This window comes from Gouania willdenowi, chromosome 11 (genome assembly GCF_900634775.1).
Source record: "Gouania willdenowi chromosome 11, fGouWil2.1, whole genome shotgun sequence".
Lineage (NCBI taxonomy): Eukaryota > Metazoa > Chordata > Actinopteri > Blenniiformes > Gobiesocidae > Gouania > Gouania willdenowi.
This window is the reverse complement of record NC_041054.1, coordinates 2927129-2999217: the sequence shown is the minus strand read 5'-3', so window position 1 is coordinate 2999217 and position 72089 is coordinate 2927129. Positions and strand designations below refer to the sequence as shown.

The window sequence follows — 72089 nt, the reverse complement described above, 5'->3', positions numbered from 1 at the left end:
GAAAGAACACAGCCAACCATGACCCTGGTTTAGTTAACTGGTCATTGTCTCAAACTGGGATGATGGCTGGACCGTCGGCAGCTCTGGGCCTATCAGAGGACGTCACATGTCTTCTGTTGTTTCCCCCCTGGAGGAATTTTTAAAATAAATGTTCAATAATTCTGCATAAGCAGGATCACGGGAGCAGAGGTGAAAATATGTGCACTTCTCACTTACATAACGACACATAAAAACGGCTTAGAAATCTTATATAATCGTCTAACGAGAAGAAAACAGAAACAAAAGCAGAGGAATCAGCTGACTGAGGGGCTTCAAGGAACCATGTGGAAAAACAAACACCTCCATTTAGACTCAAACACAAACAGCTAAAGTTCCACAGGGATCTGCTTTGGGTCCCTTGATTTTTAGACATTAATGATTTATAACACTTGTAACAAGAATGATGTCAAATAATCCATTACTACAGAATACTGCAAAAAACATTTAGTACAGGGGTATCAAACTCATTTTAGTTCAGGGTCAAATATGGACCAGTTTAAGCAAAAGTGGGTCACAGATTTTAAATGAAAGAGTAATTTCTACATCAATTTTGCACGTCCACGTATAAATTATATATCGTATATATAACAAAGTATGTGAGTATATCGGTCCCTGGATGACTTTTACTTAAATTTACCTGATTTGGGGAATTTGGGGACATTTTGTGGAATAATTTAAGGAAAATTTACCAGATTTTGGAAAAATTGAGAGTTCTTTTAACAATTTGAGATTAAAAATAACTGCTGTCCTGTGATAAAAGAATTGGAAAACTGAACCTTGCAAATATCGTGGATTTTAATGGATATTTTGTATGCGGAGGGACTGAGATATCTACAACTGAATTAGTTGGAAATCTACAAAATGTTAATCATTTTTACTTTCTCAAGCGGGCCAAATTTAGTGCTCCTAAGGGCCGGATTTGGCCCCCGGTTAGACACATGATTTAATAGATAAAATCACAATAAATATCCATCCATCCATCCATTTTCTTACCCGCTTATTCCCGTTTTTAACAGGGTCGCGGGGGTCTGCCGGTGCCAATCTCCGGCTCTCATAGGGCGCTTGGCGGGGGTACACCCTGGACAGGGCGCCAGTCCATCACAGACAATAAATATCATAACTGTAAAAGAGATCGATTCAGGTGGTCATTTTCTGTTTCTATTCTTGTGTGTGCCAACATGATTTCCACACTCTTTTCGTGCTAGGGACTTTCAAATTCAGCTGTTTCGACTGGAAGTTATTTTATGCAGATACATCTTATTATAAATAGAACATTTAATTCAGCGTTTCGTTTATGGTTAAAATAATAAATCACATTGGAATTCATGAAATAAAAATTGTGCCACATTAATTTGTGCAAGCACTGCAAAAAAAAGGAGGGAAATTGTGCTGCAATGCACAAAAAAATTACATAAACCCATTTTTGTAAAGCTTGAAAAGCTTTCTACCCATCAAACCCCGGCCTTTTTGCTAATATGCTAACCACGACCGTGTTGCCTTCAGATGACGCAGGATTTGTAAAATACTTCAGTTAATTCCAAACACAAGAAGCTTCCATCACAGTTTGATAGTTTTAATGTTCACCAAACATCCCTGTGCTTTGATTAGCATCAGGGATGCTAAAGACATAGAAAAACAAACATTTCAAAGACAATTAATAGATTTAAACCAAAAAAAAAAAAAAACAAGGGATTGTCTCCGAATGGCAGCACATGTTCTCTATAAACGTTTAAAAACGTATAAAAGTTGATGATAAAACCAATTTGATTTAGCAGCTTTGAGAATATGTGCATCTCTCCCTCCTTTTAAGGCTTCTGACCAGTTTTTATTCTTATATTTTAACTTAAAACTCAAGCTTTGGTCCCTGTAATTGTGTTAATATAAAATATTAAAAGTGTTTTCACACAAATACTAAAAAGTTTGATAAAGTGATGCTTCCTTTAGTTTGAAGACTGGGGTTTCATTCCAGTAGTAGTGACGTTATTAAGGCCTCGGATTTATTGTGATCACAAAAAACTTAGAAAAAGCCATATGACACATACTGTGGCCACGCCCACATGTTTTGGGACAAAATAACGCATTTTCACAATGACTTTAATGAAAAATGTTGGTAAACGTGTAGCAAATGTTCAGGTTGGATGAATGGACGGATTGAACGCAATCAAGAGTGGATTCATTCATCTCACATTTCTGTAAGATGGAATAATCTAATTAACAAGTTTAACCTTCAATAATTCATGTTGGTCAAGGTAGAAATTTCTCGTTGATGAGGACGAGAAGAAGATAATTACCAACTACAAAAACAGGCGGGAAAACTGTGCAAAGTTCATCCATTCAACTGAAAATGTGTGAAATGGGATTTAAAAACCACAGAAATTGTTTGAAAGCTGCAAAAAACAGACAAAAAAAAAAAAAAAAAAGAGTTAAAAAGGATTCAAAGTGTCAATATTAGATTAAAAGTGAATAAAATGAGGGGTGGGGGGCTAATAAGGAACAATCAGTTTAAACTGATTTATAATGGGCATGACAAATTGTGAATGTGGTTAAATTGGCTAAAATATGCATGAAAAAAAGAGGTTAAAAGTGACAATAATGGGTCAACATATACAACATTAGGTGGGACAAGGGGGGGGAAAGGTTTATAAGTGCGGAAAATGTTTTGAAAGTGGAAAAATGTGCAGAAAATGCATTGAAATATGATGGAAAAATGGCAGAAATGTAGCAAAAATGCATTAAAGGAGGAAAAAAACCTGTTTCTTGAAGGCATCGGGTGACCCCCTCCTAATGTCTCGCAGCCCCAAGGCTGAGAACCTGCAAACTTCCCTCAGGAGGGTTATGGAAAACAGTTTGAAAATCCAGTCTTCGAACTGAGAAGGTGCATCACTAACAACTGCTTTTATATTCAACAAACTGAGTAACCAAAGACAAACAGCCCTTAGTTCACATTAGGTGATGAATAACTTTCTTTCACTGTAGATCATAATCCATAAACTACAGAGGACGTACAAAGGCACAACATTCATTTATTTTAATCACTCCTATGATGGTCCAGACTGACAGGGAATGACGTTCCCGGTCCTGGAGAGCTGCTGTTCTGCATGTTTGAGACATGTATCTGCTCCAACACACCTGAATGTGCTGAAGCGAAGAAAAAGAAGTGAACATTCAACATGTTTTCCAGGTAGTTCCAGACTGAAGAAGAGTTAGAACAGCAGGACGTTTGCATTGTTGGTGAAGGCAGTCGTTGGCACAGCGCAAAGGTTTTTACGTTATCAGCAGCTGCACACGTGAGCTGAGCAGCATTTATCAACACAAGCTACAGGATGTAAACACTCGATTATTAAAGGAGCTGTAGGACCTTTGATTTCATCCTTTTGTCCTCGATGGCAACAAAAAACATGATTAGAGTATACACATCAGGAACGTATATCAAATTATGTACTTAGATATAGAAGTGTCATCATCACAGATATGACCGTTTTATTTTCAGATGTTTTCCTTTAGTGATAATTTTTTTTAAAAATGTCCAAATCAATTTAAATTTAACAAAACAAATACATTTAATTGTACTAACATATGCATAACACGTAAACTAACAGTCACTAGGTGTCAGTGAACGCACCATCAGACCTTGTTTAACTACCTCACTACTCAATGCATTTTAGCTTAAAGTTGATTGCACTTTATTTCCATAAAACATACTGGGTAATAATTTTTTTTAATTCTCTTTTTTAAGAATTAGAAGCAAAAGTTAGTTGTTATTTTTTAATTTAATTTGACAGTTTGATAAAATACCAGTTGTTTTTGATATTGGTACTTGAATTACAGTTAATTACCATTTACTTGTTCTCACAAGTTTAAAAAAAAAATAAATTAATTGCATTTCATACCATTTTGTACTTGTAAAGGTCAAATTTGTAATTATTGATATTGCGTTATATCGTGATGTATATCGTATTGTTGGATATATCAGATCGTATGACACGCACAATCTTGAATCATAAAATTCATGACAACACACACCCCTATTAGAGCTGGGCAATATATCGAGATCCAAGTTTTCTATTTTCTTTGTCTGTTTCAATTTTGTAAAGCGTCTGAGTTTTTCTGAACTACTTAAAACGTATGTATTATTATTGTTATTATTTTGACTATATAGAAAATTACGATATCACCTATAACAATACATTTTTATTTTATAGCTTATTTTGTATAAAAATACCAGTTTTAGGAGTTGATGCTTTCACTACTTCTGCACAGTTGGAAGTATTACCGAGTGCATTCTAACCCAGATCTACCACTAAACAAGCAACACTACAGAACTCACTCACACGTGCTGTCCCTTAGAGGAGAATGAGCCAAAACTGGCACATACTGTGCAGCTGTTTGTTAGCAAATTTAACTCAGAATTATCTGTCTGTTAAGACTTTGAGTTAAAATAAAATATGTATATTGTATATCACCCAGCCCTAATCCCTATTACGTACTGTATGTGTATTTAGTTTCCACTCTAAAGGAGAGTGTTATCACTGATGTAAACAGGAGGTTGAGTGTGTGTAATAGGGCTGGCCGATATGCACAAAAATGCATATCTCAATATTTTTTCTCTAAATGGTGATATACAATTTAAATCTAGATATTTTTAACTCAAGAAAGATAATTCTGAATTAAATTTGCTGATGCAAAATCCTACACAGGCACATTTATTAAACAGCTGCACAAAATGTGCTAGTTTTTGCTTTTTCTCCTAAGAGGGACAGCACGTGTGAGTGAGTTTTGTTCTAACTGAGCTTTTCTTGTTGTTCTGAGATGTAGTGAAAGCAGCGACTCTTAAAACGAGTATTTTAATACAAAATAAAATAGAAATATATTGTTATAGACAACATTCTAATTTTCTATATCGCCAAAATAGAAAACTCGATATATCTTGAATGTCGATATATCGCCCAGGCCTAGTGTGAAAGGCAGCAGCTCCTCCTAGTTTGGCTTCCAGCTGACTGCAATTAACTAAAAACTGAAGGAAGAAAGAACATTTAAAAATGTGAGTATCAGCAGCCGGAGAAAAAAATGTAGATCATTGATGTTGTGCCTTTGAGCAAACAGCATCTCATATGATGCGCCTTCAGTCGTCCTGTTACAGAGGAGCTTTGTCACACACACGAGGTGTTACTGCATCATGTGCTTCTCACAACGTCTCCATTCTCTGGGAATGTTTACGTCACTAACTCAGATTCATTCTTTTCTCCACAAAAAGTTTCACCAAAGTTCTTCAATAACCGTCCAAATAAAAGCTGCCACGTCCCTGAGATTTGAGCAAACCGCACACGTTCACACGTGTACACAGTTGTCCATGCACTCCTTAGCTCTGGAGAACACGTTGTAGATGTTTACCAGCGGGAACATGGTGAGGGCTCCGATGAGCGAACCGGCCTGGATGGAGATGCCGCACCACAGCAGGGCGGCGTGGCCCGCCTCGTGGAGCAGCGTGCCTACAACCACCTTCAGGTAGGAGAAGAGGCCGGTGAAAACGATCCAGGAGATGACCTGCAGGGGGCGCACACCAGCCAAGGAGAATACTTTAAATTATCTTTATTTTATTTTATGTATTTTTATTTAATTATATTTATTTTATTTTATTATTTTTATTTCATTATATTTATTTTATTTTATTATTTTATTATTTCATTTCATTTTAATTTTATTGTTTTCATTTTTATTTATCCTTAATCTGTCTATTTGTTTATTGACTTTTCATTCATTCATTATTTATTTTTTTATTTTTTTTCAAATCAGGGAGAATATATAATGTAGATGTATGTGTGACAGGTTATTTAACTGGTATCTAAAATATACACAAACAATTATCAGTTATCAAGCTTTTATGATTAAAAAAAAAAAAAAAATTTTTGTTTTTTTGGGTGTTTTGAGACACCCTCATCAAAGGTGGCCAGCTACAGGGTGATATCAAGCCTGAGCTTATGTCCCATAACGGTTTCCCACTCTCTCCTATTTGCAGCTTTAGGCCACTGTCTGCGCCCTTTGATCTTTTGTCTGCTCTTTGATCTCTTGTATCAAAGTATTATTCTGTTAAAACATCTGTTCAACAGCCTTAAATGTTCACTTATGCGCAGATGCGTCATTTCTATATTTCTCCTTTTCCAAAAACATGCAGTATGATAGAAAGCGCTCACAGGACAACAATAGAAACCAAAGTCTGAATGTTTAGTTTGATGCTTTAAGAAAAAACTGAATTAAAGTGAAATCACTGGTTTTATTACTCACCACTAAGGCCACACCAGCGGTGTCTTCACGGAGCGGAGGGCACGGGCTGAGCGCGGCTAAAGCCAGGAGGTACGCAGCAAAGACCCCTCCTGCCAGGGAGAGGACGCCCAGCCCTGAGGATGACCTGAGGACCAGAGACACATCAGAGGAGGAGAACTAAGTCTCAGACAACATCGGAATAAACTGTTTCCTCTTAAAACATATGAATTTGTTTGATTGATGCCCTCATCACTGTAAAACTGGTTGATTACTGACGTTAGAGTCACGTAGTAAATAGCGCGGCTAAATAACGTTCCCAGTTTGTGGATTAAACATTGTTAAGTTTGGTTTTCTGAGACCCGTCGCATTAAATCCTCCAAAATGTCGACCAATAATGTGTTCAAAGAGAAAAAAAAGTGTATTTTTGGTTTCAAATTATAATAAAAGTGATATTTATTAGAACAGGAACTGAGAATACAAGGATACATCTTAATAATCAGGGTTGGGGTCAATTATAATTGTAATCGTGTAGGGTTGGGAATCTTGCGATACGATACGCGATACAAAGCTCACGATAATGATTATCTCATGATATGACGATACTGCGATTATCGATATATTGGTCAGAAATCAATCTACAATAATCTATGACATAAGAAAAAAAAGATTAAGTGAAAAAATACAATTTTTATTTTACATCTCTGAAAGACAATAAATTGAAAAAGTGTCCTATGAACAGTGACACTATTTTAGCGCAACATTTCTGTAAAGAAGTGTCAACATACCAATGTAAACAAATAAGTATCTCCAATAGTGCTTTATGTAAAGAAAAAAATGGGGTCTTTATTACCAGTGACACCATTATAGTGCAATATTCCCCTAAACAATATATTGGTTCCTTCAACAAACAGTGACACAATTTCTGTGAAGACGTACCTGCACATTTTAGTGAAAAAGCAGAAAAGCTTTAAAAAAATAAATAAATAAATACATTTAAAAAAAAAAAAAAAAATCAATTTTTAGCGCGAGCATATCGATAATCGATTATGCGGAAAAATATCGCGATATATCGCCGTATCAAGATATCGTCACACTTCTACATGTAATTGATAATTAATTACAATTATGATGTAATTATAATTACAATTGAAGAAATTATGTTGCTGTTGTAGTCATAGTTGAATTGTAATTGAGTTCAGATAATTGGGATAGAAATTCTATAAAAACTACAATGTCAACGAACGCAAAACTGGGGAACCATGTTACAGTTCTATGGCCTACACATACTGTACGTAGTTAATTGGCTTGTTGCACCGGGCAACGAAAATGTACTTTCGTACTGGACGGTGTGAGGCACAACACTTCCGGTCCAATGACGTGAGCCACTGTGAGCGACCGTGTCCCTGACAGCTGTCGCTGCACTGTGCCCCATATGCCGTGTTTTGTATTTTTGACAGTACAGTATGTGAAGGCTCTTCTGAATGTTTATGGAGCTAACTAGCAACTTAGCTGTAAGCGCGTCAAGCTTCAACAAAATCTGCCCCGAGACAGAGAGAGAAAGTGGGAACAGACGGAATAAATCACTTATTAAAAACATCTGCTGTGTGGACGGAGTGTGTGCGCTCTGATCTGCTCCAGCTCGGCTGCTTGTGTGTGAGCAGAGGTGACAAGCCTCTAACTGTCCTCACAGCAGTGAGTGACACGTGTAAGGTTCGTTTTTTTTTTTTTTTAAATCGTAACCAAGGTAACCAAGAGATGAGAAACAAATGAGTTGACAGATAATATTTTTGAGTGTATTTTACAGCTGATTTAAGTTATAGGTCAAAACTGACCCGTTATCATAAGAGATGCTAACAGAAAGCTAACACAAGAGGATGATTAAGTTTTATGGGCTTATTTATGAAAGGCTCAGTAATTGTAAGTCATTTTAATTGAAATTTAGTAATTGAGAATGTAATTGTACTTGATTTTCAGGGGAAATAATAATTTTAATTGTAATTGGAAAAAAGGCCAGTCAACGTAATCATAATTCAGTTTTAATTGAACGTGGACAGTTGACGATGTAACTGTAATTGAAAAATCCAATTGACCCCAACCCTGAGTGTAATAATGGACATCGTAATGAAATTTTGATTAATTGCACAGCCTTACCTGAGGATGACAAACATGGCGACAAAACAAGCCAGCGGGTTGGCGATGTTCCCCAGCACCACAGAGAGGTGAAAGGTCATGGGGCTGTAGGGCAGGCAGGTGAAGCTCTGCACGGACGGGAGGACGCCATTGGTCAGTGCGTTGGAGACGCCTAGCAGAACCAGCAGGTAGATGTTACGTGGCGTCCAGAAGGCCGGGGCGGGGGGCTGCTCCTCCGACGCCGGCGTATCTCCGTTCTGCAGCTGACACGTTTCCTCCTCCTTCGTCTCACCTGCGTCCAACGCCTGCGGTGGAGCGTACTGCTGCTGCTGCTGTGACTCAGCATTCCTCTGCGTCAGAGCCCAGAAGCTGATGGCTGAGATGAAAAGCATGACAAACAGAAACCAGAAGAAGTTCTGGGCCGGAAAGTTCTCCTTCAAATACTCCGGATGCATTGTGCCGTTCACGTCTTTGCACTCCAGCTTCCCCACGCCTTGCCCAAGGGCTACGATGCAGGGGAACAAGGCGCTGAGGCCCTGCCCGATGAAGAACGTACGGATGTACTGAGGCGGGTACCGAAACATGAAGGGCAGGAAGGTGACGTTGGAGGTGCAGCACACCAGGGACAGTAGAAAGGTGAAGAGCAGGAAGGGCAGCGACCTGTCCTGCCCCCCTATCACCACCGTGTGCGACCAGAAGACGGCGAGGAAGGCAGACGTCACAAACGCCAGCGCCTGAATGCAGTGGATGAGCAGACGCTCGTTTAGACGACCTGGAGCACAGTGGTGTGTGACGGTCACTGCGATCGGACCGAGGTTTCCAAAGGCGATCAGGACAGAAAGATAAGCAGGAAGGTTCCAACCTGGAGCAAAGCAGCGAGAAAAACCAGTGAGATTACATAGAGCTGGGCCAACATTTATATCTCAATATTTTTACTCAAATTGGCGATATATAGTACTGTAAACCCGAACGTTCAAAGTAATTCAATAGATTAAGTAGTTTATGCTCAAAGTTATAGAAAAAGTTCCAACTTAATTATGTCACGTTGGTGTAACATGTTCTTCCTTTATTTTTGAGTAACTTTATCTAATAATTTTTGAGTAAATAAAAGCATAATTTAACAACACAATCTAAGTACAACTTAATAAAAGTAATTACATGCTAAGAATGATAAAGTCCTACTGTTTCAAATAGGGATTATTTAAAAATAAACTTCACTCATAGCACTTTAATTTAATGGTTATCAAAAAGTACAAGTAGCCAGTCATCAAACATTTTAAGTTCTAGAACATTTTGACTTTTAAGTTAATCAACATAAAAAATAATTGAAGCAATCGATTGCCTTCATTTTTTTTTAGTTCTGGTAACTTATTCGGGTTTGCAGTATACGATAACTTGTGCGTGTATCAAAATCAATCAAAATACACAATATTACAACAAAAACACAAGTTAACAGAGAAATGCACAAAAGAACACAAATACTTCATATAAAAATGCACTATGGGACAACAGTACACAAAAAAAGATGTACAAAAACCTACAAAGAGAGAAATACACACAAAAAAAATAAATACACAAAAGGACGAAAACAGAAAAAAATGCACAATGGGACAACAAAAATACCCCCAAAAAAAAAAAAAACTACAAAAATTTACAGAGAAATGCACAAAAAAACAACAATAATCAAAAGGACACAAAAAGAGAAAAACTGCACAATGGGATGACAGAAATACATAGAAGAATAACAAAAATACACAGAGAAATGCACAAAAATGAATACAAAAATACACAAAAGCACAACAAAACACACAAAACAAAAAAACAATGCGCCAACAAAAATTCTGGAACATACGTACCAAAAAAAAAAAAAACACAAAACGACTCAGAAAGATGCATTACACAAAAAAATAACAAAAATGCACAAAAGAACAACAATAATACATTGGACAACAAAATACACAAAAGGAGTCAAAAATAAAATAAAATACACAATGGGACTGGGACATTTATTAACAAACAGCTGCACAATGTGTGTCACTTTAGGCTTTTTTCTCCAATAAAGGACAGCATGTGTGAGTGAGTTCTGTAGTGTTGTTTGTTTAGGGGAAGGTCTCAGTGATCCATTTAACTGTGCTTTTAATGCTGGTCTGTGAAGTACTGAAAGCAGCGACTCCTAAAATAAGTATTCTAACACAAAATAAAAATATATCGTGTTAGGCGATACTGTAATTTTCTATATCGTCAAAATAGAAAACTCAATATATCTTAAATCTCTATATATTGCCCAGGCCTACATTGTTAACAAATGTTAGAAGCTTGAACTGCATTTTAAATTGAAAGTTGAGCATTTTGGGATGAAATGAGTTTAACACCATCCGTAATTTATGTTACCGACTTAAAAAAATATACATTTATCTTATCAAATAAAAAAATGAGACAGGAAAAAAGTATGATAAAAGTTAGCAAATGTTTATGAATGACATGAATCTTTGAAGTTTTAATTAAAAAATAAGCAGAAAAACAAAGTTACCTTGACGTTATCACACTTGCGCATGCGCACCCGGAAGCCGGAATATGGCCTTAAAAAATAAAATGCATGAATGAAAAGATTGACCTAATGTTATCCAAGTATGTATTAAATAATATTTAGACGTGTGCTAAATAAAATAGCATGCAACAAATTCAGTTTTGGTTTCAGCTAAAATAAATAAATAAATAAATAAATAAATAGAGCTAGTGGAGAAAAACGTAACTGAGATAATAAGCGTAGAAAATTAGCGTAGAAAGATACGTTTTACATTTTACGTGAGATTACCACCTGGTTTGAGCTAAAAGCTTATTAACATTTAAATAAGGGAATAATTGCCCGTGTTACATTAAAGGCGTGGATAACGAAGGTTGCCGCGGGTTACGGGTGTTTTTGTCAGCGGGACTCTGACCTTCGGGCAGCTCGTTGACAATCACCGGGAGTTCGACCCACAGACTGTTGACAGAGACCCAGGAGCCCATGGCGAATAGAGCCATGAGGCCGTGAGTCACCGCAGAGCTTCTCCAACACCAGCCCGACATGACGGCGCTCAGTCCGGGGCAGAAAGACGAAGGAAAGCCGGGAAACAGACAAGTTTAGGCGATAACGAGCCAGAGCAGGAAACAGTGAACACACCACAGCCAGTCGGAGACGAAGGATGATGACGCACAGTGCTGCCTTCATGTTACCTCGTAAACTTTACAATCACAAGTGAACACTTGAAAATGTGTTTTATCCAATTTTTTAAATTTACTATTAAAATATTTAATTAACAAAAAAAACCAAAAAAACCTTTACAGAGAACATACAACAGCTGATTCATAAAACCATGAATAACTGAATAACAAACGAAAAAAATATATAAAAAAAATATTAAGTAAGATGAAATCTAAAACATGAGGTTATTTGAGAATTAAGAAACAAGTAATTAGTTCAACTTTAGCAGCAGATTTGGATCAAACAAATGTTATAGTAATTTTTCAAAATATTTTAATAATAGTAAATAGTAAATGTAGAAACGGGAGTTTTAAATTTATGAATCCATTTATATATTTATTTTTTTATTTTTTTGCCAAAGTTAGTATCGAGTTCTAGAAAAATATTTACTTTTAGTAAAACATTTTTTTACTGGAGTAAGTAGCATAAAATGTATTTACAATATCAGAGCAACATTCACTCCTTTAATAAATGTACTAACAGCAAAAGTTAAAAACAAAAACAAAAAAAAACACAATTTCAATTATTCTTTGTTATTATGCACGTTCAAGGACAAATCAAGGTAATGAACTATTTCATCAATTTCCTGTTGTGTTAATAAACAGATTTTAGAATATTTGACTTCAATAGTGAATCATTTAGAAGAAGAAAAAAAACTAACTAAATTCATTCACTTGTTTAAATATATTTGAACATGTCTTTACATGTCCAATGCCGTCAGAACTAAGAAAATAAAATACTAAACTTAACTCAACTCACATAAAGACACACATATTTCACACATTTCACAAATAAAATACCTCATTGACCGCATCAACTCCAATAAAGGGAATAAAGCTGAAATCTTCTTCTTAAATGACAACTTTAGATCTCCTTTTTTCATCGATTTCTCTCAGACACTTCAGGTAGGCTATCATCACCTTATGCTGCTCAGGAGCCACAGCTACTTATTACCCCCAGCAACGCAATAAAACGGAACAAAAATAAGTTCTCCCCCTGTGTCTTTCTGTCATTTTAACCAAATAAATGAATTATTTGTATTTATAAAAATGTATTATTAAATTTTAAATGATTATGAAAACTATGAATCGCATTTATGAGAGGGTTATAATTTCCTAAATGTGAAATGTAATTTTTTGTCTATCGTTGCAGTAAATTACTGACCTCTGGTGGAAAAAGTGAGTTACTACAGTTTTACATAAAAACACAGGTTAGCCACGCCCCCCATCACCTGCAGAATCACAGGCAGGGCCATGCATCTTTCACTGTTCATCACAAAGAACACACTCAGGACACTGGTGGACCAAAGGAAACACACCACATCACTCACAAAACGACACTAAAAATACACAACTTTAGAAAAAAAATGACTCCAAACGCACAAAAAGTGATGGAAAAAATACACAGAACAAGAAAAGTACCAAAACTAAAACTACACAAACAGCAAAAAAAACAAAGATTTACTCCTAAAACATGCAAAACAACAGCAAAGATACACATAAATGACAGCAAAAATACAATGTGACAACAAAATTACACAAAATGGCAACGAAAACATACAAGAACAAAAACATACAAAATAACCAAACACACAAAACCACAGCAAAAACACAAAACAAAAATAAACACAAAGTTAGAGAAAAATTGCAAAATGACTCCAAAATACAAAATTCAAATTCAAAAACACAAAAAATATATAACACATTTTATTATTATTCATTCAATGTAGTACATTACTCCAAATGCACATTTTTCAGCAAAAATTAGAAAAACACACAAACCAACAAAAATACGCAAAACAACAGAAAAATACACAAACAGCAGAAACACAAAAAAATACTCCTAAAATGTACAAGATGACTAAAAATTTACAACAAACTGAAAAGTATTCGAAAATGACAGCAAAGATACACATAAATGACTCCAAAAATACAAAACAATAAAAATACACAGAATAACAAAGAAAACATACAAGACAACACTTTTTGCTTTCATTCAAAGAAACAATCAAAATAGTTTTTAGAATATTAACATTGAGGGCCATCACTTTTATTAACCATACATATGCTGTAAAAATATATAAGTATTAATACACTAAATTATATTGGTGTTAAGTGCTCATTATATTAAGAGAAATAATCATATAAACCCCACATGTGAAATAATTATTATTGTTAAAAACAAAGAAATTCTCCAAGAGTCTTGACTTTGTTTACAAATTCATTTATTCACTTTTATAAGATCTGCTATTCACAAAATTATTCACACTCTCCAACACCAAACCAACATGTAACAAACATATAAATGGGTGTTCTTAAAATAGATGTTTAAAATAGATCATTTAATTAGATCATTTAAAAAAAACTAAAACTCAATAAAAGTTATTCCTCATCTTTATCATCCTCAAAATCATATTTCTTGACATCATCAAACATCCTCCATATCTTTTCAAATGTTTCATATTTCTCTTTCATTATGTCGGTCATTTTAAAGGAAAACTCATTAACATTTGTCTTATTCACTATGTAATATTTGGATTGTTAATTTTTTACCAAAACATTGCATTTTCCCTTTTGTCCTGTAGGAGGCATGTTAATCAGGATCTGTTCATTTTCAGGAAAATTATATTTTTGGGGGTATATATTTAACCCTAAAATTCTTAATTCAGGAGCCATTGGAATTATTTTTTGAGTATTTTTTTCCAACTACTAATTTCACATTTTCCCAAAAATCTCTGGTCGTCTAATGCATTTCCCAGTGTCTTGCAACCCTATTTAGGGTTGCAAGACACTGGGAAACGGTCACCAGATGCCTTTAAGAAACTAAAACCATTTTTTTTTAACAATCTGAGCCTATTTCTGCAACTACACCAAACTTCCCACATTTTAACCTATTTACATCTCTTTTTCTTGCCATATTTTTGCTCCTTTTAATGTATTTTTGCAACATTACTCCAATTTCTGCCACTTCTCAACAAGTTCCAAAACCTTTTCTGCACATGTGCCAATCTGGAGGATCAACATCTGCACTTGTGACAGGTTGGACTTGAAGTCAAGTACAAAGTGATGTTTGTTGTGGTGCGTTCAGGAGCTGGGTGGTGTTATCATCCATCTCTGCTCCTCACTGGTCCCCTGAAGGAGCAAACAGAGAGACACATTATTACACAGCTTTATTATCACATCAATCAGCTTTCTGATCATAAAACATCAATGTCATGTTTAGAACCACACTAACACCTCAGCTCCATCTAAAATCTGGGTTGGAAGACATCATGTGATCACTTTGTCCATTTGGTGATGTACTCAGTTCTCATCTCTGACGCTGAGGAAGACGAAGTGTCAGAGGCTGAAAAACACATCAAATCTAAGTTTAAAGTCAGTTGGAAACATACAATAAAAAGTAAAGTAATGATACCAGAAAAAAACTACTTGAGTATTTATCTTTTTGGTGACTTTACTTTTACTCCTTACATTTTAAAAATAAGCTCGTTACTTGAAAGACTTTAAAAATGACGACACAATGTAAAAGGAAGCAAACATTCTAAAGTTTTTCAAAATTTTAAACTCAAAGCTGCTCTGAGTTTAATTCAGCATTTGCACTGTTTTTTCTTGACACCTTTTATCTACAGATGTTTTTTTATAATGAGTGCTAAATTATCCAGCTGTTCAAAGGAAACAAATTTAACTTGTACTTTGTATTTCTACAAAATAAAAGATATGGAATTTGTTGGTTTAAAAATCCTGTTTTATTATTGAAGAGACATTTCTTTTACTTCTGTTACTTAAGTACATTTAGTAGCATGTACTTTTTTTTTTTACCAGTCAATTTTTTTTATTAAGTATCTATACTTTTACTTGAGTATTGAAGACTAGAACTTTTACCACCTCTGGTAGATATTAGTCCCAACAGGGTCCTCACTTTAAATTTCCTACATTTGTGACAAATTTCTATTTAGTTAAGGAAAGTTTTATTTAATAATTTGAGGAAAATAAAAGATTTTGTCAAAATTACGACTTTTTTTCCCACAGTTTACAATAACATAACATTGAATTGCTGTGAACATTCCTACTACGGCTGGTGATATGGACCACAATTCATATCTCAATATATTTTCTCAAAATGGTGATATATGATATAAATCTTGATCATTTTATTCCAAATAAAGTCTGACCAGAAAGACAATTCTGGGTTAAATTTGCTGATGCAAAATGCTACACAGACACATTTATTAACAAACAGCTGATCAATATGTGTCACTTTTGGCTTTTTCACCTGTAAGGGACAGCAAGTGTGAGTGAGTTCTGTAGTGTGGTGTGTTATGGGGAAGGTCTGGGTTAGAACGCACTCAGGAATCCATCTAACTTAGCTTTACATGTCGTTCTGAGAAGTAAAAGCAGTGACTCCTAAAACAAATATTTTTATACAAAATATATATATTGATAGATGCGATGTGGTAGTTTTCTATATCGCCAAAATAGAAAACTTGATACATCTTAAACTATATAGGAACTCATGCTGCTACTCCCACCTACACACTGTATTTATATATTAGTATTAGTTTTAGTATTTATATATTTATTTATTTATTTTATTTATTTATTCAGTTTATTTCCGACATGGTTACATTCACTTTTTTTTTTTTTTTTTTTTCTTTTTTTGTACATGCCGAAAAAGGAGACGAGAGAAGCAGTTTGCTTATCCGGGTCCCGTCCCCTGTTTTACCATCGCAAATTTACATGGGTTTACATGTCTCTCTGGTCAAACATTCTTGATTTCTTCTGAACGTCCATCTGTAGTCAGTGTTGTCCTCTCTATCTTTGTTTGTGTTCGCCTTGTTCCCTGCCAGACGTTGTTAGCATTCCTCCAGTTCAAGAATAGTTCCTCTTTCAAAGGTGTTTGGAAGGTTTTTCCCTTTTCATCCACAATGTCACCTTGTTTTGTCTCTACATCAAGGGTAATCCAGCTGTTGTTAGTTCCATTGGCAGTGTTGTATCCTCCACTGTCTGATGATGGGATCAGATCCAACTTGTATAAACACATCACTACATCCCAGTTCACAAGCAAGGCAGTATTTTAATGTAATATATCTTAGTTCATAAGCATGTTTCTAACTGCTGTTGTTAGTTTTATTGGCAGTGTTGTATTTTCCACTGTTAGATTTAACTTGTATAAACACATTATTATATCCCAGCTCATAAGCAAGGCAGTAATTTCATTGTATAAAAAAAAAAAAAAAAAAAAAAAAAAATCGTGTTTCTAACTGCACATATGACAATAAACACTTTGAATTTAAATTTAATGTAATCCTTACTCACCCCACCACCTAGCAATTGAAATGAATAAATGACAGACCTTTTTTACTCTTGGTTTCACATTTAAATCGGTCTCCGTAAAATAATCACAGTCTGAGTTTTGTTTCCAGTGTTTATATAGATCTGGGTCCATATCCATGATTACCATCAGTAATGTTGTTGTTTAGGTGGATCCTTCGTATTTTCCCAAGTTGTCCATCGTTTTGACAAGAACTGGTTTTCCGTCCTCTTCTTCCAGGATGTAAATCCTGCAGTTTTTTGACCAAGTCTTCATAATCTTTCCTTCTTTTTTTATTTGGCGTGCTTTCCATGCAATGCTTGCATTTTGTTTCGTCAGGTTTTCATTGATGTACACCTTCGTTCCCTTGAGTTTATTTCTTTGCTTGAGTAGTTCTCCTTTGAATTTTATATTCGTGAAGGCTATTTTTACAGCTCTGGTATCATTTCTCTTTGGCAGTAGATGGCAGGAGTTGATGTTGTCAGGGTTCAGGACAATGTCCTTCGACTTCAGGTAGTCAATGACCTGTTGTTCAATCGATTTTGTTTCTTCGTCACTCCTGGGTTTTATCTTTAGGCCTGTGATGATGACATCTTTCTCTCTTTCCTTTTGTTCCAGCTGTTCAACCCTCGCGTTCAACAATTTTATCTCTTCAGCATTTCTTTCATTCTTTTCTTTCAGTACCTTTGTTTCGCTTTGTAGTCTTTCCAGTGAGTTTTCCAGCGTCTTTTCCAACGACTTTATCTCGGCAGATAGGTTTTGTAGACCCTCGCGTATCATCTCCTTGACCTCTTCCAAACCCGAATTGGGTTCTGAAGGGCCTCCCTGCGGTTTTTTCACCATTTTCCTTCAGTCTTGGGCCCAGTTTTTCAGGCTGTTCAGCTGTAGCCAAGGTCGTGTTATCGGAGCAAACGAAAACACGTCTGCTGTCTCCAAAGACCAGAGTAGTAAAACTATTAGTATTAGTTTTAGTATTTATATATTAGTATTAGTTTTAGTATTAGTAAATGTTTTATCTGTTGTAAAAATTGTATGTCTACCTTTAGTATAGGAATGTCTTTTCTGTTATGCCTGAGCACTTTATCTGTTCACCGTGGGAAGTGAGAAACGTCTTCTCGATTCCCTTGTATGTTTGTTTATGCAAAGGAATTGACAATAAAGCTGACTTTGACTTTGATCTTAAATCTCGATATATTGCCCAGCTCTAATTCCTACATCATAAAACAGCCTATATTAAAAAATAAATGGGTACAGGAAGCATATTTGTTTATTTAATATACTAACAGTTCATATACAAGTCAATTCATTGCATATTTACTGTTATTTTAACGTTGCTTGTCTTTAAGTTAGACATTAACATTTTATTTTCATTACATATATTTTTATAATTTTTCATGCTCACTCATGTGGTTCTCTGGTATTCACTAATGACTTATTAGACACATTTGTTGCAGGCTTTACATCATTTAACACTTTTTGAAATATATATTTAAATGTATATTTGTGGTGCTTGTGATTTTTCATGCTGACTTGGGTCGTTCCTTCCGCTGTGGGAGACGTTAAAATCTCAGTTATTAATCTAACAGAACGTGTCACTGTGTCACATCCTGCTGCTCTTTAGGAAGATAAACTCTGTCACATTTAACTACGTATTTACACCAGTTCTTTGTTTTCTTTCACCAGAAGGTCTTCTTACATTCATCCATCTCTCTTCTGAGTTGTTTACGGGTTTGTTGCTACTGTCGGCACAAACGCCGTCACTAGCCTCGCGAGAACTGCCACCTGAAATGGCCTGAGTGGCAGTTCTCGCAAGGCTAGCAACAGCGTTCAGTTTAGTATGGCATCTTTTAATTATCATTACATTAAAATACAGGATATTTACGGAAAATACTAATATGGGACGATGGCGGAAAGAAGGGTAAAATACGGGAGTTTCCCGGCCAAAATGGGATACTTGACAGGTATGTTTATTCCCCCTTTCTTTTTCTCTTTCTCATGGTCCGACCCCGCGGCCTACCGGCCCACTGGCAGGCCCCCCTGAGGAAATCCCCGGTGTCCCCGTACGCCAGTCCACCCTTGCCATCATGCGATATAAGCACCAGGAAAACTGTGAATTCCTGTAAATATATTTGAGTATCATTTACACAATGATCCAGGTATAAAGAGGACTCTTGAATGAGAAGTCAACACTTTTCCTGCTTCTAACACATCAAACTTTGATTAAAAAAACATGTTCAGGAAATTAATCCCTTAAAGTTCATTTTGAATAATATGTGAAGGTTTATTTTATTAAGACAACATTTTTTCAGGAAATTGACTTTGATCTACTGACAAGCTTCGACTGTGAACTGCCAGTCTTCCTCAGAGGTGTCTGCTGATCGTCTCTTCTCCAGAGACCATCAGGTGATAATGGGCGTGGCCAGCCTGACAGAACTGTCAAGTTGGCCACGCCCAGGGGGAACTCATACAGACACATCAAATCGATCAGCAGATGCCTCTGAGGAAGACTGGCAGCTGGCAGCCGAAAAATTGTCATGAGATCAAAGTCAATTTCCTGAAAAAAAACAGTTAACAGAATAAAATCCTCGTCTTGCTGTGAACTTTGTCCCAGTTTTTCACTTCCCCTAAAGTAACGTTTAGTAAAACACATTTTTATGATCATTGCAGTAACTCAAGAGTTCCATGTTTTAAAAGACAAAGTCATGACAAACACATAAATATCAAACACATGCACTTCAGATGTTTGTTCAGGCCTTTCTGATTAAAAATACTAAAAAAAAACTAATGTTAACAAACTCTGATTATGTTTAAAGTTAAATTTATTAAAAAAGATTAATTACTAGTACTTTCATATTTTATTAACAGCAAAGTTTAAAAATCAAAGGATAAAAACTGGTTTATTAAACCATTGTTTTTATCATCTAAGAGTGATGAGCATCTCCACCCATCATGTCCATCTAGTGGACAAGAGGAAATACTGATTCTTTTCAACACTGAACATATTATAGGAAATGAATCAGTAAAGTTCACTTCAGATGGAAACAAAAGACCAAAGGATTCAGAGAAAAATCATTCATATTTACATTAAAGTCAATCATAAACACACAGAGTAAACATGTAAATATCAGAAGGACTCACTGTTCGTACGTTTGAACCCTGAATGAAACAAAAAAGAGAAAAAGGAAAATTATTGATTAGATTGAGAAGAAAGTTTAGATAAATTCAACAACAAAAGTGAAATAAAAGTGTTTTAAGATCCATAAAAACAGTTTTCATTTATTACCTGCAGAGCGTTTCCTCCACAGGAAGAATCCAGTGATGGACAACAACAGAAGAAGAAGAAGAAGAAGAAGAAGACCTCCAACAACAGCAGCAGCAACAACACCTACACAACAACAACAACAACAACAACAACAGTGTGATGCTGCTTTGTGTGAGTCAGCTCTGAGTGTGAAGTCAGTGAGTCTCTCACCTCCATCAGACTTTCTCCAGTTGCTTAAAATCACACTTTTGTCCAGAGTGACTGTGAGATCTTCCTCCACACCTTTAAGCTGAAACACACAGTCGTACCTGCTCCAGTCTTCAGCTCTGATCAGAGAAATGTTCAGGTCAACGCTCATCTGGAAGCTCCCATCATGGTTGGGGAGCATCTCTCCGTGGTCCTCGCCCTCAAACACCTCCTCCTGGTCTTTCCTCCAGAACATCACAGCATAGCGGGGGTAGAAACCTGTAGCGTGGCAGGTGACTGGAGAGGAGGGAGTCTTCTGGAGGAGCTTGATGGAGGGAAGATCTGCAGAGGAAAGAGAAGGAGCACACAGTGAGCTTTAATGATGAAGAGCAGGAGAAGGAAGGAAGGAGGAAGAGTTGATCTGAGAACATCTCAGCCTGAATGTGGTGAAGGAAAGAGTCACTGTGAGCTTTGAACAGCAGCTCATTGAAAGGATGTTCAGTGTGTTACTGCTGCTGTTTGTGCTTTACAGCAAATATCTATGGGACGCCCATTGGAAAGTTGATCATGATGAAATAAACACAAACTTTAAGCAACATTTAGCAACAAACCATGTTTAAAAAACATGTGAATTTTTTATGTTACTTTTGACCAGATTTACAGCAATATTTGATATTTACTTTTCTCGTAAAAATATAATGTCAATGTTTAATATTAAATGATATATCTAAAATATCAAATCTAATGTTAAATATGAAATGCTAAATGCTAAATCTAAATTATTAAATCAAAATGATACGTTTAAATATTACATCTTAATGCTAAAGCTAAATGTTAAATCTAAATCTAAATGATAAATCTAAATGCTAAATGTTAAATCTAAATGTCACAGGTGAAACTGAATATTTAGCTAATATGTAAATTCACCAGATGTACCAAAATAAAAGCTCAATCAAAGGACAAACAAAGACAAGAGTTTAAAGTGAAATCAGTGAAATGTGTGAGAGAGAAAGAGAGAAATCAAAGTGTGTTGTTGTGTAGAGAGAGATACAGATACAGGTGATTTACACTCACTGTGATCACACTTTTCATTCTAACAGATAAAGACAGAGGAACATTGTTGTGTTCATGTGTCTGCAGCAAAGGAAGCTCAGGGGAGTTTACCTGTTCTCATCAGGGAGCTCCGCCCAGCGTTTAAGTACTCCTTCAGCCACTCAGGACAATCCTTAGTATAGTAGTATTTATAGTATGACATCATAGCTTTGTCACTGTCCCACTTGTCTTTAGTGATGAAAGCCTGTTGTTTGGCAGCGATCCATGTCTCTGACTTCAGGTCCAGACTGATGAAGTCTTCTCCATCATAACCATCCTGACAATAACCATCAACATCTCCAGTCTCATCATCCCATTCACAACCAGATATCCTCTGGTAAACATGAACACCTGAGAGAGACAGACAGAGAGCACATTAAAGACAAAGTGAGTCACAGACAGTCTGTCATCAACACACACACATTATTGAACATGAATCCACAAATAGATGAAGATTGTTCTAAAAATGTGTCTGATCTGATTGTAAATGTGTTTCTATTGATCATCTGTTTGATTCTTTACCAAATCCTTTCAGCACTGCAGGCCTCCATTCTGACATGGAGCCACTTTAAAGACTTTTGAAGCCTGAATGTGAACAAAGATCTAAAAGTTGGATCCAGTTTTAGGAGCAACACAAAACACAGCTGCATTACTTTATCTCACCAACAGGAGGCGCTACTACATGTGACTGTGGAAACAGAAGAGCTTCAAGTCTCTCACTGACACCTTTAAGGTCATCACATCCACAATACACAACAATGGAGAATCTAGTGACTCTGAGGGACGACAGAGGAAGTGCTGACATCAGCATTTTTCCAGCTTTGGGAATGGTTCCTGCAGCATTCACTTAGTGATGCTGTGCTTTCTATTCAGGGTTTGAAGGAGACGTTTTCAGTGTGTGTCCACACGTCTGTTTACAGCTACACAACAAGCATTAACACACACTGTCACACATCAGCATTAGAAAGAACAAGAGAACTTTAACAAACCTCCAGTTTGGTTGAAACGCTGCTTTAAGGTTTCAAGGTTGTCTTTGAACCTCTTCTGATCTTCCTTGGCTCTCCAAGTCTCTTCCTTCCAGAACTGTTGATCTGTTATTTCTTTCATCCAGTCCTGTTTGGGCACTGCTCTCCTGCTGTTACTGTTGTAGTGAATAATCTGAACATCATCAACATAACCAACAACCACAAACTCTGGTAAGTTTGGTACGTCAGAGGAAGCCGTGTAGAAATATCTCAGAGTGTGCAGCACTGTAAGAAAAAGTCAGAGTCATTCATTCAGATTTACAACTTATTGATTGTATTTTTCAATTAAAAAATACAATTATTAAAGTCAAACATAGCACAAACCAACAAAATCACAAAAAGCTTCAACAGCTTCAGCCACTAAGGGGGAGGAGTCAACTACAATATCAGTTTATTACAGTGAACCCAAAAACAATAGAGGAAACTGTTCAGCAGCTAAAGGCCTGACATATACAGTATTTAATATATTTTACACTACGGTTATTACGAGTTGCTGAACAATCAATAGGTGTGGTTGAATAATCAGGTTGATTTTATCCATTAATAATTAATCAACATTGATCAATAGCTCAGCTGATTATTTGTTCTGGCTCTAATATGTAACTTTTTGCTGTGATGAGTTTCTGTTGCTCTATGTTGTGCTTTATAAGTTGCCACAGAGTTTTTTCCCCTTTATTATCTTTTATTTTTATTTATTTCTAAACAAACCTACATTTATCTAAAACTCTGACTGGAAAACACTCAAAGCTAAAATGTAAATTTAATGTTATATTACCGTAAACAGCATCAGGCTTTTGTGTCATTCTGACTCATTTTAATTTGAACACAAAGTTAATCTTTGTGTGTGAACTTTATCAACGGTCAGTGAATGTTTTGGTCATTGAATTTTCTGTTCAGAAAAGGAAATCCAAAAACAAATAAACAATTTGATTATTTGATTTTTGATTTAAAATTGAAAAACAGAAACAAAAACCGGCGTTTTTTGTTTTTGTCCTCTGGAAGTTGTTCTTTTCAAAATAAGAACACATATGAGAACCATATATTTTTCTGTGCAAAATAAAACTCCTCACATATCTTGCTGAAAACCCCTTCCACTCACACTTCGGTGCAATATATTTGCAGTGTTTTTACAGATGACAAGCCTTGTTTTACCATTTCAAAAATATTTTCCAAAGACATTTTTAAACAGCAGGGAAAATATAGAAATAATTCATATATTTTGGTGCCAGAGATACAGCAGTGACCTCATATACAGTATGTGTATGTGGTGCAATAGCTCCGGAGGGTGGAAGTGGTTGTCCCACCCTCCGAGGGGTGGTGTGTTGAGGTGTAATTAAAATTGGAGGGATTAGTAGGGCAGCCAGAGGTGGGAATGCCGCCCCCGCGCCACTACTTAGTAGCGCAGGCGGCGGCCCCCTCCACCCCCAGCCCCACCATCCAGCCCCCCAAGGGTTGGGTATGTGAGTGTGGTGCAACAAGTGGGTGAGCCAGACCAGCTGGGAGTGAGTGATGTGAAGTGTCCATGTAGGAGGCCTGTCTGGTAGGAGCCCGGCCCGTCCGCACGGCGGGCCACCGGAGAGGGCAGACGGCGCAGACGGGCACACGGCACCGCGGGCCCCAGAGACGCGCCGAGCAGCACAACCGGAAACCCCCCGCGGCAACCCCACATCAATGTCGCCAGCAGAGCGACATTGATGTGGGGTCAGCCCGCCCCCGGGCAGACGGTGGGAGGGCGCACCCCGAGACGCCGAACCCAGAGACCCACCCCCGGGGCACCCCGGCCCAGACACGGCACCCACGGGGCCCGGCGCCTCCAGCCAGCAGACCAACCACCCACAACTCATCCTTCCCTCCCCCCGAAGCTACACAAGCCGGCCCCTGCGGTCCCCCAAGTGAGCCCCCGAGGAGGAGGGGGAGGGGGCGGCCCGGCCCACTGCGCCAGCGGCACGCTCAGCGAAGGTGCGCCCCAGGGAACCAGGCCAAGGCGCCCAGACCGGCCGGCGGAGCAACCCACCGCACCACCTCGCCACCCGACAACCCAGGACGCAAGTGCTGCCCCCAAGAGCAGCCGCCCCCAGCGCCACCCCCATCCCGGACCCCCCCGTCCTGAAGCCACAAACCCCACCACCCCAGGCCCCCAGACGAGCCAACACCCGAGCCACCCACCCAGCGCAGCAATGCCCGCCCCCCAAGCGAAGGCCACAGCACCCCGGGCCGACAGGAGCCCCCCACGCCAAACCCAACGGGAGAGCCGGCGCTGAGCGAAGGCGGAGGAGGGGGTTGAGGACGAGACAGGGGGACAGAGAGCAAGAGGAAAGAGTGGCAGAGAGACACGCAAGCCCCCGGCACCAAGGGCCACCCAGATGTGCACGAAGGGGGCAGGAGAGCAACACCCGGTGGCATATCCTCTGGTATTTCTGTTTTTTGGTTTTAGGATCAAAAATTTAAAATCAACAGATTTTCAAATGTTTGTTTATCCCTTCTTCACCATGAAAAACCTTTAGTTTTTCAATTTGAAAACGAAAATCAAATGATCATTTTAAACATACTGACCAACGACCAACAATAAAACATTTTGTTTCAATAATTTGTACATAAAACATATGTCCTGAGTATAGAAACCATTCTAAAAAAGATTTAATCAAACTGACCTGAAGTTACAGGAACAGACAGCAGACTCAGACTCAGACTCCGACAGAGAAACAAAAACAGCCAAAATGAAGACTTCATTTTGGCTGTTTTTGTTTCTTTCACATTTATCTCGAAGGTTCAACTCTTCTTCAGAAGAGCAGGTGCGGTTGTTCTTGTTTCCTTCTTCCTGAAGAACTTTGAGGGTGAATTAAAAAAAAAAAAACACGTTCATGTTTTCTCTCCACCAATAGGATTTCACAGAGGGCGTTACGTCATCTGTCACCAACTAAAAAGAAAAATGTCAGGTTGTCAAAACGAAACTTAAACTGTGAGACGTTTCACGTTGGTTTGTGATTGTCAGAGTCAAACATGCAGGAAGACATTTTATTAGTCAAAGCACAGTTTTAAAAAGTTTAAATCTTACAGTATTTATTTTAATTAGAAGATGTTTTGCATTTACAAACCCAACAATCAGTTATTATAGTTAGTTAAAGATGACAATTACTGGTTATTTAAAGCAATACAAATTATGTTTAAGATTATTGATTTATTTATTATTGTTTTATTATTTAGGGGTCTAATGTGTCTGCTTTATTTGATTATTTAGGTATATAAACATGATTTGTTTAACATGTATTGACTGGAATTTTCTAAAATACAGTTATTCTTATTTGTTGATGATTTAGACTTTGTGCATTTTGGGTCAAACTGACTTTTAGTGTTAGTCTGATGCCTTATTTATATCTGATTTGTCTCATCACTTACGTACTTGGTTGTGTTTTTGTCAGATTAAGATTAAGTTGAAATCAGATGTTCTAAAACTGTTTGAAAACCAGATTTTCCACCAGCCAAATTTTTTCCAGCAAAAATAAACTACATTATGATTAACAAGTAGATTTAAGCATTCGTGTTTTTTTAAACAGTTTTTGTTTTAGATTATTACAGAAATAGATTAAAATGGTCAAAACATAAACATTTAATTTAAAAACAATGATGTCTAAATGGTGTAATATGGAACTTTGGGTGTGTCAGAGAAGTGAACCTTTTATAAAGTAGATTCTCATAACTTAATAAATAAACTTAACTCAGATGAAAATTGAATCCCTGGAACACTGTAGTTAGAAAGAATAGAAGTACTCAGTAGTAAGAATTACATGTACTGTAGAGAAAACATGTTTTACTAATATACATGCTCTTCAAATGTAAACAAATCCCACTCCCCACAAACTGTATAATGCACATTTTAAAGGTGAACAAATGGTGGAATACCAGCCACTCACGACTCGACATCCATTTAGTAATAAAACTCCTCAATTTCTTCATTATTTTTCCCTGTGTCGGCAGAAGCCTTCATTTTTTTTGCAGTTGAGGTTTTTCAACACCTGATAAATATCTCCACATGTTTGGTTTTTGCTAACTAATTTTACAACTTAATTTCAGCTCCTATTGTTAGTTTTGCACCGTTTCGTTTGTCTTAACCAATACCAAACCATAATAATCACGCTAACGTAAGCACGTAGCCAATTGTTGGCGATATGGTGTTTATTGAAAATGTAGGATTATGTAACACATACTTATTAAGCAATGTAAAATAATAGTGAAATAAGTATTTTAGTATAATTTTAGACTAGTAAATCAATAGACTAAGTACAACTCAAGGAGAGAGGAACAGAAACTGAAGAAACAGACAAATTGCTTTTAAAGATACCATGTATTATGTGAAACAAGACAAGACATTTAATAACATCAAACATTGTTTTGAATGGCCATTCAGTGCATATGTACAGTGTCAAGTATGATAACTATAAAGAATATTAAATTCCTGAGAACCCTGTTGCAAATCAAAATATAGAACACTTAGAAAACTAATTATTCAAGATTACAATACTAATGAAGAAAAGTCAAATAATTCCTTGGATCCTGATGTTCAATTGTCCATTTCCTTCACACACAAATGAACAGTTCATTGACCCAGGCAGGGATTTAGAGTCCAGAGGTAGGTTGTGTCGTGTGTGAGAGCAACAGTTCATATGCTACAAGAGCCTCTTACCTCCAGGATTAAGCAGGAAGTGGGGTTCAGTGCTGGAAGACTCTGAGTTACAGGTTCTCCTGGATACAGTGGCTTTAATGCCTTTCCATAGCTCACCATCAATAACCTGGTCTGTGCAGAGAACAGGACCATGTAATACAAATATGTCTCTACAATTCCTTAAATAATACAGGTTGTATTATAAATAAATTATATTCTATATATTAGTCAAATATTGTACAATATTTTTAATTTCATGATTCTCAGATTATTAAATTATTCTCAATATGATTAACTATATAATTTAATAATCTAAATACTTAAATAATAGCACATATTCAATATAAATATCAAAAAAGCAGCTTGTGTTTAAAGTGCTTTGGAACCATTAAGCACAATGTTTTACTAAAAACACTACACAACATATCTAAATGATAACTCTGATCCACAATGAACATGATTACCGATAAAATTATTGATTAAATTCCATTGATAACATAATTGAAAGGAAAATAAGAAGGTTGGCATAAACAAGTGATCACTATAGGACCGGTGTTATAGTTTAAGTAGTGACCATTTTAACTGGCGACCGACTTCCGGTAGCGTGGCTTGTTGCCACAGCAACGGCAGATGTGTTGAAAAAGGACCAGGATGCTAAGGTGCCCTCGTTGATGCCAGGTAGCTTTTATTTACGTTGTACAGTTTAAAGCGTTAATATGAGATAGTGTTTACAGCTCTGTGTGCGGAAGCGTCACATTATAACACCAGACTTCACGGTGCAAAGTGAACTCACTGCGACTGTTGTAAACAGGAAGTTACGTGTCTCGCACTTCTTCAACCCTATGTGTTTTTATTGTTTTTACAAAATCTACAGTTTGTATAATACGATGAAACAATAAAACAATGAACACGTATATGATCTGTCATTCAAATAAATAAACACTTGAGTCACATCCACTGGGAATCGATCCTGCGTCAATGAGAAAAAATAAATCCTTACCAGTGTCTGAGCATTAACCGCTGGGACACTGATCAGCTGTCAGCACATGATTCTAATCTCTACATACCGTTTTTACCAGAGGTCGCAGGGGAATTGCACCGTTTCAATGTTAACTTGTGACCTACCTGTAGGAACAACATGTAAAGCGTATATTTTTTTTTTTCCTTTCAAACTTTATTCAAACATATAAAATAGTAAAATACAAAAAGTGCAAATACAACCACCAGGGGAAACATACAGAGGTACAGCTTCAGAGTAAAACATTAAACAAAAACACAAATCAAAAGTCCTGATGGCTTTCATGTTAGTGGAGTGTTTTTATCTACAACTTGGTTTTATTGGTCATTTCATCTGCTCATCTCTGCAATAAATGGATTATGGATTGGAATATCCGACAGGACTTCAATGCCTTTTGGTACTTCACTTTCACCTCTTTTAAAAAAACCTTAAAAATGAGTAAATGTTGTGCCTTGTCTGTGTTTATTATGGCTTCAGCCAATTTCACCTATAAATGTATACATTTTACAGAATTATATGCATATTGTATCCATAATTTATAGATACCAATATGGATGATATATAGATATATATTATACATTTCCATATCAGTAAGCTTTCTAAAAATGAACTTCGTATGTGAGGATGAATATTTCCAGGGTTACAGAGTGTACACAGAATGATTAGAAGAGATTTTAAAAAGTGCAGCTTTTAAGTTTTAATCAGAGGTGTGTCGTTCCCAACGGTGGAGAAGCTGCCTACAGATGACCTGGACATGACTGATACGTCATCATCTGTAAAACAATAAAAACAGAACGTGGGTTAAAAGACCAAGTAGTTGTTGATAGAAAAGTCTTTTATATTTATTAAACAGATCAGCAGCAGCATTAACACTGATTCTCAGAGAAATACAATGATGGTCAGAAGAATTTTAATTTCTTCAACAACTTTTTGTTAATTCAGCAAACATTAAGAAACTGTCCAGTTTACGCCAGTTATGATACTTAGGGTCTGCACATCCACAAAGAATGGAACTCAATCGCTAATAGAACCAGAATTTACACAGTGCCTGTGGTGGCAGTCGGCGCCATTTTAGCGCCGTATCCTCAAAATAATTTGTGCTAATCATAAACCAGCACTGACACGCCCACAAAGTTTGTTATCTGAGCATAAATTTCGCTTTTACTTTGAAAACGGCAACTTCCAGTTGCACCGAATGAAAAAACAGGCGTTTATTTTCTGTCGTTTATTTTTAGAATCAGACAATGAAAACCAACTGCTATTTAAAATTTTGTTTAACCATTCTCAAAATCTCTTGAATTTTAATTTTTGAATTTAAAAAAACGAAAAATAAATTACGGTAACCACTTATTTTGTTATTTGGTTCCTTTTTGTGAACAGAAAATCCAATGACCACAAACATACATGGACCAGTACACTATAGTGTATGATGAGGATGCACATGACATGAACTATGACCCATGGACCCATTCTGCAGGGATTTAGATTTACAACAAAAACAAATCTCTGTAAACTTTGTTTTTGACTGTAAAACCACACAAATGGTCAAACAAAGAGACAGAACAGCATCAGAGGTACATGGACTAACCATTCATCAGTGGACTGTCAGTAGTTTCCTCAGAGGTCATGATCTCCTCTGACACTAAGAAGAAAAATAATAATAAAGAAAGAAATCAATGGTTATTAATCCACTAAATCACAGATATAAAGACTGTTAGGGCCTATACTACGAAGCTAGATTTCCACTTATCGCGCTAACTTCCAGGATTTAATCAGTGTGTGCTGTCCTACAAAGCTAGCTAACATATTTTCCACCTCCTGACCAATCAGTTCTCTGTCCAATAAAAGGAGGATCATTGTGAACACGTCACTGTGTGGATCTGATGTGACGCTGACAGGAGAGAAAATATTTAGACATTAATGCAAACCTTTCATTTACCGATAACATCCTATAGGACACACATAGGCAACTGGTGGCCCGGGGGTCACATGTGGCCCTCGGTCTAATTTTATGTTCCCCCCCCAAAGTAAATGTAGAAAATCACAGAAAAATACAAAAAAAACAAGAGAAAGAATATATTAAAAAAATACAAAGAATTACAACATTGCAGGAAAATACATTAAAAGCTGAGATAAAAACCAAAAACTCCAAAAACACAAAACTACTGAAAACTTTCACACAAAAGTGAAAAAAACGTCGACAATAATGCACAAAATTACTCTAAAAATAATACAAAATTACAGAAAATGACAATAAAAGTACACAAAAAGACAAATGAAACACGAAAAATGACTCTGCAAACCCACAGTGCCAACAAACAAGGAAAATGACACAGAAAAACACAAAAAATACTCCAAAAAAAAGCAAAATGACATACACACAAATACATAATGACTCCAAAAAACATATATTTTACAGGAAAAATACACAAAAGAATAACAGAAATGCACAAAATGCTTCACAACGAGCAAGACAACAACAAACATACACAGGATGACAGAAAAACACACAAAATTACTAGAAACTCTTTGTTCTTTCCTGTATTAATGCTCATATCGCTCATTATTCTAAATGCTAACATGAATGTTGATCATGTGACCCTCTGAACAAACACATTTTTTCCAGCCCTGCTGGTTGTCTACCTCTACTATAGGAAATATAGAGATTTATATCTGATGAACTGAAAGTAAAATAAGTAAAATAAGTTATCTGATAAAGCCTGTGTGCATCGGACGCTTTCAGACCAATAAATAAATAAATTAATGAATTAATTCATGTATTCTGTGGTGATGCTAAGATCCTCAGTCCTGTAAGATGAATATTGTCCACCTTATGATTTAGGCTGATCTATATAAATGTAGCATCAGAGCCACAGACAAAGTGAAAGTGAAACTAATCATAGTGTTTGTTTATTCTCCATTTATAATCTCACTAATTTAAGCATTAACACTCATCAATTCCTGCATTATTTACTCTCTGCTTTTACTGCAGCAACAATGTAGTTTTTGGTCTGAATTATGAATTTTAATTCTTCATATTTTTAAAGAATTATTCCTCAATTGTGACGTAAATCTCTCTCCACAGTTCCTCCATGATTGTGATTGGTCTGACACTGTAATCTACTCCTCTGTCATAAGAGCACACGTAGCCAGGCTGAAATCAACTCACTTAACTTAATGAGTTGTAATCTAGATTCATAGGACAGCTTCTGTCTGACAGACAATGTTTGGTTAGGTGAAGCCCACTAACAGAGATAAATCCAGGATATAATTATCTGGCTTTGTAGTATAAACCCTTAATGATCAAAGCTCAGATTTATTTACCCTGTTGCTGAATGTTTGGGTTCTTTCCTTTCTTCTCTTCTGAGTGACCAAAAAATCCCTTTTTAACACCTACAAAAAAGAAAATACATCAACAAAAAAGATAATTTAGAGCAAAGTTAAAATACTTTCAATCAAAGTCAAATAAAAATTTTATGAAAACAGTTTTTATTTATTTTACCTGGACAGCTCTCCCTCCACAGGAAGAATCCAGTGATGGCCATCAACAGCAGCACAACAACAAGACCTCCAACAACAACATCTACAACACCCACCACACCTCCATCACCTACACAACAACAACAACAACAACAACAACAGTGTGATGCTGCTTTGTGTGAGTCAGCTCTGAGTGTGAAGTCAGTGAGTCTCTCACCTCCATCAGACTTTCTCCAGTTGCTTAAAATCACACTTTTGTCCAGAGTGACTGTGAGATCTTCCTCCACACCTTTAAGCTGAAACACACAGTCGTACCTGCTCCAGTCTTCAGCTCTGATCAGAGAAATGTTCAGGTCAACGCTCATCTGGAAGCTCCCATCATGGTTGGGGAGCATCTCTCCATGGTTCACGCCCTCCAACACCTCCTCCTGGTCTTTCGTCCAGAACATCACAGCATAGCGGGGGTAGAAACCTGTAGCGTGGCAGGTGACTGGAGAGGAGGGAGTCCTCTGGAGGAGCTTGATGGAGGGAAGATCTGCAGAGGAAAGAGAAGGAGCACACAGTGAGCTTTAATGATGAAGAGCAGGAGAAGGAAGGAAGGAGGAAGAGTTGATCTGAGAACATCTCAGCCTGAATGTGGTGAAGGAAAGAGTCACTGTGAGCTTTGAACAGCAGCTCATTGAAAGGATGTTCAGTGTGTTACTGCTGCTGTTTGTGCTTTACAGCAAATATCTATGGGACGCCCATTGGAAAGTTGATCATGATGAAATAAACACAAACCTTTAGCAACATTTAGCAACAAACTACGTCTAAAAAACATGTGAATTTTTTATGTTACGTTTGACCAGATTTACAGCAATATTTGATATTTACTTTTCTCGTAAAAATATAATGTCAATATTAAATATTAAATGAGAAATCTAAAATATCAAATCTAATGTTAAATATGAAATGCTAAATGTTAAATCTAAATGCTAAATCTAAATTATTAAATCAAAATGTTAAATCAAAATGATACGTTTAAATATTACATCTTAATGCTAAAGCTAAATGTTAAATCTAAATCTAAATGATAAATCTAAATGCTAAATGTTAAATCTAAATGTCATGGGTGAAACTGAATATTTAGCTAATATGAAAATTCACCAGATGTACCAAAATAAAAGCTCAATCAAAGGACAAACAAAGACAAGAGTTTAAAGTGAAATCAGTGAAATGTGTGAGAGAGAAAGAGAGAAATCAAAGTGTGTTGTTGTGTAGAGAGATACAGATACAGGTGATTTACACTCACTGTGATCACACTTTTCATTCTAACAGATAAAGACAGAGGAACATTGTTGTGTTCATGTGTCTGCAGCAAAGGAAGCTCAGGGGAGTTTACCTGTTCTCATCAGGGAGCTCCGCCCAGCGTTCACGTACTTCTTCAGCCACTCAGGACAATACTGAGTAAAATAGTTTTTACAGTATGACATCATAGCTTTGTTACTGTCCCACTTGAGTTTAGTGATGAAAGCCTGTTTTTTGGCAGCGATCCATGTCTCTGACTTCAGGTCCAGAACGAGGAAGTCTTCTCCATCATAACCATCCTGACAATAACCATTAACATCTCCAGTCTCATCATCCCATTCACAACCATACATCCTCTGGTAAACATGAACACCTGAGAGAGACAGACAGAGAGCACATTAAAGACAAAGTGAGTCACAGACAGTCTGTCATCAACACACACACATTATTGAACATGAATCCACAAATAGATGAAGATTGTTCTAAAAATGTGTCTGATCTGATTGTAAATGTGTTTCTATTGATCATCTGTTTGATTCTTTACCAAATCCTTTCAGCACTGCAGGCCTCCATTCTGACATGGAGCCACTTTAAAGACTTTTGAAGCCTGAATGTGAACAAAGATCTAAAAGTTGGATCCAGTTTTAGGAGCAACACAAAACACAGCTGCATTACTTTATCTCACCAACAGGAGGCGCTACTACATGTGACTGTGGAAACAGAAGAGCTTCAAGTCTCTCACTGACACCTTTAAGGTCATCACATCCACAATACACAACAATGGAGAATCTAGTGACTCTGAGGGACGACAGAGGAAGTGCTGACATCAGCATTTTTCCAGCTTTGGGAATGGTTCCTGCAGCATTCACTTAGTGATGCTGTGCTTTCTATTCAGGGTTTGAAGGAGACGTTTTCAGTGTGTCCACACGTCTGTTTACAGCTACACAACAAGCATTAACACACACTGACACACATCAGCATTAGAAAGAACAAGAGAACTTTAACAAACCTCCAGTTTGGTTGAAACGCTGCTTTGCATTTTCAAGGTTGTGTTTGAACCTCTGCTGATCTTCCACGGCTCTCCTAGTCTCTCTCTCCCAGAACTGTTGATCTGTTATGTCTTTCATCCAGTCCTGTTTGGGCACTGCTGTCCTGCTGTTACTGTCGTAGTGAATAATCTGAACATCATCAACATAACCAACAGAAATAAACTCTGGGAAGTTTGATACGTCAGAGGAAGCCGTGTAGAAATATCTCAGAGTGTGCAGCACTGTAAGAAAAAGAGTCATTAATTCAGATTTACAACTCATTGATTGTATTTTTCAATGAAAAAATACAATCAATAAAGTCAAACATCAGCACAAACCAACAAAATCACGAAAAGCTTCAACAGCTTCAGCCACTAAGGGGGAGGAGTCAACTACAATATCAGTTTATTACAGTGAACCCAAAAACAATAGATGAAACTGTTCAGCAGTTAAAGGCCTGACATATACAGTATTTAATATATTTTACACTACGGTTATTACGAGTTGCTGAACAATTAATAGGTGTGGTTGAATAATAAGGTTGATTTTATCCATTAATAATTAATCAACATTGATCAATAGCTCAGCTGATTATTTGTTCTGGCTCTAATATGTAACTTTTTGCTGCGATGAGTTTCTGTTGCTCTATGTTGTGCTTTATAAGTTGCCACAGAGTTTTTTTCCTTTATTATCTTATATTTTTATTTATTTCTAAACAAACCTACATTTATCTAAAACTCTGACTGGAAAACGCTAAAAGCTAAAATGTAAATTTAATGTTATATTACCATAAATAGCCTTAGGCTTTTGTGTCATTATGACTCATTTTAATTTGAACACAAAGTTAATCTTTGTGTGTGAACTTTATCAACGGTCAGTGAATGTTTTGGTCATTGAATTTTCTGTTCAGAAAAGGAAATCCAAAAACAAATAAACAATTGATTATTTGATTTTTGATTTAAAATTGAAAAACAGAACCAAAAACAGGTGTTTTTTTTGTTTTTCTCCTCTGGAAGTTGTTCTTTTCAAAATAAGAACACATATGAGGACCATATATTTTTCTGTGCAAAATAAAACTCCTCACATATCTTGCTGAAAACCCCTTCCACTCACACTTTGGTGCAATATATTTGCAGTGTTTTTACACATGACAAGCCTTGTTTTATCATTTCAAAAATATTTTCCAAAGACATTTTTAAACAGCAGGGAAAATATAGAAAAAATTCATATATTTTGGTGCCAGAGATACAGCAGCGACCTCATATACAGTATGTGCTCTTATTTTGAAAATAAACAACTTCACCATATTAAAAATAAAGTGTCTACTTGTACGGTTGCCGTACGGACAACCCCCTGGTGCTATTGGTATGTTTACCAAAGTACACGTACGTAGCGTGTTATGGTTAAGGTGAGGTTATAACCCTATAGTGCAACAATTTTTAGGGTCAGGTTTAGTCACATGACCTAAACTGAATAGCCTAGCGGAGTGATGGCCTAGTGGTTAAGGACGCTGGGCTTGTAATCGGAGGGTTCAAGCCTCACCTGGGCCATCACTGTGGGATGTTGAGTTAAGTCCCTTAACCCCGAACTGCTCCCCAGGCACCGCAAAAATGGCTGCCCACTGCTCCTCAGGGATGGGTTAAATGCAGAAAATACATGGCCAATTAAAGGCAAAAGCCCTGATTTAATCTTTAATCTTAAGTATAGAGAGAGTGGCAACAACAGAAGTCCAAAATACTTGACCGTCACGTGATTCATGTAAGACTGAATTTTGTCCCAGAAGTTAGTGGCGGGCCATTAGAATCCATTGATTCCTAGTGACATAACTGGGATTTTTAGTAATTTGTCGTCAATAACTGCATTGATTGACAATATTTATACAGTACACCGTCATATGTATGTCTATACACAATAAATGTTTATGTAGTTCCATAAATAGTTTTTTTCCCTAAAGTAAATTTGTATTAATGATTAGTGTAAACAGCTAACTTTTTTAATGTAGTTAAGGCCAACATTAATTTGGTTAAAAAATGTGTTAATATGTATTATATACAGTATGTATTGCTTTGAATTTTCATTTAATTATGAGTCATTTTGTCTGTTTATGTGGCATTTCCTTATTTTTTATGTGTTTTTGGAATCATTTTCTGTGTATTTGGTATTTCCTTATTTTTCATGTGTTTTTGGAGTTATTTTCTGTGTTTTTGTTGTTATTTTGTGAATTTCTTTGAGTCAAGTTGTCAGTGTAATTAAGGGAGCTTAATAATTGATGTCATCATTTAGATTGTTCCATATTCCCTGAACTGAAATGCATTTTCCTTTTGTAAATGTTCTCAATTTGCATTTTTTTTTATATATCTGTATTCCTCACTATAAAAGCTAGCTTATCTGCTTTTTTTACGTAGTTAAGACCAACATATCAATTTGGTTTAAAATTGTGTTAAAATGTATTGTATACAGTATGTATTGCTTTGAATTTTCTTTTTTTTAAAAAGGCGGTGGGGGGGGGGTAATTAAAAAACACCACACGTTAATGGGTTTAGATACGATAATAAAAATAATAATAATATCTATTATGATTATTTAAACGTCTTAAAGTTAAAAAATTGCTCACTGTGAGGCTTCATAAGCCGCCATTGTTGTAGAACAACGAACCACTGGAGTTGTAACAACTCTCTCTCTATACAGCTCTGGATAAAACCATAGAACGTCGGTATATTGATACGGCAAACGTACATACCTGTTAAAAAATGGGCATTTTTTGTTTTGTTTTGTTTTTGTCCTCTGGTGTTTCTGTTTTTTGGTTTTAGGATCAAAAATTTCAAATCAACAGATTTGTTTGTTTATCCCTTTTTCACCCTGAAAAAACTTTAGTTTTTCAATTTGAAAACGAAAATCAAATGATCATTTTAAACATACTGACCAACGACCAACAATAAAACGTTTTGTTTTTATAATTTGTACATAAAACATATGTCCTGAGAATAGAAACAATTCTAAAAACCATGTTAAGACTTACCTGAAGTTACAGGAACAGACAGCAGACTCAGACTCAGGCAGAGAAACAAAAACAGCCAAAATGAAGAATTCATTTTGGCTGTTTTTGTTTCTTTCACATTTATCGCGAAGGTTCAACTCTTCTTCAGAAGAGCAGGTGCGTTTGTTCTTGTTTCCTTCTTCCTGAAGAACATTGAGAGGGTGGATAAAACAAAACGCATCATGGTTTCTCTCCACCAATAGGATTTCACAGAGGGCGTTACGTCATCTGTCAGGCCCTCCTACTCCCCCTCTGGCTGCAGGCTCTCTCTCACTGTGGGTGTGTGCTTAAATACATGAGTGACTTCAGCTGTGGAGGAGCTGAGCTGCAGCCAATCACCACTCTCCACTCTCCACTCTCCACAGCTAAAGGAACCGGTCGTCAGCTCCACCTCCACCTCCTTGCCAGATCGTTTCCTCTTCCTCAGTCAGATCCTGCCTTCCCTCCACTCCTGCACCAGCCTGGGCTCAGCCACACGGACTACTCTGTGAACTACCTGCCTCTTTGTCAGCTCACAGACCTGCCCTGGATCCCCTGTTCTCTCCACGCACCAGCCTGCCTCTGTCAGCTCTCATCCGGACTCTTCACCTGCAAACAACTAACGAATAAGTACTGAAAATAAACATCGTCATTGCGTTCATCACCAGTCTCAGTCTCCGTCTCTGCAATTGGGTTCACTACTGGATACAAGCCTAACATCATCTGGCACCAACTATAAGGAAAAATCTCAGGTTAAAACGAAACTTAAACTGTGAGACGTTTCACATTGACTTGTGATTGTCAGAGTCAAACATGAGCTCAAAGATAAAGACAAACATGCAGGAAGAAATTTTATTAGTCAAAACACTGTTTTAAAAAGTTTAAATCTTACAGTATTTATTTTAATTAGAAGATGTTTTACATTTACAAACAACAATCAGTTATTATAGTTAGTTAAAGATGACAATTACTGGTGATTTAAAGCAATACAAATTATGTTTAAGATTATTGATTTATTTATTATTGTTTTATCATTTAGGGGTCTAATATGTCTGTTTTATTTGATTATTTAGGTATATAAACATGATTTGTTTAACATGTATTAATTTGAATTTTTAAAAATACAGTTATTCTTATTTGTTGATGATTTAGACTTTGTGCATTTTGGGTCAAACTGACTTTTAGTGTTAGTCTGATGCCTTATTTATATCTGATTTGTCTCATCACTTACGTACTTGGTTGTGTTTTTGTCAGATTAAGATGAAGTTGAAATCAGATGTTCTAAAACTGTTTGAAAACCAGATTTTCCACCAGCCAAATTTTTTCCAGCAAAAATAAACTACATTATGATTAACAAGTAGATTTAAGCATTCGTGTTTTTTTTAAATAGTTTTTGTTTTAGATTATTACAGAAATAGATTAAAATGGTCCAAACATAAACATTTAATTTAAAAACAATGATGTCTAAAAGGTGTAATATGGAACTTTGGGTGTGTCAGAGAAGTGAACCTTTTATAAAGTAGATTCTCATAACTTAATAAATAAACTTAACTCAGATGAAAATTGAATCCCTGGAACACTGAAGTTAGAAAGAATAGAAGTACTCAGTAGTAAGAATTACATGTACTGTAGAGAAAACATGTTTTACTAATATACATGCTCTTCAAATGTAAACAAATCCCACTCCCCACAAACTGTATGATGCACATTTTAAAGGTGAACAAATGGTGGAATACCAGCCACTCACGACTCGACATCCATTTAGTAATAAAACTCCTCAATTTCTTCATTATTTTTCCCTGTGTCGGCAGAAGCCTTCATTTTTTTGCGGTTGAGGTTTTTCCAACACCCGATAAATATCTCCACATGTTTGGTTTTTGCTAACTAATTTTACAACTTAATTTCAGCTCCTATTGTTAGTTTTGCACCGTTTCGTTTGTCTTATCCGATACCAAACCATAATAATCACGCTAACGTAAGCACGTAGCCAATTGTTGTATGACACGTCACGATATGGTGTTTATTGAAAATGTAGGATTATGTAACACATACTTAGATTATTAAGCAAAGTAAAATAATAGTGAAATAAGTATTTAAGTATAATTTTAGACTAGTAAATCAATAGACTAAGTACAACTCAAGGAGAGAGGAACAGAAACTGAAGAAACAGACAAATTGCTTTTAAAGATACCATGTATTATGTGAAACAAGACAAGACATTTAATAACATCAAACATTGTTTTGAATGGCCATTCAGTGCATATGTACAGTGTCAAGTATGATAACTATAAAGAATATTAAGTTTCTGAGAACCCTGTTGCAAATCAAAATATAGAACACTTAGAAAACTAATTATTCAAGATTACAATACTAATAAAGAAAAGTCAAATAATAATTCCTTGGATCCTGATGTTCAATTGTCCATTTCCTTCACACACAAATGAACAGTTCATTGACCCAGGCAGGGATTTAGAGTCCAGAGGTAGGTTGTGTCGTGTGTGAGAGCAACAGTTCATATGCTACAAGAGCCTCTTACCTCCAGGATTAAGCAGGAAGTGGGGTTCAGTGCTGGAAGACTCTGAGTTACAGGTTCTCCTGGATACAGTGGCTTTAATGCCTTTCCATAGCTCACCATCAATAACCTGGTCTGTGCAGAGAACAGGACCATGTAATACAAATATGTCTCTACAATTCCTTAAATAATACAGGTTGTATTATAAATAAATTATATTCTATATATTAGTCAAATATTGTACAATATTTTTAATTTCATGATTCTCAGATTATTAAATTATTCTCAATATGATTAACTATATAATTTAATAATCTAAATACTTAAATAATAGCACATATTCAATATAAATAACAAAAAAGCAGCTTGTGTTTAAAGTGCTTTGGAACCATTAAGCACAATGTTTTGCTAAAAACACTACACAACATATCTAAATGATAACTCTGATCCACAATGAACATGATTACCGATAAAATTATTGATTAAATTCCATTGATAACATAATTGAAAAGAAAATAAGAAGGTTGGCATAAACAAGTGATCACTATAGGACCGGTGTTATAGTTTAAGTAGTGACCATTTTAACTGGCGACCGACTTCCGGTAGCGTGGCTTGTTGCCACAGCAACGGCAGATGTGTTGAAAAAGGACCAGGTTGCTAAGGTGCCCTCGTTGATGCCGGGTAGCTTTTATTTACGTTGTACAGTTTAAAGCGTTAATATGAGATAGTGTTTACAGCTCTGTGTGCGGAAGCGTCACATTATAACACCAGACTTCACGGTGCAAAGTGAACTCACTGCAACTGTTGTAAACAGGAAGTTACGTGTCTCGCACTTCTTCAACCCTATGTGTTTTTATTGTTTTTACAAAATCTACAGTTTGTATAATACGATGAAACAATAAAACAATGAACACGTATATGATCTGTCATTCAAATAAATAAACACTTGAGTCGCATCCACTGGGAATCGATCCTGCGTCAATGAGAAAAAATAAATCCTTACCAGTGTCTGAGCATTAACCGCTGGGACACTGATCAGCTGTCAGCACATGATTCTAATCTCTACATACCGTTTTTACCAGAGGTCGCAGGGGAATTGTACCATTTCCATGTTAACTTGTGACCTTCCTGTAGGAACAACATCCAAAGCGTATATTTTTTTTTTTCCTTTCAAACTTTATTCAAACATAAAACAGTAAAATACAAAAAGTGCAAATACAACCACCAGGGGAAACATACAGAGGTACAGCTTCAGAGTAAAACATTAAACAAAAACACAAATCAAAAGTCTTGATGGCTTTCATGTTAGTGGAGTGTTTGATGGTTTTAACATATTGTTTGACTTCATTTTCAAAAATAGAAAGCATTGGTTTCTGTTTTGTATAACGACACTTGTGAATGTGCCATTTAGCTAAAAGTATAATAAGGTTAATTATATAGAATTGTTCCTTTCTCATAGGTGGATATTCAAAATGACCAAACAATACATGTTCAAAACATAAGGAGAAGTGAGGTTCAATACAAGCAGAGATCAGATTACAGATGTCATTCCACAATTTGTTGGAAAAGGGGCGGGACCAGAACAGATGAAGAATGTCTTCAGGGAGTCTTTCACACAAACAGCAATTTACTGTATATCAATTTCTTTTTTGAAACATTGTAAAATCTGTGAATTATTTTTGAAAGATTCTTCTCTTACCTTATTGTTTATGATATATCTAGCTGGCAGCGTCCAAATCTTTTTCCAGTTAAGGTTATTTATAGACGAGTTCCAATAAGATATGACATAAGGAGATTTATTTTTGAAATAAAGAGCGTATTTGACGGTTACTGTTGTGTGTTGAAGAAACGCAAATTTGATTAATTTCAGTTTTAGTGGGATCAATGGGTAATAATGTTGGTTAAACTATATTTTGAAAAGAAATGATATGTCATTAATGATCCATCTAAATTAGTTAGCTGAGAAACCAAAAGGATATTGTGAGAAAACCAATTAGGGTAGAAGAGGAATTTGTTTTTGTGTAAAATGTCTATTATTCCAGATGTATCTTTGTGGGGATAAATTATGTTTGTAGATCAATGGCCAAGAGAGAAGCATTTGTTTGTGATTTGGAAAGTTTGGAAGGGATTTTTTCAATATTATAATTACATAATTAAAAAAAAAAAGTTTAAACCTCAACAAATTTTGGAATAAAATTCCAAATTGAAGATGTGTCCTTGATGAATTATTTCAGCCAATTTATTTTGAATGTATTATTTAAGGAGTAAAAGTCTAAAAAGTTAAGGCCACCCTTATCGTATGAGTTCATTATTACAGTTTTTTTAATATAGTGGTTTTTATTTCTCCATATAAATTTAAATAGCATCCTATCAATGTCTTTGGAGACCTTTTTATTAACATCAAAAAAAATGTAAGACTAAAAAATAATAATTAAACAAATTGAACTAAAAATAAAAATAATCAAGACTAAAAGATTGTGATTTTTTTCCCCCTTATTATTATCACTTTCTATTTCTAAATTCTTCCTTACAGGCTTTCCTACTGAAGAGAATTAGAACCACTGAGAAAAACTAAAAAAAACAGGACTGGAAAGTTAAGACAAAACGCCAAACAAAATTAAGACTAATATACATTATATATATATAAATTAAGACTAATATACATTATATATATATAAATTAAGACCTTGTGTTTCACAGTCAGTAAGAATCCCTTTACCTTTGTTTATGTCGTTAGCCAATAGCAGCCTTCCTTGGTTTCTATTATAATAGATGTGAATTGTTACTGAGTGTGGACACTCTTTCTTTTTGTTTCCTGAGGGACCACTGCATGTGTACCATCTTCATACCAGAGCTCTGAAATAAACTTACTTTACAGAAGACATTGTGCAAATTTCCATATCACTAAGCTTTTTAAAAATAAATCTTGTTTGTGAGGATGAATATTTTCATGGTTACAGAGTGTACACAGAATGATTAGAAGAAATTTTAAAGAGTGCAGCTTTTAAGTTGTATCAGCGGTTTGTCGCTCCCAGTGCTGGAGACGTTTTCTTCAGATGAACTGGAAGTGACTGATCGAACCTCATCACCTGTAAAAAATTACACTTATTAAAAGAAATTGACAATCAAAACACTTTTAAAAAATAATAATAAACCTCACATGTTTTTCCCACATATTTCTATGACAGACTGACAGCAGGTCATTAAGGTTGTTATTGTTTTTTTCCTCTTGAAACAGTAAAATAAATGAGACATTATCTCAAGGAAGACAACCTGATAGCAGGTAAACCTCTTCCACCCTGGGTGTGATATGCATGCAGAGATTTCTGCAGATGATGAACCTTTTTCTGTCATGTCAAAAAACACCTCAGAGTTAGATTCCAAAGACATTTTAGTCTGGACTAAATATTTTTGTGCTCTTGCCAGAACACAACATTGTTCTCATACGCGCTCTTACTTTGAAAACAGCAACTTCCGGTTGCACCTAATGAAAATAAGGCATTTATTTTCTATCGTTTATTTTTTGAATCAGACAATGAAAATCAACTGCTATTTATATTTTTGTTGAACCCTTCTCAAAATGTCTTGAATTAAAAAAAATTTAATTTAAAAAAACAAAAATCAAATAACCACTTATTTTGTTTTTCGGTTTCCTTTTGTGAACAGAAAATCCAATGACCACAAACATACATGGACCAGTACACTATAGTGTATGATGAGGATGCACATGACATGAACTATGACCCATGGACTCATTCTGCAGGGATTTAGATTTACAACAAAAACAAATCTCTGTAAACTTTGTTTTTGACTGTAAAACCACACAAATGGTCAAACATAGAGACAGAACAGCATCAGAGGTACATGGACTAACCATTCATCAGTGGACTGTCAGTAGTTTCCACAGGGGGTTTGATCTCCTCTGACACTAAGAAGAAAAATAATAATAAAGAAAGAAATCAATGGTTATTAATCCACTAAATCACAGATATAAAGACTGTTAGGGCCTATGTTACGAATCTAATTCATCTCCGTTAGCAGGCTTCAACTAACCAAACATTCCCTGTCAGACAGGAGCTGTCTTACGACAATGGATCACCTAAACATGCTAATTTAAGCCACGTGTTTACAGCCTCGCTATGTGCGCATGCACTTGAAAGGGGTGGAGATTGCAGCGTCTGACCAATCACTGGAGAGAACTGGCAGACTGAGCGTCTTTACAATGAATGGAGGAACAGTTTATGATCTTAAACAAATATAATAAATATAAATCCATGATGACAGTGAAGAGCCACACGGTTAGTGCAGGCAGCAGTAGGCGGAGCTTTTATACTCGCTCAGATGTGATCCACTTCATAACTTGAAACCGACCAGGTGGCTGAAGTTTGAAATGATGAATATTTAAAATCCATAGTTCAGACCAAAAATAACCCTGTTGTTACAGAAAAGGCAGGAATGAGAACTCAGGCAATAACCTGCTGACACTGTGAATGCGCGAGATTATTTATGATATTAATCCATTGGATGATAAATGGACAGCGCTCTGCAGTTAAACTTTATTAAAGCACACACGTGTTTCTATTCAAGTAGACCTCCATTACACACTGGGATGAGAGCACATTTCAGTGTGTGTCCACACGTCTGTTTACAGCTACACAACAAGCATTAACACACACTGTCACACATCAGCATTAGAAAGAACAAGAGAACTTTAACAAACCTCCAGTTTGGTTGAAACGCTGCTTTAAGGTTTCAATGTTGTCTTTGAACCTCTTCTGAGAACCCATTAATTTACCAGTCTGTTCCTCCCAGTACTGTTGATCTGTTGTCTTTCATCCAGTCCTGTTTGGGCACTGCTGTCCTGCTGTTACTGTCGTAGTGAATAATCTGAACATCATCAACATAACCAACAAACACAAACTCTGGGAAGTTTGGTACGTCAGAGGAAGCCGTGGAGAAATATCTCAGAGTGTGCAGCACTGTAAGAAAAAGTCAGAGTCATTAAATCAGATTTACAACTTCATCACACACTGAACAACATGAACGTATCCACACAATCACACACATCACAGTGATCTCTGCTGTTACAAACACTAACTGTACCACACATTTTAGTGTTGTTGGACAAAATAAGACTAAAATAACATTAATTTCAAAGATGCTTGTTTTTTTTTTCTCTTTGGAAGTTAAACAAATGAAGTTGACCTGCCTTTAACTAAACACTGTGTTTTAAATGCTCAGACTAACTTTACATTAAATGAATGAAGTTATTTAGTATTTCTAAATCTGAATTTTATGGAGTTTTCTTTTATAAAGAACAATTTTATCTATCTAATAAATCAAAGATCGTCTGTGTGTGTGTGTGTGTGTGTGTGTGTGTGTGTGTGTGTGTGTGTGTGGCCCGAATATCTCCCTGAGGGGGTGTTTGTTTGACCTGAAACTTTATGAACAGCTTGCACATAGCCCGAGTGTGTGCATGCTTCATTTTGTAGCAATTTGGTGTAGCAAAATGTTCAAAATGTTCATTTTAATTTTAAGATTAAAGCTCCCTCTCGGTATTGAGCGCGGTACTTCCGGTTCGGGGTCATCCAGTTCATGACGTCACTGTGTCGCAGTTTGTTTGGGTTTAAAAAAAGTTATTTAAGTTAATATTTCATGGTAATTTAAAATTATTCCAGTGACCACAAACTTCCTTTAAATCGCGGGTCACGGAGTCCACTTCCTCCTCCGTCTCCATGAACTGTGCGCAGCGGCTGTGCTGATGCCAATAGCCGACCATATCACAAACTATCTGCGTCTTCAGACAGAGGAATGTAACTTTTTTGTGAGCGGATGGATCCACAACACGGCTCCACGATGATTATCGTTTGTTCTGCGCAAGGGTGAGTGTTTCTTCTTATAATATTCAATGTGTTAAGATACTAGCAGCTGATGCGCGTGCATGTGTAAGAGTGCCAAGATGTCCATGCTGAACGCACACAGCCGTTTAGAAAGAGAGTTGCGACTTTGGTGTTGCCAAACGTTTATGTTTCGTGTTACTCCCGGGTCCCTGTTTTTTCTCTCAACAACCTGTGACGGATTATGTGCATGCGTGTGTTAGAGAGAACCCACGGAGGAGATGGAGGTAGCGAGTCTCACACACACGCATCTCAAAACACGCTCTTACCACACATAAGGTATTTATAATAAAAATATACTAAATGAGTAAAATAAAACAAAAAAATAAATAACATTTATACACAAAATGACAAAAATGCACAAAAATATACAAAAAGGCTCCAAAAACACACAAAATGACTTCAAAAAGATGCCAAACCACAGGATAAGATGCAAGCATGTACAAAAAATTATGAAAGGGCCTGACCCAGGGAACAGGACGCCCTCCCCCTCAAGGCAAGCAAGGGCCTAGGACACATCATCAGTAGTTTTCCTCCAGATCATGGGGTGTTTGGGCCATTCACTATACACCCTCCCCAGAGGAGGCCAGCCACAGGGTGATCATAGCTTGCGTCCCAGCCCCCCGAGCCAAGCCTGAACCAACCGCACACCCCTGACCCACTATTTGGGGGCCCAAGAGGTATCGTTCCTCTTCAGCCAGCGTCACTAGCTGCTTCTCTCTGCTGACTCCAATGCAACTTTGATGGCTGCGTGCTGGCTCTGGCCCCTGACTCGTTTGGTGGCAGATGTTGCCACAAACCCTCTGCATCCAACCTCCACTGGGCGGACTTCTGTATTCCAACCGCGATGTTGTGTTTCTGCAGCTAATTCAGCATAGCGCAGGTGTTTTCGCTCATATGCCTCATCTACGGAAACCTCTCAGGGTACAGTGAGCTCGATGATGTAAACCTTCTTTCAGGAGCGGGACCAGATCACCAGATCAGGTCTTAAGGTGGTGGTGATCTCTGCATGAAACACCAGTTGTTGGCCAATTTCTACCAGCATTGCCCAGTAGGAATTTTATCGTCTAAGATTCTTCGTACCATAACTTTATGTAACTCATTATCATATATGAAATCAACAAGATTCATTTGCAGTAAAAACACTATTGGAGTTATTTGTACTTTTCATGTGCTTTTTTTTGTTTTTTTTAAATAATTTCATTTCAAGTGAGGAAAGAAATAAATTGCATACAAAAACATTAATAGTAATCCACATACACAAATATATTCCATATAATATCAGCTCATGAACTCTTTGAGTTAGCAGTTATTGTAGCCTTTTTTAATGCATCTAGTGTTGATGTATTCAGATTTATTTGTGTTTGTAAGGAACCTGTTTAGACTAAATTGTGATTTTTTTTAAACTTTATTTCATTCACAGTTTTTATTTATCGTGATTTTTATTGTTATCGTGATATTACCAGAAATTATCGTGATATTTTTTTGAAGTCAATATCGCCCAGTCACATGCTAAGCACAGCTGGCCTCTCTCTGACAGTGCAGAGCTGCTCCTGGTTGCTTTAGCCCCTTCACCAACAAAGGCAGTTGTCCATGGAGGGGTTGTATATTGGTGGTGGTAGGGAGCTGGAGGCAGATTGTTTGTCTTCCAAGGCGGCCGCAAGGCTCTTTAGAACTTGGTTGTGGCACCAAATGTACCATCGTTGGGTGAGACTGGCCTTACAGTCTGATAGAATGTGCTGGAGGGAAGCTGGCCTGGAGCAAAGGGTACAAGATGGGTCCTCTCCAAACCACTGATGGAGATCGGCAGGTGTTGGAAGGACGCAAGTAGCCCTAATGGTAAAGCACAGACTCTGTGCTTCCATGGCCCACACCTCGCTCCAGCTGAGCCTCCTCCTCTCAACATTGTCCCACAAACATACATTACAGAAAAATACACCAAACAACAACACAAATGTGAAAATGACTCAAAATACACAAAACTAATTATTTATACAAAAAAAAAAACACACAAACTGACAACAGAAATGAGCAAAACTACACAAAAAGATACAAAAATACACAAAATGACTCCAGAATCACACTACAATGGCAACAAAAACAATAATTATACAAAAAATGTTTAGTTTCACCTGACAATTACATTTAACATTTAGATTTAACATTTTATATTTAAATGTAACATTTAAATTTAGCATTTAGATTTAATATTTAACTTGTACATTTGGATTTGACATTTAGATTTAACATTGACGTTATATTTTTATGAGAAAAGTAAATATCACAAATTTCACATATTGCTGTAAGTAAAACTGGTTCAAAAGTAACTTAAAAAAGATGCTTTTAAAACGTGGTTTGTTACTAAATGTTGCAAAAAGTTGCTGTTTATTTTAGCATGAGCAACTTTACAATCGGAACACCATATTACTCAACAAAAAATGTTTATTCTGCTCCAGATATAGATTTGAAAAGTTTGATTAGATAAGTTTACATATTAAAAATAAAATTAATTAAATTAAATTCTCCTTTTCCTCCAATCTTGGTATTTCTGTGTTTCGGAGTGTGCATTAAACTGAACTTTATTCTCAGTGAATGTGGTTGAATGACGTCACGTGACGTGCACCTTTGTTAAGCAGGTTAAAAATGAAAAAGATTTTTTTTTAAATTAAGTTTTCGTCACGGACTCGTTAATAAACGTGTGTTTGAAAGCGTTAAAAATAATAATAAATGATGTGAAAGTGTTGAAAGAGAGCAGATGATAGTGTTGTAGGTGTAAAGTTGTCCCAGTGTGAATAAGTGAGTCTAACTCCAGGCTGTAAAGTGACGTCAGAGAGCGTCAAACAAAGCTTTCCATTCCTCCTCACATAAAGACAGTAAAGTGTGAAAATGAATGTGGACTGACCTGCTGTCACGCCGGGTGTTCCCAGGAGAAACACAAAGATGAAGGTGTTCATGGTGGAGGTGAGCACTGACTTCTTTCCTGTGGATCAACACTGTGCGCTCCCAAAACACACAGAGGCGTCACGTGACCATCAGCCTCCTGTTCAGCCAATGAGATTTTTTTCCTCACTGTTACTGGGTAGAAGTCACAAACTCAGGTTCTCCAGCACAGGTGTAATGAGCTTCTTCACACGCAACTGTTCCTTCTCTTAATCTAATGTGTGAATTCAGGTGAATATGTTTGGGGTGCAGAATGTACATTTCATAGCCGACATATTTGAACATTTCTTTTATTTTCCTCACATTAAGCTTATTTTTATTTAATTTGAGACAGAAATTCATGTGTTCTCATTGTTAACAAAAAATACTGGTATGTACACATGAAAAATAAATGTAAATGTAAAATCTCAATATTAAATGTAAATCTAAACATTAAACCTAAAGCTCAAAATTAAATCTAATTCTGAATCTAAATGTTAAATCTAAAGCTAAATATTAAATCTAAATGGTGGAGCCATTTCAGCAGTAGAGGGCGCTTGAGGAGTGGCTCTGCCCTAATCAACCAGAAAAAGAGGCTGTAATGAGGGTCAGGTGTGGTGCTGGAGAACAAACGGTTTTTACCGTGCGATCATGCTGAATGTATGGAGTGTTTTGCTATTTCATACCCTGCAATATCTACAACCTGGTTTTATTGGTCATTTCATCTGCAATAAATGGATTGGAAAATCCAACAGGACTTCAATGCCTTTTGGTACTTCACTTTCTTTATTTTTTGGCCACAATAGCATCCACTCTACACAGCACGCGTAAGCCAACAACAAAACCGCCACAGCATTAAATCTAAATTTAAATGTTGAATCTAAAGCTCAATATTAAATCTAAATGTTAAATGTAAATCTAAATGTTAAATCTAAAACTAAATATTAAATCTAAATATTAAATCTAAATGTTAACTCCATTGCCAAGTGTAAGGCTTAATCTTTATAAATCATGCAAAGTGGGCAGGTCAGCACCTGACAATCATGAGGCCCCGCCCACATCATTGACTCTGGTTCAGTGAGTGTGGAGGGGGAAGAGAGACATTGCGCCGAACTCACAAACTCAAAAGAGCGGTAATGACTGATGTATGGGCTGCACATAAGCTGAGGGAATGTGTGGACAACTGTTCTCACACAGTTTATCAGACATAGATTCACTGAGAGTACCAAAATGCTGTAACCAAAGACATTTGAGGGTGGGGTGTGGGTGTTGCCATCGCCTTCCCACTTCGTATAATTTCTAAACATTTAGCTTTACACCTGGCAACCAATTTAACATTTACATATAGATTTAAAATTGAAATTTAGATTTCACATTTAGATTTAAATTTATCATTTAGATCTAATATTTACATTTGGATTTAACATTTAAATTTAACATTTACATTTCGATTTAACTTTTACATTTGGTTTTAACATTTAGATTTAACATTTATTTTTCATGTCTACACATTTTTAACAATGATATGAAACATTGTTTTACATGAATTTCTGTCTTAAATGAAAGAAAAGTTAGCTAAATGTGAGGAAAGTTAGCTAAAAGTAAAAAAGTAGGCTATGAAACAGCGACCAAGTTTTTACATTCAGCGCCCCATGAATATGTGACATCATCCATAATTATGTCATTTCATGCTCAACAAGGAATAAACTGTAACACCTTTACACTTTTACTAGAGTTAAGCATCCCTTTTATTCTACTGACTTTATTAAAACACATTTAACCCCCATAATACAAATATTGACAGCAGTTCACTGAGCAAATACATCAATTCACCCTCTGGAAACCAAAGTCTCAGCATTTATCAAACAGGTGACGTCTGCCCCCCTGTGTGCTCTGAAAACAACTACACAGCAGAGATCCTGGAGACACACACGGATATGACGTTTATATCAGCATTAGTCTGCATGCTTATTAAAAGAAAGTAACGATCGAAACGCTTTTAAAAAAAAAAGCTTTAAAAATGACTAAATGTTGTGCCTTGTCTGTGTTTAATATGCCTTCAGCCAATTTCACCTATAATTCATCACATTACTGAAGCGCATTTGTGCAGGTTAAAGGAACTATTTACATTTAAAAGCATGAATGAGGTCATATTTCCTTATATAAATGTATACATTATAGCAGAATTCTATGCATATTGTATCCAGAACTTATTGATACCAATATGGATGCTTGTGAATATATATATATATATATATATATATATACACTTCTCCTCTTCCTGCGTCTCAGAGCCCCGTTTCATCCGGTTTCCTTCCAGTACCTTGTGTTTCACAGTCAGTGAGAATTGTTACTGAGTGGGGGCACTCTTTCTTTTTGTTTCCTGAGGGACCACTGTATTTGTACATCTTCATACCAGAGCTCTGAAATAAACTTACTTTACATATGACATTGTGCAAATTTCCATATCAGTAATCTTTCTAAAAATGAATCTCGTTTTTGAGGATGAATATTTCCAGGGATACAGAGTGTACACAGAATGATTAGAAGAGATTTTAAAGAGTGCAGCTTTTAAGATTTTATCAGTGGTGTGTCACTCCCAAAGCTGGAGACGCTTTCTTCGCTGGAGACGCTTCTTACAGATGACCTGGAAATGACTGTTAAAACCTTGACATCTGTAAAACAATAAAAACAGAACGTGGGTTAAAAACCAAGTAGTTGTTGATAGAAAAGTCTTTTATATTTATGAAACAGATCAGCAGCAGCATTAACACTGATTCTCAGAGAAATACAATGATGGTCAGAAGGATTTTAATTTCTTCAATAACTTTTTGTTAATTCAGCAAACATGAAGAAACTGTCCAGTTTACACCAGTTATGATACTTAGGGTCTGCACATCCACAAAGAATGGAACTCAATCGCTAATAGAACCAGAATTTACACAGTGCCTGTGGTGGCAGTCGGTGCTATTTTAGCGCCGTATCCTCAAAATAATTTGTTCTAATTATAAACCAGCACTGAACACAATACCATCCTCATGCGCGCTTTTACTTTGAAAACGGCAACTTCCAGTTGCACCGAATGAAAAAACAGTCGTTTATTTTTAGAATCAGATAATGAAAACCAACTGCTATTTAAAGTTTTGTTTAACCATTCTCAAAATCTCTTGAATTTTAATTTTTGAATTTAAAAAAAAAAAAAAAATTACAGTAACCACTTATTTTGTTATTTGGTTTCCTTTTGTGAACAGAAAATCCAATGACCACAAACATACATGGACCAGTACACTATAGTGTATGATGAGGATCCACATGACATGAACTATGACCCATGGACCCATTCTGCAGGGATTTAGATTTACAACAAAAACAAATCTCTGTAAGCTTTGTTTTTGACTGTAAAACCACACAAATGGTCAAACATAGAGACAGAACAGCATCAGAGGTACATGGACTAACCATTCATCAGTGGACTGTCAGTAGTTTCCACAGGGGGTTTGATCTCCTCTGACACTATGAAGAAAAATAATAATAAAGAAAGAAATCAATGGTTATTAATCCACTAAATCACAGATATAAAGACTGTTAGGGCCTATACTACAAAGCTAGATTTCTACTTATCGCGCTAACTTCCAGGATTTAATCAGTGTGTGCTGTCCTACAAAGCTAGCTAACATATTACGGAGCTAAATCACCATGGTAACTTTCCACCTCCTGACCAATCAGTTCTCTGTCCAATAAAAGGAGGATCATTGTGAACACGTCACTGTGTGGATCTGATGTGACGCTGACAGGAGAGAAAATATTTAGACATTGATGCAAACCTTTCATTTACCAATGACATCCTATAGGACACACATAGGCAACTGGTGGCCCGGGGGTCACATGTGGCCCTCGGTCTAATTTTATGTTCCCCCCAAAGTAAATGTAGAAAATTACAGAAAAATACAAAAAATTACTAGAAACTCTTTGTTCTTTCCTGTATTAATGCTCATATCGCTCATTATTCTAAATGCTAACATGAATGTTGATCATGTGACCCTCTGAACAAACACATTTTTTCCAGCCCTGCTGTGATAAAAGTTGTCTACCTCTACTATAGGAAATATAGAGATTTATATCTGATGAACTGAAAGTAAAATAAGTAAAATAAATTATCTGATAAAGCCTGATCTATATAAATGTAGCATCAGAGCCACAGACAAAGTGAAAGTGAAACTAATCATAGTGTTTGTTTATTCTCCATTTATAATCTCACTAATTTAAGCATTAACACTCATCAATTCCTGCATTATTTACTCTCTGCTTTTACTGCAGCAACAATGTAGTTTTTGGTCTGAATGATGGATTTTAATTCTTCATATTTTTAAAGAATTATTCCTCAATTGTGACGTAAATCTCTCTCCAAAGTTTCTCCATGATTGTGATTGGTCTGACGCTGTAATCTACTCCTCTGTCATAAGAGCACACGTAGCCAGGCTGAAATAAACTCACTTAACTTAATGAGTTGTAATCTAGATTCATAGGACAGCTTCTGTCTGACAGACAATGTTTGGTTAGGTGAAGCCCACTAACAGAGATAAATCCAGGATATAATTATCTGGCTTTGTAGTATAAGCCCTTAATGATCAAAGCTCAGATTTATTTACCCTGTCGCTGAATGTTTGGGTTCTTTACTTTCTTCTCTTCTGAGTGACCAAAAAATCCCTTTTTAACACCTACAAAAAAGACAATACATCAACAAAAAAGATAATTTAGAGCAAAGTTAAAATACTTTCAATCAAAGTGAAATAAAATTTTAATGAAAACAGTTTTTATTTATTTTACCTGGACAGCTCTTCCTCCACAGGAAGAATCCAGCGATGGCCATCAACAGCAGAAGAAGAAGAAGACCTCCAACAACAACACCTACAACACCTACAATATCTACACCACAACAACAACAACAGTGTGATGCTGCTTTGTGTGAGTCAGCTCTGAGTGTGAAGTCAGTGAGTCTCTCACCTCCATCAGACTTTCTCCAGTTGCTTAAAATCACACTTTTGTCCAGAGTGACTGTGAGATCTTCCTCCACACCTTTAAGCTGAAACACACAGTCGTACCTGCTCCAGTCTTCAGCTCTGATCAAAGAAATGCTCAGGTCAACGCTCATCTGGAAGCTCCCATCATGGTTGGGGAGAATCTCTCCGTGGTCCACGCCCTCAAACACCTCCTCCTGGTCTTTCCTCCAGAACATCACAGCATAGCGGGGGTAGAAACCTGTAGCGTGGCAGGTGACTGGAGAGGAGGGAGTCCTCTGGAGGAGCTTGATGGAGGGAAGATCTGCAGAGGAAAGAGAAGGAGCACACAGTGAGCTTTAATGATGAAGAGCAGGAGAAGGAAGGAAGGAGGAAGAGTTGATCTGAGAACATCTCAGCCTGAATGTGGTGAAGGAAAGAGTCACTGTGAGCTTTGAACAGCAGCTCATTGAAAGGATGTTCAGTGTGTTACTGCTGCTGTTTGTGCTTTACAGCAAATATCTATGGGACGCCCATTGGAAAGTTGATCATGATGAAATAAACACAAACTTTTAGCAACATTTAGCAACAAACAATGTTTAAAAAAACATATGAATATTTTATGTTACTTTTGACCAGATTTACAGCAATATTTGATATTTACTTTTCTCGTAAAAATATAATGTCAATATTAAATATTAAATGATAAATCTAAAATACCAAATCTAATGTTAAATATGAAATGCTAAATGCTAAATCTAAATTATTAAATCAAAATGTTAAATCAAAATGATACATTTAAATATTACATCTTAATGCTAAAGCTAAATGTTAAATCTAAATCTAAATGATAAATCTAAATGTCACGGGTGAAACTGAATATTTAGCTAATATGAAAATTCACCAGATGTACCAAAATAAAAGCTCAATCAAAGGACAAACAAAGACAAGAGTTTAAAGTGAAATCAGTGAAATGTGTGAGAGAGAAAGAGAGAAATCAAAGTGTGTTGTTGTGTAGAGAGAGATACAGATACAGGTGATTTACACTCACTGTGATCACACTTTTCATTCTAACAGATAAAGACAGAGGAACATTGTTGTGTTCATGTGTCTGCAGCAAAGGAAGCTCAGGGGAGTTTACCTGTTCTCATCAGGGAGCTCCGCCCAGCGTTCACGTACTTCTTCAGCCACTCAGGACAAATCTGAGTATAGTAGTGTTTATTGTATGACATCATAGCCATGTCGTGGTCCAACTTCTGTTTAGTGATGAAAGCCTGTTGTTTGGCAGCGATCCATGTCTCTGACTTCAGGTCCAGACTGAGGAAGTCTTCTCCATCATAACCATCCTGTTCATGACCATCAACATCTCCAGTCTCATCATCCCATTCACAACCATACATATACTGGACAATATGAACACCTGAGAGAGACAGACAGAGAGCACATTAAAGACAAAGTGAGTCACAGACAGTCTGTCATCAACACACACACATTATTGATCATGAATCCACAAATAGATGAAGATTGTTCTAAAAATGTGTCTGATCTGATTGTAAATGTGTTTCTATTGATCATCTGTTTGATTCTTTACCAAATCCTTTCAGCACTGCAGGCCTCCATTCTGACATGGAGCCACTTTAAAGACTTTTGAAGCCTGAATGTGAACAAAGATCTAAAAGTTGGATCCAGTTTTAGGAGCAACACAAAACACAGCTGCATTACTTTATCTCACCAACAGGAGGCGCTACTACATGTGACTGTGGAAACAGAAGAGCTTCAAGTCTCTCACTGACACCTTTAAGGTCATCACATCCACAATACACAACAATGGAGAATCTAGTGACTCTGAGGGGAGACAGAGGAAGTGCTGACATCAGCATTTTTCCAGCTTTGGGAATGGTTCCTGCAGCATTCACTTAGTGATGCTGTGCTTTCTATTCAGGGTTTGAAGGAGACGTTTTCAGTGTGTGTCCACACCAGTGTTGGGCAAGTTACTCTAAAATTGTAATACATTTTATTTTACTAGTTACAGGCATGAAAACGTACCATATTTGTATTACAATATTACCATCTCCAAAATGTAACAGTTACACTACTTTAAGTTACTTTTAGCTAATATCACATTTATGTTATGTGGAGTCATTTTAAAATACTAATGTTATTACATTGATATAATTACAGATTAATATCTACAAATGTGACACCACAAAACATTTGCCTTTTTCTTACAATATTTTATTGACCTTTGAATCAGTTTTCATAACCTTAACATATTATTATTTAACAATGTAAACATATAATCAATACTTGAAAATGTGCAACATTTGCAAAACAATGTCTAAACATAGGCTATCAAAAACATCCTCTAGGAATACAATCATAAAACAAATGGCTGGAAATGTAAACTATAACTGTAAATAATTTTTAATCTAATTGAAATAAGACATAAAATTTACCTCAGAGCCAAAAAGGTTATATACCAAATAAAAGTTTATATAACTTAAACCAAAACCTTTTGTCTAAATAATATAATATCCATGTGGCTATGCTCACGTCCTAAGTTATTCTATCAAAACACAGAGTTTCTTCTTCTACGCCAGAATTTATGGTTCCGTCTTTCATTTTCATTTGAATGTCAGTGGAATTCATTAAAGTCTACATGTAACTAAAGATTTTAACAAGTAATATTTTGATGATTTTTGTTTCAGGAATGCGTTATATTATTGCCTTACTGAAAACAGGAATATATTACTTTAACTTGTTACTTTTGTAATGCGTTACTCCCAACACAGGTCCACACGTCTGTTTACAGCTACACAACAAGCATTAACACACACTGTCACACATCAGCATTAGAAAGAACAAGAGAACTTTAACAAACCTCCAGTTTGGTTGAAACGCTGCTTTGCAGTTTCAATGTTGACTTTGAACGTCTGCTGAGAACCAATTAATTTACCAGTCTGTTCCTCCCAGTACTGTTGATCTGTTATTTCTTTCATCCAGTCCTGTTTGGGCACTGCTGTCCTGCTGTTACTGTCGTAGTGAATAATCTGAACATCATCAACATAACCAACAACCACAAACTCTGGGAAGTTTGGTACGTCAGAGGAACCCGTGTAGAAATATCTCAGAGTGTGCAGCACTGTAAGAAAAAGTCAGAGTCATTCATTCAGATTTAGAACTTATTAATTGTATTTTTCAATGAAAAAATACAATCAATAAGGTGAAACATCAGCACAAACCAACAAAATCACAAAAATCTTCAGCCACTAAGGGGGAGGAGTCAACTACAATATCAGAGTTTATTACAGTGAACCCAAAAACAATAGAGGAAACTGTTCAACAGCTAAAGGCCTGACATATACAGTATTTAATATATTTTACACTACGGTTATTACGAGTCGCTGAACAATTAATAGGTGTGGTTAAATAATTATGCCGATTTCAGCCATTAATAATTAATCAACATTGGCTGATTATTTGTTCTGGCTCTAATATGTAACTTTTTGCTGTGAGGAGTTACTGCCGTTCTATGCTGTGCTTTATAAGTTGCCACAGTAACCTATGTTTATCAATTTTGAGTTTTTTTCCCTTTAGTAGCTTGTATTTATTTATAAACAAACCTACATTTACCTAAAACTCTGACTGGAAAACACTCAGAGACTCATTTTAATTTGAACACAAAGTCAATCTTTGTGTGTGAACTTTATCAACGGTCATTGAATTTTCTGTTCAGAAAAGTGAATTCAAAAACAAATAAACAATTAATCATTTGATTTTTTTTATTTAAAATTGAAAAACAGAACCAAAAACAGGCATTTTTTTGTTTTTGTCCTATGGAATTTCTTTTTTTCATTATGGTGAGGCAGGAAGTTGTTCTTTTCAAAATAAGAGCACATATGAGGACCACATTTTTCTGTGCAAAAACATCCAAAATCTCCTTACATCTTGCTGACAAACCCCTTCCACTCACACTTTGGTGCAATATATTTGCAGTGTTTTTTGTCTTGTTTTACCATTTCAAAAATAATTTCAGAATACAGTTCCAAAGACATTTTTAAACAGCAGGAAAAATTTAGAGATAATTTATATATTTTGGCACCAGAGATACAGCAGCGTCCTCATATGTGTGCTCTTATTTTGAAACAAAACAATTTCCTTTCTCACCATATTAAAAAGAAAGTGTCTAATCGTACGGTTGCCGTACGGACAACCCCCGGTGATATTGGTACGTTTATTGAAGTACACGTACGTAGCGTGTTAAGGTTAGGTCATAACCCTATATCGCAACAATTTTTTACAGTTAGGTTTTGTCTTAGTCACATGACCTAAACTGGCCAATGAGGGGCGCTGCGTACAGATAGAGCCAGAGCCGTATAAAGAGAGAGTTGCGACAACAGAGGTTTATTCCATAAAGGAAGGTTTACAAACTCTGAGTCTATCCATAAACTCTGGGTCAACATACCCCGCGATGGGAAACTCTGGGTATCGGATTCCATTACAGCTGGTATGAAGTGGGTAAATCAACCCTGAGTATGTAAACCTTGGGTTACTTATGTGCACGCGCGCAATAAAAAGCCATCATCAGTGGAGCAGAGATTTACTCGAGCTGCCATGACAACCAAACGGAAGAGAGTGATTTATTCACCGTAATGGGTGAAATAAGTCGGTGTTTGAGGAATATGAGCCTATTCTAAAGGTGCGTTCAGTCTTCAGTGACTATAGTGGCTTAAATCACCTGTAATTAGTCACTTTTTGGTCGCTTCATCACTTCAGTGACAGCATGGGATGACTACATAGAGAGCCCTCCTGCTACACTGGATATAAAGACAGTAAATGCCGCTTGACATTGCATCATTTATATTGATTTTTAATGTAATATTGTCGCCAGAGTCATCTATACGTCCTAAAAAATGTCATAAAAAAATACTGTGGCGGGACTTGAACCCGCGACTTCTAAGCGCAGCGTCATAATTCAACAATTAAACAATATAAAACAACAATCGAGCCTTAAAAGTGGATTCATTTAAATGATCATCTCCTTCTTTACATTATCCACAGGTTTGTATTCAGTGAACTTTACTACAGACGTCAGTAGATGTTTTAATGTAGATCAACCTCTCAGTGACTTTCACTTAATGATCTACATCTACAATGTTATAAAGAAAATTTATAACATTGTTATAAAGACTGAATTTTGTCCTGGAAGTTAGTGGAGGGCCATTCAAATCCATTGATTCCTAGTGACATAACTGGGATTTTTGGTAATTTGTTGTCAATAACTGCATTGATTTACAATATTTATACAGTACACAATATATATGTTTATGTAGTCCCATAAATTTTTTCCTTTAACGTAAATTTGTATTAATGATTAAACAACTTAACTGCTTTTTTGACATAGTTAAGGCCAACATTAATTTGGTTAAAAATTGTGTTAATATGCATTATATAAAATATGTATTGCTTTGAATTTTTATTTTGTCTGTTTATGTGGTATTTCCTTATTTTAATGTGTTTTTGGAGTTATTTTCAGTGTATTTGTGTGAGTTTTTGAGTCATTTTTCTGTGTTTTTGTTGTTATTTTGAGAAATTCTTTGGGTCACGTGGTCTGTGTCTTTAAGGGAGCTTAATAATTGATGTCATCATTTAGATTGTTCCATATTTCGACAACCTGAACTGAAAGGCACCTTTCTTTTGTAACTGTTCTCAATGTGTGTGTTTTTTTTTTTTTTAATATCTGTATTCCTCACTATAGAAGCTAGCTATTTTTTTTTTTTTTTGTTGACATAGTTAAAGCCAACATGCTAATTTGGTTAAAACATGTGTTAATATGTATTATATACAGTATGTATTGCTTTGAATTTTCTTTCACTTAAAAAAAAAAAAAGGGGGGGGGGGTCATTAAAAAACACCACATGTTAATGGGTTTAGATACGCTGATAAAAAATAATAATATCTAAATATGATTAATTAAACGTCTTAAAGTTCAAAAATTGCTCACTTCCGGGACAAATCGTGAGGCTTCATGAGCCACCATTGTTGTAGAACAACGAACCACTAAACAGCTCTGGATAAAACCATAGAATGTCAAACGTACGGATAGCCATTGCCTATTTAAAAAAATGGCGTTTTTTGTTTTGTTTTGTCCTCTGGTATTTCTGTTTTTTGGTAGGAACAAAAATTTAAAATCAACAGATTTTTAAATGTTTGTTTATCCCTTCTTCACCCTGAAAAACCTGTAGTTTTTCAGTTTGAAAACGAAAATCAAATAATAATTTTAAACAGTGACCAACGACCAACAATAAATCGTTTTGTTTCAATAATTTGTACATAAAACATATGTCCTGAGAATAGAAACCATTCTAAAAACCATGTTAAGATTTAATCAAACTTACCTGAAGTTACAGGAACAGACAGCAGACTCAGACTCAGGCAGAGAAACAAAAACAGCCAAAATGAAGAATTCATTTTGGCTGTTTTTGTTTCTTTCACATTTATCTCGAAGGTTCAACGCTGCGTCAGAAGAGCAGGCGGGTTGTTCTTGTTTCCTTCTTCCTGAAGCACTGAGAGGGTGGATTAAAAAAAAAAAACACGTTCATGGTTTCTCTCCACCAATAGGATTTCACAGAGGGCGTTACGTCATCTGTCGCCAACTAAAAGGGAAAATCTCAGGTTGTCAAAACGAAACTTAAACTGTGAGACGTTTCACGTTGGCTGTAAACAACAAGAATGTCCTCAAGTAAAACAGACAAACATGCAGGAAGACATTTTATAAGTCAAAGCTCAGTTTTAAAAAGTTTAAATCTTACTGTATTTATTTTAATTAGAAGATGTTTTACATTTACAAACCCAACAATCAGTTATTATAGTTAGTTAAAGATGACAATTACTGGTGATTTAAAGCAATACAAATTATGTTTAAGATTATTGATTTATTTATTATTGTTTTATCATTTAGGGGTTATTATTTAGGTATATAAACAGGATTTGTTTAACATGTATTAAGTTGAATTTTTAAAAATATAAATGTTATTTGTTAATGATTTAGACTTTGTGCATTTTGGGTCAAACTGACTTTTAGTGTTAATCTGATGCCTTATTTATATCTGATTTGTCTCATCACTTACGTACTTGGTTGTGTTTTTTTTGTCAGATTAACATTAAGTTGAAATCAGATGTTCTAAAACTGTTTGTCAGAAGAAAAGGTTGTGAGAAAGTTGCAAAAATTGGCCTGACTGAGGATATATTTTAATAACAGAATTATTGAGTATAAAGACACATTATTATAGTGTTACACAACATGAGTAATAATTCATTCCAAAAAAACGCATCAAAGCTTTGTGTTTAAACATTTTTAGATCATGTTTTGTATTTTTTAGTACAGAGACTGTTTGTTGTGTGTTGAAGAGGAAGAGGACCAACAGGATTCAGGGTGGTGTCGACAAACTGGCTGCTGCCATATTTTAATAGGCCACACCTACATCTATAAAAAAACAACCTACCATTTTGTACCTTTGTTGTTTTGAAATGGCTGACACACATAATCACCTGTTTGTACTTTGGTTTCATATTACGCAGCTCTCAGTTGTTTCCTAGGAGGAATGAACACGTATCGCCATATTTTGTTTTGTTTTTTATATCAGAGAGAAAGAAAAACACGTGTTGATATAAAATATTATTTTATTCATTTATTGTCTCTTTAAGACATACTATCCTTATATTAAATGTCCTTACATTACATAGCCTTAAATATTGATTTTAGTTCAATATATCCTCAGTCTGATCAACTTTTTCAAGGCCTTTTTTTTTTTTGGAACAAGGACAAAAAGTTTAAAAACATCTGATTTCAACTAATTTTAACAACACAAGCTTTACATAAGCAATGATACAAGTCATATATAAACAACCTTAGGGACAGTCAGTTTAAAACCAAGCAAAAATCTAATAATGAATTAACAAATAAAAAAAAAGTCTGTTTTCTCTTTTAAATACTAAATTTAATACACATTAAACAACTCATATACAAATACCAAATAAATCAAATTATGCATACACCATAATAATTGAAAACTGATCAATCACTATTCTTGTACGTAACTTGTATTGCTTTAAATCAGCAGTAAATTAATTAACTGTAATAACTCATTTATAAATGTAAAAACCTTCTAATTAAAGACTAATGGTATATATATAAACTTATATTTATTTATTATTTGAGCCCTACCTGGCTCTATCCTCAATTACATTCTCAGTTACAAAGTTTCAATTAATCACAATTACTGAGCCTCAAAAAAATAACTGAATAAAAGTTAATCTTCCCTTTGCGTTAGCTTTCTGTTAGCATAGCTCATGAGAACGGGTCCTAAATCAGCTGTAAAATGCACTAAAAACAAATATCTATCATGTAATTTTTTTCTAATATATATTGGTTAAATTGTTAGGCTTCCTAATCAATGAAAATATAGGTTTTAATATTTATGGTGTGGGTGTCTGTATACCCCTTGATTTCAATGGGTTTATTTTTAAATGGTAAAATTGTAACAACTGTACATAGAACTGTAACATGGTTCCCCAGTTTATTTATAATTGACAATTTTTATATATTTTTTATGGCAATCACATTCACAAAGTCAATTACAATTTAATTACGATTACAACAGCAACATATTTTTAAAATTATAATTATGATTAATTATTAATAGTAACTAATTATCAATTATGTGATTACAATTGTAATTGAGGGTTTTTACTCCAGACCACAGCTGTGTTAAAGTGCAGATACTAATAGTGTTTGACTTTCACAATAAGGCATGAAATATGACACCTCCCTCTGTTCATTTCAAAGAAATCACGTGATCTTTAGCTTTCAGTTTGATGGTTTACCACACAGAACAGATCAGGGGTGTAAACTATAACTAAGACTCAGCTTTGCTTTGCTGATACTTGAAAAACCTTTTCTGCCAGATCATGAAAATAAAAGATGAACATTAGAATTAATGTTTTGAACTTAAGGGTTAAAAAAGAGCAGGACTTTATTAGCAGAGCTGGTGATTTTATTATCACTTTTCTGTTTCTAAACCTTCCTTACAGGCCATCATACACCACTGGAAATAAAACATAAATAAGTTTAAAAAAAAATAGGACTGGTAAAAAACAGTTGAGAGAAAAGAAATAAGACTAAAATTATAATAGACTTTAAAAAAAAAAAGACTAAAAAATACAATTTAAACTAAAAACATTCTAACAAAAACATAATCAAGACTAAAAGAAAATTAAGACAAAAAAATTACAATTGTGAATTATTGGCCTATTATTACCACTTTCCATTCCTAAATCTTTCCTTATAGGCTTTCCTACGGGAAGAGGATTAGAACCACTGGAAAAACAAAACAAAAACAAAAATAGGACTGGAAAGTTTAGACAAAAAAAAAAAATAAAACATTAGGACAAAATAATAAATAAATAATAAAAAAAAAAAAAAAAAAAAAAAAAAAAAAAAATAATAATAATAATAATAATAATAATAATAATAATAATAATAATGAAATAGCAATAAAATAAAGACTAAATCAAGACTAAAAATTATGACCGGGAAAAAAAAATGTAAACAAAAAAACAAAAAACATTCATATTCAAGACTAAAAAAAAAAAATTGTGATTTTAAATTTATTTATTTTTTTACTTCTACTACTGGCTCTGTTTTGTTTTTCCAGTGGCCCTAATCCTCTTCCGTACTTTCCTCTTCTCATGATCCACCAAATAATTAATCAGCATGTATTTTTTTTAGTCTGGAAACATTCAGAACAACATAAATTGATATAAAACAAATCATTATGATTGAATATTATATAACCAGCAAACGAAAATAAAACACTGCGCCATACATGTAGAATACAGACAAAAGCATGCCGTAATACTAGACAGCACCATCTAGTGGTAGATAGAATAACAAAGACTGAGTTGATCTTTTCGACTTTTTAAGCTTTTGTGTTTCAGGTTTTTTTTTGTTGTTGTTGTTTACATTTATATTTCCTTCTTTTTTTTTAAACAGCATTACATTATTTTAGTTATTTTTTAGTGATAATTGTATTTCTAGCCTAGGGGGTGTGTGACTGCGTAGTGAAGGTGAAAGTGAAACTAAAATAAGCTGTGTTTGCTGAGGGGAAAACCAGTCTGATTTAGTCATTTTAGACTGTGTGGTGAGTTTAAACAGAACACAGGGCGACAGATAGCAGCTAAAAACCATGACCAGCTTTTCTACCATCTATAAACTGTCCCTCATCGCCTTTACCTGCTTTATTCAAGGTAAGTCACGCACCTAAATCCAACACAAATAACACAACTCTTAATTTTATCAACGCACTTTAAAAGAAAAGGTGACAACTTTTGCACAACTAATAGCTTCAACCGAGTAAGGCGTAATTTATTGATAATTATTGTAGTTAGCCTTCACATTAAACACCTGAGAAACATAACACACACCGTCTGTTTTTATCAGCCAAATTTATCACAATATTCTAATCAGTTTCTAGCTGTATTAATAATGTTTATAAAAACTGATACGTGTTTAGAAACAAAAAAACATTTAAAGTTAAGGTTTTTGTAAATGAAGTTTGGTTTAGTAAGAGCGATCTGCGTGGTTAGCACCCCCTGTGGCATGGAGTGGTATTGCTGTGTAAAATATTTAAAATGCACAGTATACATTTAAATGTCTATTATTACTGGGTTTAAACTATATTATTTTATTATTATTATTATTATTTAAATGTACCACTTTTAATACCAGTTGACTAACTGTTGAATCCACTTTTCTGTGTGGAGGTTGCATGTTCTCCCAATGCTTGCATTGCTTTTTAGGCCGGGCTACAGGACTCAAAACGTCACTCACTTTGTTTTTCTTCTTTTTCTTGTTGTGTACATGAGTTAAAATCGCTACTCTGTTATTCGTTAACGGATCAGGCTGAAATTTGGTAGCTATAATCTATGGATTGTGAACGCGTCGACGTTCACAGCCCAATTTTCGATTTGTGGCCCCAAAAGTAAAAAAAAAAAAATGAAAGTCAATTTCTCATTTATTTGCGAATCAAATATTACAACGGTTGGTGGTACTGAATCAATGGTACATTATTTAACCTTTCACCCATTATTTCATCTTTTAAATCCACATTTGTGTGTGAAGTTTGCATGTTCTCTTAGTGCATGCATATGTTTTCTTAAGCTTTCTGCTATTTTTGATAATAATCTCCTTTATGAAAACAGTGTCAGCTATTCCAACTCATTTCAAAAATGTTTAGTTCAACTCTCTTCAGGTTTTAAAAAACTTTCTAAATTTTCTTTGAATTTTAAACCTTTAACCTTCAGCTTTTTTAATTTTTTTAATAATGTTTCAGCCATTTCAACCTTCTTTTTCTACTTTATTTAGCTTGTTCCAAATCCTTCAACCTGTTTCAATATTTTCCATCTTGTTTTTTTATGTTTTTCACTTTTCTGCAACTTTTTGAGCTTATTTCAACTTTCATTGCTTTTCCATCATGTTATTGCCTATATCTATGTTTTTCAATGCATTTCAACATTTTACGTCATATCTTCTGCGTTCGGGCACCCATTAAAATAGATACAATCGGAACCATGTGTGTGGTTTTCTTGTCGTTATTCCTACAGCTGAAGCCCATGGCAGCTGTCCAGTATTGGAGTGCTGGTTTATGAAGGAGAAAGTCGGCGGAGGATTGTCCGGAGGTCCAAACCAAGATAAATCCCTCCTTTATGTCCACAAACATGCCGACAGTCACAGAGCAGAATCCCATGATGCACCACTTGAAGTCAACCCAGACAGACTGTACTTTGTCACAGGTGAGAAGAAAACATAACAGGTGTGACCTCTTCATGGTAAAGAAGTAATAAATATAAAAAAAAAATCACTCAGTCTGTGTCTAAGTAATGGATTAGACTATAGAAGTGGTTCCCAACCACCGGGCCGCAGATCAGTACCGGTCCTGGGACTGAAAGATATTTCTTGATCTTTTATTAGATTTTATTGATTATTCTGTTATTAGTCATCTGTCTTCGAGCTGTTCAATAAAAGATTAAAAAAAAGACATTTGATGACCTATTGGCACCAATCTGCAAAGACAAAAAAAAAGTTTTACAAAATGAATTTTACTTTTTTATTGTAGTTTACAATCGTTTTATTTTGAAAAATTGTCACTTCCTTTCAGTGTCGGGGTCAATTACATCTTTCAGTTACAATTGTGTTTTCAATTACAATTTGATTATGATTACAGTTACCAGCATTTTTTCCAATTATAATTAAATTACAATAGATTTTTATCCTCAAATTACAATTACGTTCTCACTAAAGTTCAGTTACAATTACTGAGCCGGAAATAAATAACCTAATGAAAGTTAACCTTCCTCTTGCGTTAGCATCTCTTAAAATAAACTAAAAACAAATATCTATCATCTAATTTCTTTTTTTAAATTTGATTTGAAACATATTTTAATAATTGATTACTACATGTGTAGAGAACTGTAACATGTAAATTATAGTTGAAGATTTTATAGAATTTTCATGACAATTACAAAGTCAATTAGCTAAACTTAATTACAATTAAATTTGACAGCAACAGATTTTTAAAATTACAGTTATGCTATAATTGTAATTAATTATCATTTACAGAATTAATTAAAATTTACCTCAACCCTGCTTCCTTTACTTGAATGCATTTGATTAAAGTCAGTGTTTTTACTGTGTGGGAGTGGCAAAAATGCAAAGTGTGTTAAATATATCTATAATCTATTCCAAATTAACTGTTATTCAATCTATTAAAGTATTATGATGATATTCTTTATGGGAGGAAATGGAAACATGTCTGGATGATCCAATAACTGAGTACATTTATGATGGATGATGTTCCGTCTCCTGCTTCCTCAGACCCTGCCGCTACCCTCTGCCATCGATCCCTCAACCCTCGCAGAGGCTCCTCCAACAAGCCCATGTGTGAGATCAACCCTTTACACCCGCAGCCCTCCACCCTTGAATTGGCGGTTCCCCTGACGGAGCCCGCCCTCAGCCCCATTTACCTGCACGCCGATTGGCTTTCCACGGCCCTGCAAAGCTTTGATAAAACCATGAGCATCTCTGCGATCACACGCGCTCCCACGGGAACCAAAGAGCACGATGGTAACGCACAAAAACTACACTTCAAGGCTACCTGCAGTGAAAATGTGTTTATTGTATTACCACTAAGCAAAAATATATATGCAAATTTTTATAAAAAAAAAAAAACAATAAAATGACTTTAGGAGGATTTAATATCTTCGAGCATAAACTATGGAGAGCCGTTATTTTGGACAGGATTTGATGGACGTTTGTTGATGGGTATGGCCTGTCACTTTAAATAAATGGTGCATTGTGGGAGGTAGAAGTGTAACACGTCTGTTTACGTTGTGGGAAGTGTAGTTTTTCTGTTGGCTCTCGTCGCTCCAGTTTTTTTTAACCTTACGTTTCCTCTCTGTGTTCCTCAGTCATCCTGACTCTGACCACTAAAACCGTCTTGGTGCAGTCCAGACTCGGAGCACCCGTGCTGCTGGACTGCAGCTTCTGGGCCAACCCTTCATCCCCTCTGACTGGCACTGGGTTCGCCGTGGAATGGCGCTACCAGTTCAGAGGTGATGGGCGACTCGTGCTGGCGTACGACGGGAAGAGCGACCGTCTGTCGCACACAGGCGAGGAAGGTGCAACGCTGGACTTTGAGGCTTTGCACGGGAGAGGGAACGCGTCCCTGATCCTGCAGGAGGCGAAGGTGCATCACTCCGGGATATACATCTGCAGCGTGTACCTGCCCTACCTGCAGGCTCAGGTCGCCATGGAGTTGCAGGTCGTGGGTGAGAAAAACCAAACCATTTTAGTTTGTTTCGTTTCATATTTTAGGAAATGTTGGACTTTGGAAGTCCACTGAAGTGGTCCAACTTCCTGATCTGTCCTCCTTTTCCCAGAGCCTCCATCCCTGTCCATCCACCCCTCCCCTCTGCCTCTCACTGCCCAAGGACAGACCATCAACATCCAGTGTGAAGCTTCCGGCTTTGCCCCGCTGTCCCTGGACCTCCACTGGGAATTCAAAGGCGCAGATGGGAAAACTAAGGTCCTGGGATCCGGCAGCTTGTCGAGCCACAGGCAGTTGTGGGACGGCACCTACACCCAGAGCAGCCGGCTGGAGCTGGACACGGCCGACCTGGGGAGGGCAGGGGAGGTCGCCTGTGTGGGCGTCCATCCTGGAGGAACACGGCGGGTCAGTGTCGAGATCAACCTCATTGGTAAGTTGGTTAAAAATAGTTTGATTTCCTGATTTTCTTGCCATATATTTGTTCCTTTTAATGCATGTTTGCTACATTACTTCCATTTCTGCCACTTCTCCATCAAATTTTAATGCCTTTTCTGCACATTTTTCCCCTTCTCAAGAGATTTTCAGCACTTATAAACCCTTTCCACCATTTTTTAATGTTGACCCATTACTGTCACTTTTAACCTATTTTCACCATATATAATGCCTTTTTTGTTCATTTCGCCACATTCACAATTTGTCAAACCCATTGTTGCCAGTTTAAATGAATGGTTTGCCCCCCATCCCCCATTTCTGCCACATTTAAGCCAAAATTGACACTTTAAACTTTTTTTTAACCACTTTTTTTGTTCATTTTTGGCCATTCTAATTTGCAACTTTTAACCAATTTTTGTGGTTTTTAAAAGTCCCATTTCACCATTTTTTCCATTATTTTTGGTCACTTTTAACCCATTTTATTTCTAATTAAAACAAGGATTTACATCATTAAGATGACTTTATACTACAGCACAAATAATAATAAAGTTCCCGGATAATAGTGGATATTATTCAGATAAATAAATAAGGTTGTCAATCACCTTCAAGTACAGGGGGGATCCCAGGTCTCTGGAACCTTTATTTTGGGGGTTGTGGGCTGAAAAGGTTGAGAACCACTGCTTTAAAAGACAAAGTTAATACATTGTTATTGTTCTTGTAAGTGTTTAGGATGTTGCATGAACATCTGTTGTAATCACTGTTTCAGGGTTCAGTTCTCCCTCTATTGAAGACTCCATGGCCATGGTTGGCGTGGCCCTGGTTCTCTACGGACTCATCAAACTTGTCTCCTGGTCTTTCTCTGGCTCAGGTAACAACAAAACTTCGTTACATTTTCCTTTGTGGTTACTTTGGTGTGACCATGAGTCATTTAATGTATATGAGATTAGACATATGTTTCCTCTCTCACTCTGTTCAGGATCAGACGAGGCAGCTACGCAACAAAAGGTAAAATGAAACATACATGGAACCTTTAAACATAACCGATTTGTTTTCACCGTTTGTCTCATTCTCAGAAAAACGAATAAAAACAACGTATGTCGAAGGATTCAAAGCGAGACGCTGGACCAGTTTTTCTCTCATCATACAAATCTGATGTCAGGAGGGTTTTTTTTTTTTTTTTTTTTCCTAAATCATAGAAAGCTTTGGTACTTTGTCTTAAATCTAGAGGGATTTTAGCTTCAGTTAATCCAAAAAGTTTATCATAAGTTGTTTTTATTAGAAATGGTGTTCATATTTTCAAAGTTCTCTGGTTTTATTGAGTGATCTTTTTTTAACTCTTCTTATTGTGCTTATTGAAATGCTGGTAGAGGGCTGGTGTTGGTTAATTTATAATGCATCATCATTGGAGCTATTCTGTAAATAACAGTACTACTGTAACTGAATCACTGTTTCTCATTATAATCACACCCCAACTTTCACTTTTGAGCGACGAAAAACAACTTAAAAGACTAAACTTAACTTAAAAGACTTAAAAGTAAGTAATAAATACTTATTTAAATAAATAAGTTAAATCTTGAAGTCCTTTCATACATCAGATTTTAATTGTTACGCATTACGAGTATAATGTGGAATGGTGGTAAAGAAAAATGGCGTTTTCTTTGTGGTTAATAAAGCTGCTGTTTGTCAAACCTTTCTCCTTCATTTGTGTGTTAACGTGAAACTTTCCAAAACTAAAAACACATTTACTTCCTCAATCCATCTTTCTACAGAAACACAAACACATTCCAAAGATGTTACGTTATAAATACATAATGAAGAAGAAGAGAAATGTAGACAACAAATAGGAAGTTTATAACACACTGACGAATGTTACGGTATTGGTAATTACCTGCATGTTAATACACGTTCCCTAAAATGACAGCAAAAAGCTCAGTTAGGGTCAAATATGATTGTAATTGCATAACTGATAATTAATTACAATTGTGCTAAGTTATACATCAGCACAATCGTGGGAAAATAACTCATAAGTCAGAATAATGCAAAGAAAATGGTTTTTGGTTAGTACCCACGTTACTGTAATTTTGAGTATATTTCTAAATCAGTAATTTTAATTGTACTTAAGTATGTTTTAAAAGAACTAATTTGTTTCATTTCTACACCCAATCGTTACTGAGTAAATTAATATTTTGTTTTAAAATGATCAACAAATATTGTGAAACTAAAAAAAACTAAATGACCAGACATAGCCGACCAATCAGATTAAATGTAAGGCACGGCATCAAAATTGCATTGAATGGAGATTATTTAGGCCTGAGGATTTTTTTTTTAATTTTATTTATTTTAAAAAATAGTACATTTTGACAACTTTTATTTTATACAGATGCCTTTGTGGAAAATAAATTAAGATTATGTCTCTTCCTTTTTAAGTTTATACATGAGATGTTAATGTCGCAACATTAACTGTATGCAAGGGAACCGTGGCAATATTTATTACCAAAATAAACATAGGGGGTGAAAGTAACTAGTAACTTTTACTGTGAGTTCTATTTAATTGTGTTTTTTTTTTTACTTATACTTGAGTATTTTAAGTATGACTTACTTGTACTTGAGTAAGATATATCAGTACATCTTGTTACGCATCAGAACAGGAGAAAAATACTGATTTTACGTCTGAATGATGCAAAAAGGCCTTTGATTATACATCAGAATAGGAGAAAAATACTTCTTTATATATATATTTATTTATTTATTTATTTATTTTACATGTCTAGCCCATTTAAGACCAAGCTGCAGTGTTTGTGATTGAATAATAAAGATTGACCTACTGAGTTGAAGAGTTCAAAAATCCAACGTGCAGAAGAAGAATGAGCTGAGCCACCACACGTAAATAATGTGGATTAAACAAGGTAATAAGCTTGAATGTTTGATTTATATTGATCAAAAAATCGAAACTTAAAAACAGTTTAAAATACAATAAAATCAATTGACATGAATAAATAATAATCAATCAAGTGGTGCAATGTAAACATTTTGAAATCTGCCAGATTCCTCTCAACAACAATAAACAATTTACAGCATTTTCATTGATCCACCACAAGGAAAGAAAAATAAATAAAATGCAGTATCGTCTGCTCAAATAAAAATTTTGGTCCAAAGATCATTTGAACTTGTTTTAAAACAGAAAACAACCTCTAACGTCACAATTCAACCAGACAGGCAAGGGTTAATATTTGCATTAGCTGCCTCTCCATGTTTGCATTTTTTGAGTTGCATAGGAGTTGATTTGCGTCACCTGGCTTTGACCCGCCTGGCCGCCTGTCGTAGCCCGTGTATACGGGCTGACCAATGAGGAGAGGGTCTCAGCTCACAGTCACAGGCAAGTGCAGGGTTTCTGTGCAGTGCAATGGCTCCAGGCAGTGGACAGTTTACATTATAGGCAAGCGATAACCAGATATTTTCCTTATGCTCTCAATGCCTCGGGCCCTTTAGAGGTCGCGGGCCCCAGGGCAATTGCCCAGTTGCCCATATGGTTAATTTGGCCTTGGCCCCAGCCCCGGGCCACCTCCGCCCAGGACAAGCTGCCCCCGGCCAGACACCGTCTGGTGCGCCCAGAGGATGCCTCTAACTCGGTCAACTGTACACACCCTTGAACCAAGCAGCAGCCATGTTGAAAGTTTCAGCTCTTTCTGTCCCTGAACCGCAGAGATATTTGAGACACAGACAGAAATTCCTTGCTTTTATAGATAGATTTGCTTTTGGAATTTGTTTTTCGTCATAATGTGTACTTTTAGTTCAGCTTTAAATAAAAGGGATGCTATTTAAATGTTTAAATAGCTTTAAACAACATTAATTTTGTGTTGTATTACTTTATATATAAGCTATCCTGACACAAGATTTACATGATGTACATTAAAGATAATAACTTTAAAATATATATCTTTATCACTTCTGGTGGTAAAATCAATTTTCCTCAGAAATGTTTGTAATTTTTAGTGTTTAAAAAAGTACATATATTTTATTTTTTGGTAAAAACATTGATATTTCCACCGAGTCTATAATGTGTGTTACAAAATTGATCTTCTCTCTATGTGCCTTATATGCTGATATTGTTTTTCGTCAGAATGCGTGTTTTTCGTTCAGCTTTACATAAATGGGGTGCTTTTAAAACGTTTAATCAGTTTTAAACAACATAAATTGTGTTTTGTATGACTTTATCCCGTAAATACGTCAATATTCTACGTCGTCACTAGTTGTCCAATGAGCAACGACGTTATTGACGCTCAACGGTGTGTGGACCAATGGCAGGCCTTGATGTTGGCACACCGTCTGTAGCGGTTACTTTTGTAGCGCGGTAGTCGCTCGCAGAGCTAAGAACCACAGCGTGTTGTTGTAACTGATTTAAAACAAG

General features: G+C 35.8%; 6 protein-coding genes across 11 annotated transcripts in view; 2 read left to right on the top strand and 4 right to left on the bottom strand.

The window, feature by feature from the left end:
• LOC114472667 (riboflavin transporter 2-like) overlaps window positions 1-3760 on the bottom strand; it is an 11461-nt gene extending 7701 nt beyond the window's left edge. The window contains exons 1-3 of one of the 2 annotated variants that reach the window (XM_028461986.1): window positions 2790-3760; window positions 1033-1159; window positions 1-127 (exon numbers count right to left, since the gene is read on the bottom strand). The exon at window positions 1-127 is cut by the window's left edge and continues 103 nt beyond it. The gene's annotated coding sequence lies outside the window, so the exon portion shown is untranslated. The remainder of the gene's footprint in view (window positions 128-1032; window positions 1160-2789) is intronic. The other variant, XM_028461985.1, reaches the window with a different exon arrangement.
• Window positions 3761-4910: 1150 nt separating this feature from the next.
• LOC114472166 (solute carrier family 52, riboflavin transporter, member 2-like) lies at window positions 4911-11636 on the bottom strand. Its single transcript, XM_028461306.1, has 4 exons — window positions 11370-11636; window positions 8452-9292; window positions 6322-6445; window positions 4911-5583 (listed from the first exon to the last, which is right to left on the bottom strand). Exons 1-4 carry the CDS (start codon window positions 11497-11499, stop codon window positions 5368-5370), a joined length of 1311 nt encoding a protein of 436 aa, XP_028317107.1. The 5' UTR covers window positions 11500-11636; the 3' UTR covers window positions 4911-5367.
• Window positions 11637-14618: 2982 nt separating this feature from the next.
• Window positions 14619-48488, bottom strand: LOC114472535 (major histocompatibility complex class I-related gene protein-like). 5 transcript variants are annotated; one of them, XM_028461859.1, is made up of 8 exons: window positions 37042-37158; window positions 22514-22774; window positions 21597-21875; window positions 20457-20774; window positions 20268-20369; window positions 20123-20140; window positions 14911-15019; window positions 14619-14805 (listed from the first exon to the last, which is right to left on the bottom strand). In XM_028461859.1, exons 1-7 carry the CDS (start codon window positions 37112-37114, stop codon window positions 14952-14954), a joined length of 1119 nt encoding a protein of 372 aa, XP_028317660.1. In that variant the 5' UTR covers window positions 37115-37158; the 3' UTR covers window positions 14619-14805; window positions 14911-14951. The 5 variants fall into 5 exon arrangements, with proteins under 5 accessions (XP_028317660.1, XP_028317659.1, XP_028317661.1 ...); XM_028461858.1 differs by lacking the exon at window positions 37042-37158 and adding an exon at window positions 25201-25317; XM_028461857.1 differs by lacking the exons at window positions 14619-14805; window positions 14911-15019; window positions 20123-20140; ... (3 more) ...; window positions 22514-22774; window positions 37042-37158 and adding exons at window positions 28305-29000; window positions 29816-29869; window positions 31552-31620; ... (3 more) ...; window positions 34004-34264; window positions 48350-48488.
• Window positions 48489-50087: 1599 nt separating this feature from the next.
• Window positions 50088-59924, bottom strand: LOC114472534 (class I histocompatibility antigen, F10 alpha chain-like). The gene is made up of 8 exons (XM_028461855.1): window positions 59762-59924; window positions 56245-56505; window positions 54505-54783; window positions 53371-53688; window positions 53194-53292; window positions 53016-53084; window positions 51826-51879; window positions 50088-51041 (listed from the first exon to the last, which is right to left on the bottom strand). The coding sequence occupies exons 1-8, from the start codon at window positions 59832-59834 to the stop codon at window positions 50938-50940; spliced, it is 1257 nt and encodes a 418-aa protein (XP_028317656.1). The 5' UTR covers window positions 59835-59924; the 3' UTR covers window positions 50088-50937.
• Window positions 59925-63309: 3385 nt separating this feature from the next.
• LOC114472532 (tapasin-like) lies at window positions 63310-69369 on the top strand. The gene is made up of 8 exons (XM_028461852.1): window positions 63310-63671; window positions 65028-65216; window positions 66298-66546; window positions 66891-67250; window positions 67362-67679; window positions 68448-68549; window positions 68658-68686; window positions 68755-69369. The coding sequence occupies exons 1-8, from the start codon at window positions 63611-63613 to the stop codon at window positions 68764-68766; spliced, it is 1320 nt and encodes a 439-aa protein (XP_028317653.1). The 5' UTR covers window positions 63310-63610; the 3' UTR covers window positions 68767-69369.
• Window positions 69370-72014: 2645 nt separating this feature from the next.
• Window positions 72015-72089, top strand: part of LOC114472531 (death domain-associated protein 6-like) — a 12683-nt gene continuing 12608 nt past the window's right edge. Inside the window, 1 exon segment of the mRNA XM_028461851.1 lies at window positions 72015-72089. This exon segment is cut by the window's right edge and continues 216 nt beyond it. The gene's annotated coding sequence lies outside the window, so the exon portion shown is untranslated.

Excerpts from the sequence above, each read along its gene's own strand:
- LOC114472166 (XM_028461306.1), bottom strand. The coding sequence starts at position 11,499 with ATGTCGGGCTGGTGTTGGAGAAGCTCTGCGGTGACTCACGGCCTCATG. Across the intron at positions 6,446-8,451 it reads GCCATGTTTGTCATCCTCAG|GTCATCCTCAGGGCTGGGCG; the intron begins GTAAGGCTGTGC and ends TCTGGTCCTCAG. Across the intron at positions 5,584-6,321 it reads CCGCTGGTGTGGCCTTAGTG|GTCATCTCCTGGATCGTTTT; the intron begins GTGAGTAATAAA and ends CGCCCCCTGCAG.
- LOC114472535 (XM_028461856.1), bottom strand. The coding sequence starts at position 37,114 with ATGAATTCTTCATTTTGGCTGTTTTTGTTTCTCTGCCTGAGTCTGAGT. Across the intron at positions 33,368-34,003 it reads GCGTTTCAACCAAACTGGAG|GTGTTCATGTTTACCAGAGG; the intron begins GTTTGTTAAAGT and ends TGTCTCTCTCAG. Across the intron at positions 32,243-33,088 it reads GAGCTCCCTGATGAGAACAG|ATCTTCCCTCCATCAAGCTC; the intron begins GTAAACTCCCCT and ends TTTCCTCTGCAG.
- LOC114472534 (XM_028461855.1), bottom strand. The coding sequence starts at position 59,834 with ATGAATTCTTCATTTTGGCTGTTTTTGTTTCTCTGCCTGAGTCTGAGT. Across the intron at positions 56,506-59,761 it reads GTCTGTTCCTGTAACTTCAG|TGCTGCACACTCTGAGATAT; the intron begins GTAAGTTTGATT and ends TTTTTCTTACAG. Across the intron at positions 51,042-51,825 it reads TGACAGTCCACTGATGAATG|ATGTCAAGGTTTTAACAGTC; the intron begins GTTAGTCCATGT and ends ATTGTTTTACAG.
- LOC114472532 (XM_028461852.1), top strand. The coding sequence starts at position 63,611 with ATGACCAGCTTTTCTACCATCTATAAACTGTCCCTCATCGCCTTTACC. Across the intron at positions 63,672-65,027 it reads CTTTACCTGCTTTATTCAAG|CTGAAGCCCATGGCAGCTGT; the intron begins GTAAGTCACGCA and ends TTATTCCTACAG. Across the intron at positions 67,680-68,447 it reads TGTCGAGATCAACCTCATTG|GGTTCAGTTCTCCCTCTATT; the intron begins GTAAGTTGGTTA and ends TCACTGTTTCAG.